The sequence below is a fragment of the Calypte anna genome, chromosome 7 (assembly GCF_003957555.1).
Source record: "Calypte anna isolate BGI_N300 chromosome 7, bCalAnn1_v1.p, whole genome shotgun sequence".
Taxonomy (NCBI): domain Eukaryota; kingdom Metazoa; phylum Chordata; class Aves; order Apodiformes; family Trochilidae; genus Calypte; species Calypte anna.
Genome location: NC_044253.1, coordinates 18,508,641 through 18,569,588, shown reverse-complemented (window position 1 = coordinate 18,569,588; position 60,948 = coordinate 18,508,641). Strand labels below are relative to the sequence as shown.

General features: G+C 37.2%; 1 protein-coding gene across 1 annotated transcript; it reads left to right on the top strand.

Moving 5' to 3' along the window:
• The first annotated feature begins 1,191 nt into the window (after positions 1 to 1,191).
• GRB14 (growth factor receptor bound protein 14) lies at positions 1,192 to 58,150 on the top strand. Its single transcript, XM_030454287.1, is given in 16 exon segments — positions 1,192 to 1,334; positions 2,987 to 3,119; positions 30,099 to 30,255; positions 34,819 to 34,896; positions 34,899 to 34,938; positions 35,779 to 35,781; positions 36,840 to 36,912; positions 43,391 to 43,528; positions 44,541 to 44,651; positions 44,838 to 44,933; positions 45,514 to 45,594; positions 47,771 to 47,887; positions 47,980 to 48,037; positions 48,123 to 48,210; positions 52,356 to 52,449; positions 57,505 to 58,150. Coding segments are annotated over 16 exon segments (1,557 nt in total). The 3' UTR covers positions 57,652 to 58,150.
• The last annotated feature ends 2,798 nt before the right edge of the window (positions 58,151 to 60,948 follow it).

Here is a 60,948-nt window from a genome sequence, read left to right as displayed (position 1 = left end):
GTTTTCACCAGTCTGACATCTCAGGAATGAGATGACATTTCATGCCCATGAGCATGCCAGGTACAGTCAGGTTTCTACATACAGCTGTTTTCACCAGGGGCTGGGATTTAACTGTTTTGACTTTCTGTCAAACTGACTGACTCACAGGATTTTACTCACTCTGGTTGGTGCCATGAAACTGTTCTTCATACAGCGAGGACGTACTTTTATTTTGCAACTGGATGAATGCTGATAAGGATGGCCATGGAACTGTCACATGGGATTTTGTGTACATAAAGCACGGCTGGAGCAGCGCAGGCTGCTGGGGGGTAGCCCAAAGCACAGGACCCCCTTTCTGCTCTGGGAGGATCTGTGGCTGGAAGCGAGAGCCAGGCCCAGCTGGGAACCCAGCCTCCCTCTGACCTGCGTGTCACGCACGAGTCTGTTCCTCGGCCTTCTTCATTCCTTATTTCACCAAGGCATAATCATACATTCCCAACCTCACAGACGGATGGGGCAACACAGTAAATGATTTCTCAGGCGCTTAGGCAAGTGCCAGGCCCATCAGGCGGTGGGCGGCTAGGCCTCCATCTCACTATGCGAGGACCCGGCGCTGGCCGGGCCCTGAGGTTACGGGCAGGCCCGCGGCAGGACGGCGCTACCCCTCTACTCGGCCGCGTGGCCGAGGCACGGAGCGGGAATTCCCCGGGGCCCGCTCGGCGGGGCGCTCCCACGCCGCCTTCTGAGGAGACAAACGGCGGCGACCTCTCCTATCAGCCGCCCACCCCCCACACGTTCAAGCCCTGCCAGACGCCCCAAGCGAGCCGAGTGACACCGTGGCTTCAGGGCCGCGCACCTGCCGGGGCCCTCCTCGTCCCACCGCCAGGGAGCGGAGGGTTTCCCCCGCCCCGGCGTGGCGGAGGCATTCGAGAGGGCACGGCTCAGCCCCCGCCCGCCCCGCGCTGCCTCCCCATGGCAGCTCGGAGCCGGCGGCCGCCCGCCCCCGCCACCACCAGCGCACGTGTGCCGGGGAAGGCGTTCGGTGCCGCTTGCCGCCCGGGCGGCGCTTCGCTCCCGCTCCCTGCCGCCTCCCCCCTCCTCCGCAGCGGGAGCGGAGAGCAGCCTCCGCCCGACACGCCCGGCAGCGCCGGGGCCGCTCGCCGACGTGCCTCCCCCGCGGGCGGCCGCCCAGTCAGGACGTCGCCGCCGCCGATGGCCGCGTCGCTGCCCGGTGTGCCGCACGGCGCAGGGCGGGCGGCGGAGCCCGGGGGCGGCAGACCCCGCGATGCGGCGAGCTCCCCCTGCCCGCCTCCGAGGCCCCCCAGCGGGGACCCGCCGCCCTCGCCCCCCGACAGGTAAGGCCGGAGCCCGGACGAGCACCGCCAGCCCTGCCCGCTCCCACGAGGGCCGGCCTGATGCCGTCTAGGGGCTGGCAGGCGTCCTGCGGCGGGAGAAGGGCCGGCGGAGCCAGAGGCAGCGAGTGCCCTGCGGCGGTTTGGGGAGGGGGCGAAGCGGCAGAAGGGGGGCGGCCGAGCCCGGGACCGGCCCGCTCCTCCTTGGAGCTGAAAAGTTGTTTCCCGGCCCTGCAGACACTTCCCTCCGCTGCGGATGTCTGCCTCCCCCCTTCGCCCATGCTTCCCCCCCACACCCCCTCCCTTTTTTTTTTTTTTTTCTTTTTTCTTTTTTGTAGAGGTTTCCCAATTTCAGGTGACGAGACGACGGTGTCGATCCTGCAAACGCAGCCGAGCCATTACTTTCTCATTGCAGTGTCTTTCTCATAACGTTTGTCAGATAAAACTGCCTCGCCGCCGGCGATGCCGCTGTAATTGCTGTCACTGCTGTACACCCTGCGTTTGGTACCTCTCAGGCTGTTCTTAAAGGCATTGGTCTCTATTCTTAGTAAAGGAAACTGTGAGCTAGGTTTTTCATGAAGCCTATGGTCAATTTTGGTACACTGAAGTTTAGAAAATCTTAAAAATCCTGCATTCAGGATTTCCAATGTTTCCTAGTACTAAATATCACTTCAAATGAATGTTCAGTGAGGATTTTCAGAAAGTTAACCATCTTCATTTGGTATCGTTACGTTACTGTGATGGTTTCCTCCACTTTATACAAACTAGTATGTGAAATCTGGAACGATAATAGTGAAAATAATATATATTAAGCTTGGAGCCGTCAAGTCACACATGTAGAAAAATCTGATTATGTGGTGGCAGACACATAGTTGGGGTGCTTTGGGCACTGTTCTCCAAATGAAATCAAGCAGAAAAGTGCAGTTCAGTATTTTACATGAGAAAACTGCACTGTAATGTACACAGCAGCCTAACATTATTAATTTGATTATTTGAACCAGTGCATAATCAAGCAAGTACCACAGCGATTATCTCCACTGCTTTGCAAATGCTGCTTGGTGGTATTTGTGAAACAATCAGCTTTAGGTATCCAGAAACTACTGAGACATTTATTTTATGATGGAGCTACAGCAATTCAAATACAAAATTAACTGAGAACAGAAATGAGTGTATTACTTTTCTCTGTTTTGTCCTGTTTGTCACTTCGACTCCTGGTTCTAGGGGGAAAAAGTTTCCAGTTGTTTAAAATACAGGTGTGATGTACATGGGAAGTGTTACCATGAAGTTACATGCATTCACTGTTGTAATATGTGTGCATAGGGAATGGCATGAACACAGGGACAACAAAATATTTAGTGCTGTCCTTAACAGCCAATATAAATATATCTGTGCTTTTACTCTGCAAAGACTTACACATATTCAAACAACTTTATATTCAGTGCTGAATACTTGGATTGCTTTCAAGTGGTGTTAAGCACTGTATGGTAATTGATTCAGCCTACTGATGAAAAAAAGCTGCACAAAAAAGCTAATTGCTGCAACCAGAAAGTATCGTGGTGAGTTATTAGTGCTTTAGTATTCTATGCATTGGATATTGCAGTTTTAACAGCAGCTATTACAATTGTTGCTTTTTATTATGTATTTTGTTGAAATAGGAGTAAAAAGAAAGATGACAATATTTTGGAGATCCCATCAATTCCAAATCCTTTTCCTGAGCTATGTTGCTCTCCGTTTGCATCAGTTTTCTCAGCCAGTCTGTTGCCCAAGGCAACTTCAAGAAAAAAGCAGGTAAGATTTATAAATTATTATTTGGCAGATTCTCAGTTGGTTTCATGAAAGCTTGAGGAAAAGCCCAGTTACCTGTTCAATTATTTTTCTAATAAAGATGTGGCATATTTCCGTAATTTGGTGAAATTTTCTCTGTAGGTCATCGATGACTGTAGGAAATGAGGTTACTGAAGCTATGATATAAGACATGACTGTTCTTTCAGAGTCTACAAGTGACTGTGCAAATTTTTGGGGAAAAGCAGAAGAGGAAGGCAGGCAGTGCTTTATGTCCTTAAATGAGAAATAAATTTCTTCCCTTCTTCTCCACCTCCTCTTACTGTCATCAGTGCTACAGTGTGGAAGATTCTAACAGCCACTGATGTGTTTCTTTTGTCTGAAGGTCTGGTTTTCCTAGGATAATTGAATAAATCCAAAATGGATGGGAGGGAGCATATGCTATGTACATGGCTGTATTTTATATGCATATTTGTTTATCTCTGATAAACAAAATGTGCTGATGTGACTTTATTTATTTCCAGTGAAGTTCTGAGTTTGCAGACAGACCCAGGCAGTACTTTGTCCTCATTGTTCACTCACAGCGTATTTGATAGCCTGAGCAGGGATAGAGGTTAAAGAGAAAAGTTTCCAATTAATGGAGATTAGTGGTGTTGAAGATCTGTTTCACTCTTGAAAAGATTACCTCTCTCATTTCTCTTTTTGTTTCTTGAATATGAAAAGAATTATGATGAGAAACACTGTGAGATTAATGCTGCTACCTCCTTTGTTTTCTCTTTTTTGGTGGTCTGCAAGATGCCAGACTGAACAGATGTATGGGTGATATTGGACGTGTAAGAACTTACACAACTGCTGCTTATTCAGTTTTTAGATTTGCATTAAGAAATTGTCTGGAAGTTGAAGTATTTTGTAGTTGTATTAACTTTTCTAAAGCTCACTGGGCATGACTTTCTGTGGACCTTCCTGAGAACTTTTACTAGCCAAGTCTTGGCCAGCACCTTCTTCCCTGTTCTCCAGGAACAACCAGGAAGAACCTTCTTCCCTGTTCTCCAGTGAAAAACATGTATGTGTCAAGGAAACTGCACTGATTCAATCGTGCCATATTTGGCCTGTTCTCTAAAAATAGCTATGGTGCCTTGCTGGTCTACTTTTATCGCTTAGTTCTTTCCTACAACAGAAGTACTAACCTGGAGCATTTCTGGTCATTGTCTATCTAAATGTTGCTAATGCCGTGGGCTAAAATTCTACAAGTTTAATGCCTCAGTTAAAGCATTGTCTGCAGAGATATAGGAAATTGGTAACATCTAGGACTAGAATTCACGTTAAAAAAATAGTTTAAATTACTCATGTTGCTGGCTTAAATGGTGCTCATTGTGGTAGTTGTGCTTGCATCTGGCAAATAGATTTCCAAGCATGATTTAACACCCAAGGGGCAACTATTTGCTTTTTTTGCCTGTCATGTTTAAAATTAGTGATTTAAAATTAGTTAGTGATCAGCTAACTCAGAAGCTGAAGTTCATAGCTTCACTGATTTCACTTCTGTTTCTTCATTAAAGCTTATCATACCTTTTACAACAACTTCTGCTCACAGTCCTTCAGTTTCTTGTGGTTTTCTCTTTAAGAGTGCAGTGCTCTCTGTGGTAAAAGCAGGATCTAGAACAACTGATTTACTGACAGAAAATAGAGCCTATGGAGGGCCTAAGCCGTTTTCCAATTACCAAGGAAATCTTCCTGGTACTTTCTGGAGTCATTTTAACAAGATTATTGTTTGTCAAAAATCCTTTCACCTGGTTATCCATTTATGGCCACTGCAGAAGACGTGGTACTGGGCTAAGTATACCTTTTGTCAGACTCAGCATGTTCTTCATCTAAAATTATTAAAGCTTGAGGACAAATGGCAACTGTTGAGTTAAAGTTCAACTTTGAAATTCAGGCTGATATCTAATAGGTTTATAAAATGACTTGATTTAGAAAGGAGAGAGAAGGAATGTTAAGCAAGCATGCAAAGAGGAGAATTAAACTAGCTGTGACTTTGACTTCCCACAGATGTCCATGGAGTCTGTCCTTGGAAATGTTGTGTTTCCACCCTATGTTCTTGTTTTGCCTTTTTGTAACACCTAGTACATATTCACAGATTTAATTGAATATAGCCCCAAGTTCATGGATATTACTGTTACAGTTTGATAGTTTCCTAACTTTTAAGAGCAACCAGCTATATTTAAGCACTTTTTATCTTTTTGGTGTTGACAGCTGCCAAAATTTTTTGTTGCCTCTGTGATAATCTACATATGTTTTCAGTGATTCTTGTTTTAGGTTGCTTTCTTTCTGATTCCATTTCTTTTTCTACAGTGTTTCTAATTTTAGGCACAGTAAAGAAAAATTACGGGAAACATTTCTACTTATGTCTAGCAGGTAACTGTTATCAAAATGTGTGTTTCTAAATGGGAAAAAAAAGTTATGCCTCTTCTGACTTACTTTCCTCTCCAGGAAATATTTTCTACTTCCAGAGACAAAATAAGTTGTCGCAAATACCCACTCTCTTATTCACAGCACCTGTGACATCTGAAATCTTTTGTCTTCAGAATAGATTATTAATGTTATTATGAATTCTTGTTTTTCAAAGCTGAAGTTCTTACTGTCTTCTGATAATCTTTTAACATAAGCCTCTCAAAACGTTGAACAGCATGTCTGTTTGTATGGTTGATGAAATGAAAATAAATTTTTAATAGCAAATTGGTAAAAGGCACCAGGGAGATGCCTTTGTGCTTCAGAAATAGTGCTGTCGTGTGTGCAGTGTCTCTCAACATTATTTGGTCTGCCTCATCAACACAGCTGTCCATCTCCTTTCTTTCTTTCTTAAAAACTGGGAAGAGTTTTTATGTTATATCCTCAGAGATATAAACTTGACATGTTATCAGTAACTACAACAAATTTTCTTTAAGAAGCAGCATTGACAATTTTTTTCCTTTTCATGTAAAAAATGAAGGGAGGGGAATTATTAGGATCAAAATAAGTATTGTGTCATTGCAGGGACAAATTTTATTATCCTAGATGTAGGACTGGGAGGTGGGAGAATGGGAAGAATAGGTCTGCAATGAGCTGCTTGTGCCTCAGATGACCCATTCTCAGTGGAGCATTTAATGGAGGTATCCTGGAGGTGTCCTGTGGAGCTGATGTTATAATATCACATCCACATTTAGAAAGTTAGAACTTTGAGATCTATTGCAAGTGAGAGAGGGATTATGTATTTAATGTCCTCATCATGAAGAGAGTAACACGGAGATGAAATTAACAGCTGAATATACAGAGGCAAGACCACTGTGTGGCCTGCATAATCGATTCTGTAAGAAATCATCAAGTTCAGTATCCTTGGAAGAAATGTTAGAGCGAGTTGGGTGCTTTTGGCATAGGTAATGTTCAAGTAATTTCAAGTTCATTTGTTCAAGTACACTGAATTTTATGCTGCATGCTGGAAGAATTTTATCTGAAAAAACCCAAAACCCCCAGCCTTCCCCTCCTGTCCAAAACAGCACAGTCAGCGAGGTGCATGGTGGGAAGTGTTGTCTTCCTTTGAGAAATCAATCATTAGCTGTTATTAGGTGTAGTATATGAACTTTGCTGGAAAATCTAATTGTATTTCAGAGTCTGTATTCTCTAAAGTGGCAAAGAACTGAAAATATAAAACACTTTTTGTCTCAATGACAAATATAAAGGAAGATTTAGCTGTCAGTATAAATGTTCTGTTCTGCATTATGCTTTTGATTTTCTGTGGTCAAATGAACTAAAAAGAAGTTACTGTAGTTTTATTAAAGGTCAGATTTTAAGCCGTTCTGAAAACAAAACCTGAATCATTTGCACATGAGTGCCAGTTCTTGCCCTGCTCAAGGATAAGCCAAAAAGTGTTTCATCACGAAAGTAGTTCAAGGTAATTAGTGCCTTGTTTCTTTAAATTAAATTAGAAGTGCAAAAATAAAACTCAAGTAAATTTCAAGGTGAAGAACATTCAAATCTCTGGTATTTTATCTTGTCTCTTTTGTCTTTCTTGATGTTCTAAAGAAGTAGATATTTTTATCATTTAGAATCCAAATACACTCCCACAATGTTCTTTTCAGGAAATCAATTGTATAAAGAGACCTCAAATACACATTTAATTGTAGTGGAACGTCACTTCTCTTTTTGCATCAACAAAGATTATAATGTAAGGCTCTTTGGCGAAGAAAAACTGAGAGGAGCTTTATGACAAAGAGTGGATGTTTCTTACAAGTGCTATTCTAAGATTATGAATAATATCGAGAATTAGGAGTTGCAAATGGAGCACCTTTTTTTTGTTTGTTTTACAGCTGTAGTTCAAGGTCTTCTAGTGTACCCACTTGAAACCTTGTTCTTCAAAATTTTCCATACAATTTGACATAAATGGAAAAGTATCTGATACTTGAACTTTTTCATGACAGATCTTTTGGCTTAAATACCTCTTTTCTCTTGACTTTTAAATGAGGCAAAAATGAAAGGTGTTTTTTTTTTTGAAACATAATAATTTATGAAGGTACAAACATTTTCCAAGGGCTGAAGTATCTTTTCCAACCAGAAGATGCATTAGTTAAATGTACAATGTAATTCCAGTCTGTCTCTTTCCATACTTCTTTCCTGGTTGGGTAGTATTGAACATATCCTCACTTACCAGTTGTCAATCTTTTTTTTTTTTTTTTTTTTTTTTTTTTGCCTTCCAGCTCCTAAACATATGCCTCTTTATATCATGCTTTCCCCTTAAATCAAATAAATAAATAAATAAATAAATAATTTGAAAGGAACTGGGAAGGGGAAAAGTCTTTCCAACCAATTTAACAGATTAACAGAAAAGCACCCTCTATAGAACCAGCTCGAGGTTTTTACGTCAAGTCTCTAAAACACTTGAATCAGCTGGACTCCTTTTTGTCTCATCTGCTGGTTTTCTGACCCAGTTTCTGTGTTCTGTTCTTCATTTAAATGAAGAACATCCCACCACATAAAGATTCATTACTTTTACAATGGACTAAAATTATTTATAGTTCTATTAAAGCATACTGTTTTAATGCATGTACCTTTCTGCTTTGACCAGTCACCATATCACTGTGGCAGGAAGTCACCTGTAAGTGTAGGTAAGTATAGGTAAGCCAGGAGGCAGAGTTGAACATTTTCTCATTTTAGTATTAAGGAATATCTCCCTGTTTACACTGAGGTGATCTATCAAAACCTATCTAATACATCAGCCTGGGGAAACTTCAGAATACTCATGTTGGTGTCTTTCCTTTTTGTATTTTACTTTGTCTTCTGTACATTGGTTCTTTAATAAGTGTATCTTTCTTGTAGAGAGAAGATAATGCTTTCTGTCAAATTTCATGTCAACCCTCCATGTTATTACAGGTTAACCCTGTACTTTTTTACTGTCCAGAATCAACCCGAGCACAGCCTCTAAATACTCTTAAATTCACAAAAATAGTTTGTGGGTTTTTTTGTTTTGTTTTGGTTTGGTTTTTTTTCCAATAAGCAAGAAAACAAGGTCACTCAAACTTTTCTGGACTGAGATTTTGCCTCTGCAAGCTTGTGTTGCAGCACTTACATCAGGAAAGTGTTAGTCTTAAATATTTACTTTTTGTAGCTATATGAGATAAAATAATCATCAGTATTGTCAGTGTACAGGTAGGCATTTTACAAGTGTTTATCAAAGTGGAATTATTTTAACCTTCATTTTCATTAGGAATGTTCTGGGCTTCATCTGCCTCAAACTCAAAATGGAAATTTCTTTTATGTTAGTAACTCTTTCCTCTGTACAAGAAACTGCCTTTTCTGTGCCATTTGAGAAGTATTTGAAACCAGAAACATCTGTTATACTGTAGTAGGTTTAATTCTCTGTGTCAATAACCTTCTCTATAGATTTAGAAACCTTGTCGCTCCAAAAATCAATTCTTTAATTTTTTTTTTGGCCCATGGAGGTTATGGATGCCCACTCCCTCAAGCCCAGGTTGGATGGGGTTTTGGGCAACCTGATCTAGTTGAAGGTGTCCCTGCCCATGCAGGGGATTTGGAACTAGATGATCTTTCAGGTCCCTGCCAACCCAAACCATTCTATGATTCTGTGAATCCTCATCCTTCAAATTTTGAGTTATGTGCCTGGTACTTTGGCCCTGTGACATCTCTGTAGGAAAATCATAAGGTAGCTAGAGGAGACAGTGATAAAAATCTCAATTCAATTTCTTTAAATACACAAGAGACTTGGCAGTGAAATCCAGCTGAAACCGAAAGGAACTTCTGCTCTACTGTTGCTGAGTCATTTCTTAAAACTTAATTTTATTGAATTTGGCTTTAAAATATTAAACTCTGATGAATGGTTCTTGAATCATCAAAATTTTCATAAGGAAATGAGATATGGGAGATACTAACACAGTTCTTACTCATAATTGTTCCCAAGGATGAGTACATTTGTTTAGGGTTAGGCTGGAATACTTAGAAGTTCAGGTAATGTAGCAGCTCCATACAGATCCATGATTAAGTAGATATTTTATTGATACATATTTTTTCAGGTGGCTTCTCATTGGTCGCGTTGTCAGTAAATGATACTGTAATAAGTGGGGAATGCAGGACATTGGTACTTTAATAACAAAATGGTTTTGACATCTTCCCTTGATGGACCATTGTCTGAAATGTCTTTTGCTCAGAACAGATAAACATTCCCATCTGATTTCCTGGGACACACAGTATAGGTTAATCAGGATAGTGCTTAATGGTGTTTGTCATTTGTATCATTTATTCTCAATTGTCATAATTCATATCAAACAAATTATGTGGATTGCTATTAACAGCCATTATTAAAATAGAAGACCTAAATTCTGTTGCTTTTTGAAGCAATACTTCTCCTAAAGTATTGACAGCTTTTCTATTCCCCAAAGTTTTATTTTTACAGTCTTAAAAGACTTAAATAAGTGTTTTTAAGCATGTACATTTAGAATTAAAGTTATCTCTTCATGTATGTGAGCTCCACAGATAATTTTTTTTGTTGCCACAGCCGCTTTAAATTTCAGCCAGATAAAAATGAGACTGAGCCTTATGTATTTGTGTATTTCTTGATGTATTTCTCCATTTTGTTTTTTCTTCTGTCTTTTCTAGTCTTAAAAACCTGTGTGTGATCCTGTTCTGCTGTACTTTTGTCATCTTATTGACCAGTATTATAAACACCTACTTTGTTTCGTGTTCTGCTATTTTTATAATGTAAGCAGTTTAATAGTTGCTTAGTATGGAGTCAGATGAGAATAGTCAATGATCAGTAGTTAAATTATCTGAAATGCTACAGGTTTGGTAAAGCTGGTAATTTGAATGTTTTTTTTTGCTTGAGAGCTGTAGGAACAAGCAGAGGAGTATCCCCATCCTACATAAATGTTGCCGCAATAAGAATAATTTATATTTTTATGTAAACAAAATTTAACTTCATATAAACAGCAGCATTAAACCTGGATAGTTTTCATCAAGTGAAATTAACTTGATCTTGCATTTAGAATGGTTTTAACTGATTGTGATCAGTGAAACAATATTACATTCATTATAATGAATTCATTATAATAGGCAGCTGAGGACTTTTTCTTTCACATGATGATTACAGAGCCCCTAGTACAGTATTGGGTTTTTTGTAGGTTTTTTTTCAGGTTTTGCTTCATGGTATTTTTAAGTCTTTGCATTGGTAATCTTTATGCTGTGGAAGCGTATTTAAGAGATTTAGTTAGAATTGCAATGGAAATTAGAAAAAATTGGTATGGACTATCATGATAGAAAAAGAATTTCTCATTTTTTTTTAACCTGCCTCCTTACAGTTCTTCCATGCTTTATTTGCCTTTGATTTCAGGACTAAATTTCCCTCATGTAAGTACAGAAACTGACAATAAACTTGAGATCTCTCCGTTCGCATCATGCTATTTCCTACAGTAGCAAACAACTGATATCCATGTGTTGACATCTGCAGATTACTTAGGTGAGTATCTTTAGGATAAGGGTTATTCAGTTTAGGATAAGGATTATTCAGTTTGGTACTTTAATAGCAGGAATTGTGATGGCCAGGCAGCAGAAGGGCATCAGGATGTTGTTACTGACAATTGATGCTGATCTTGTGGGTGTGAGTGTGCAAACTTCCAGTTGAAGATTTCAGGGCTCAGGAATTCCATAATTTTCTAGCAGCTGATATTTTCTGTTAATAAGATGGAATAGATCTCTAGGAAATAGTGAAATCCTGCAATGTTAGGTGGGAGAAGAGTTGACTGCTGGTCATATTCTTCCTGTTTGTCTTCAGCATGCTTAAACCTGTTACTTTTGAGGGGATTCATGTGCTTATGACTTCCTTTAATTTGGGAATGAAGATTGAAGGAAAACTTTCAAGACAGTGTACTTAAGTGTGTCTCTCATGTCAGAGTCCTGGTGGGAGTCACATGAAATGGGAAGATTTAAAAAAAATGTTAATCAGGCCAAAGAAATTTTTTCATGAAGGGCAGATGTGGGACAAGAAATTAAAATGGAGAAAAATTAGACCTCTCTGCTCTAGTAACAGCGTGAACTTTCATTTCTCCTGTTTCAGTCACAGAGCATTCGTTTGCAGATAATCAGCTCATATTTTAGCCCAATTGTGTACATTATATTTAATACTTAAATCTCTAGAGGGAAATGTATATCGGTTATCTTAGAGGTGTGCTTGTGCTTCTAATTAGGATACTGATGGATTGTTCCTGCCTATTTCTAGGATGTATGCATATGATGCATACCAGTAAGTTTGGTTCTTAACTTGATATTATATCCACAGGAAAACAAGAGAGAATAGTTTGCCTTGTGATCAGAATTAGATTATTCAATGAGTGCTTTTTAGGCTATACATAAATAGCCTTTTTATATTTGTATTATGATAACTCCTGTTACTGATTAGGTTAAGACCTTGAGTTTATGAGCAGCTGCAGGCACTTGATAACGGCACAGAAATGGTATCAACTGTCTAGAAATAGGCTGGAAGCTTGCAAAAAATTTTTTTCATAACCACTGGAATTTATTGCTATGTAGTGAAAGGGAAGCCCATGTAATATGAAGGTTTTCTTATAATTTAATTGACATAACTTTGTTATCATCATGATTTTCAATCAGGTTTGAACGTATTGTGAAAATAATTAGCTGAAAAGATTTGCAAGGAGTGTACCTAACAAGGTTTTAACATCCCAGAAGTTTGCTGGGAGTATTGGGGAGGATGGAAAACTGCATTTTCTCTTTGATACTGCAAAATTTGGTGCTGTTTTCAGCCTTTTGCCATTGTTCTTGCAGTATGAACCATTCCATAATCATTCAAGGGTAAGATGGTGAGATTTTTTCCAGGCTAGTGTGATTTTCATCAATAGATACTTCTTTAACATCAGTCCCTCCCATATTAGGGTATTGTAGCATTAGGATGCAGGAATGGTCTCTTCTGTTCTTGCAGGCTGGGAGGATTTGCTGATTTTGTCTAGTACAATAATTACTCATTAGGTCTGAAGAAAGTGTCCATATTCTGATTTTCATACGTCAGCTTGCTTTCCATACATGTAATTTTGACTGCTTGCACTTATTTAGATCTGATCATTTTCATTAAGTTATATTTTAAAGTTACTAGCTTTGAAATTTTCTCAAAGTATGTTGTGTTTGTTCGTGTGCCTGTGACTTGTTCAGAAGGTAACAGCTATCTAGTTTTGGATTGTAGTGGAAAGCCATTTTACTTCTGCCATAATTTTAAGATTTGTGTTAATATTTCAGCTTTCTAGGTGAAATACGAATTTCTCAGTTAGGATAGACCTAGGAGAGAACAAGGTCATTTCGACTTCTCAAACTGGGAAAAATAAGTGATTTAGAGTTGTAGATTAAAAGCTGATGAAAATTTCCTCAGTTTTAAGTGCTCTGGCTAGCAAATCTAGCAGTCTAAGTTGAGCAAAGCTGGCTCTTCCTAGTGTTTTTATAACCAATATATATATTTTTTTAAAGATATATTTTAAAGCTAAAAGTTTTAATTGGCAATATTCTGATAGGCTAGCCCATGATTAGTCACTTTTGTAATACTAAAATACCATAAGTTTATTTTATTCAGGTCACTTAAGAATACGAAGCTTTCAAGGGAAGTTTTCATGATTTTTCCTCTTTGCAGCTAACTGGGTGGTGAGTTCCATTTTATCCAAGTGTTCACATAACTGCCTATTATTACAATCTCAGGGTTATATCCTTCTCAGTCATGACCAGGCTATGCTGTGGTGGTTTTGTTTATTTGTGTGTTTGGCATTTTCTTAATATAAGATCAGAAGTGAGTTGAAAGGAGGTTTCCTCATAAGTTACTTCTTAGAAAGTTATGTAATTTGTACTTCTGCCCATGAGACAATAACCTTATTAAATAAAATTGAAGATTAAGTATTAATGCATATTTGAAGTAAGATAATGAAGTTGGAGTTTTGTAACTTTGGTCTTTTTTATCAGGTGTTGAGCAAATAGATACAAAACTAATGGGTATGAAGGATAATGTCCCTGTTGTATGTTCCTGTTAATACTTTGGCAGAAGCTGGCAAAAGTTTACCTAAGGAACAGACTTTATGAAAAGTTGGAATGTGTGAACTGCTGTGTCAACAAAGCCATATAGAAGACATAAAATATTCTAAAGTAAGAGGTCTCTGAAACAGCTGAATTAAGAATTTAGCATAGTTGAGTGTTGATTTTCTTCTGGTGTGGAGACTTACCAAATCCTGAAAGAGTTTATAAAACAGAAACCATTCAGTTTTTCTGGAGGGAACTGTAGGATAACTGCAAATAAACTGTATATATGTCGGGGAGAGGAAAGCAATGAGTAGGTCTAGGCTTTTTCTATAGAGGTATTGTGGAGTTTTCTCCCAGTATTTGGGACCTATACATGGATACAGATCTTACATGAGTCTTTTTTAATCTCTTCCTAAACTTCTTCAGCAGCATTACAGTTTTGAGATAGGGATTGTACTGACACAAGTACAAAAATCATGAAACAGGAATTTATTTGTGTAGAGTACTCTTAAGATTTAAGAGAATGCATACTGTTGTCACTGCAATAAAATGCTTTATGGATTCAGTCTGAGCAGTCTCAGTATACAGTGAGGACAATACCTGGTTTGTGGAGCTCTCCTACTTGATTGACTGCCTGCTCTTGTTGGATTATGTCTGTGTAACAGAAAACTAACGTGAGTGAAGCTTCTCTTTCTTAAATGAAAATATCTTCTTTAGAAGATGCTTCCTGATGTCAATTTTAGTACTTCTGGGTGCAACTGATTTTGCTGTCATTAGTGTATGTAAATTACTCTAGTATTTGGCAAAATCAAATAATATGTGACTGTTGGATTTTTACTACAAAGTCAAACACAACACTTAAGTGTTTGCTTACTTTCTAAACAGGTGTGGTCTGTGTAACTAGATAAGATAAAATACAGATAATTTCATTGAGGAAAATAATCCTTTGCTTCACCTTGCAGACAAATAGGTCAATATTCATAGAAGAAAAAGTTGCTCGGGCTGTTCATGAGCCAAAGACCCTTAGTACTCAAGGGTAAGAAAAAATAGTGATCTTTATTTTTGTTTCTTTCCAAAAAAAGCAACTAATTCAGTGCACTGAAATTTAAAGTTATTGTTGCCCAAACATTTTTCTATAGCATTCAAATAAGAAAGATTGCAGAGGGAGTTGTTTGGCTTTTTTTTCCTGGTGCTGTAAATGTATGAGCATCTGCTTTTCCTTAGAGTAAAGTACCTTTAGGAGGAGGCTCTGATATCACAGTAAAGTGGTAGCACAGTTTTAACAATTTGATTTTTGTCCTTGTTTCTGCAGTGAAAACGAGTCTGAGTGATAGAAGTGCATGTTGTTTTGCTTATTATCGTAGCCAGTGATATCAGTGGGAGCCTTTCCACAGACAGTGAGTTTGCAAGCTCTTTGGTTGGTTGATTTCTACTTAGTCCTACCCCAGTGTCTTCTATGACACTTTGGGTAGGACTGGATTCACATAAACAAAGTGACATTTACTACATCCTGTCTTTTGTTTGCACTGACTCTCCACTACTTGAATTGTGAGAAGTTAAGACTTCAAGGAATATCATTAGCTACTTTGTTCTGCTTCATATTATCACTGGGGTGAAGGTTGGCAAGTTCTGTGGAAAGTGGACATGAGTTTGTGTTCAAGAAGAGCAACGTTGCCTGCAGTTATCCCAAGAACTCTGCAGAAATGGGTGTGGCGTTCAAATCCATCTTGTAATTAAAAATTTAATGTGGGTAAGTAATACATTTACTTATTGTAAATAAAAAATGTTTAAAATAAGCAGGACTATATTTAGTTTTTCACTTAATTTTTAGTTCTCTAAAGCAACATGAATTTTTCTTTTTTGATACATGTAGACTTTTTATTTCATAGTGTGAAATATATTTACATAATGTGCATAAAGATATAGAGGTACCTGAGTATTTGTTACTATGCATTTTTCTTTCTTCCTATAGTATTATACCTTGTGCAAGAAGTTGAGTTTGCTTACAGATTAATGTAGTTTTTAAATATAAATTGTCATAATTGCATTTCAGGATATTAAAATGTGCTTCTGTAGAAGGCTATGTTCCTGTTCCTAGTGGGGGAATAGTAGAATTATTGGACTCCCTTAAATAGTGTATGTTTTCCTTGCCTTCTCTGGCTAACATCTGAGTAATGTATGGTCCATCATGTAATTTGGATATCTGAGTAGCACTGTACACTGAGTAACACTGTAGCTTTGCATTTTTTGTATCTCGGCAAGAAGTGGCAGAGTTGTTATTTACCTGTGCACAAGGATTGCCTAGTGTAACTGTGCATTGGGGTGTCTAGAAAGTTAAGAATACACACAGAAGTGAAGTATGGAAATATAACTGTCTGCTAAGCCTGATGTAATAACTTCTAAGAAGTTATTTTAAACAAACTGCAAGTAATTCATTAGTTTGATTTTTTTTGAAATGTGAAGATATTTCTCAGAAATTCATTGCTGCATAATGTGCCTGAATCAGTGTTAATAGACTTTTCTGTTACTTGGAGACTTAATATACCAGCAGTGTGAATAATGAAATTTCACTGAAATATTGCTACTGTATTAAATGATTCTCGTAATCAATTTAAACAAGACACAGCATATACTTCTTATAGCATAAGTCCAGTCCAGTATAAATTAGTATATGAACACATAGCTCTCATTGGTTTGGATTTATGTTATTCTTTCAGATTACTTTATTGAGTTGGAAGCCTATGAGCATAAAATTTTAGTGTGATTGGTAGAGATAAGATTATTTTATTATATATAATATATATATATATATATATTATATTATGTTTTAATAACCTGATCATATATTACTTTTCCGGTGTAGTAACTTCTCTTTCAGATTTAGATGTATGCAATATGTGCTCTTAAAAATTTTATCATAACAACTCAGTTTATCTCTTTTACAATCCTCAAAATATTCCTTTAAAAATTGTGTTTTAAGTTTTAACTTCTTCCTCTCGGTCCAGTGGTGCCCAACCCCTTACTTCTTCCCTTCTACCAACACCCGTCCCCATCTCATATTTTTAGTTGACAGAGTTATTTTAGTTTTGGCTGATCTTTCTTATTTGTATATTAGGAGATGAAGGTCTTTGTTCTTGCAGTGTGTGGTTTTATTTGATTCTTCTGGTACGCACACAACAGTTCTTTGCTGGGTGGGTGGGGAGAGATGTGGAACTTTGCTTAACAGAGCATTCAGAAGTCTAAGAAACTCCATTTAGCTGTACTCTGTATTTTAATGGATTGCTTTATTTGCAGGCAAGAAAGAGCTTTGCTTGTAAGGGATAACATTCATGCATGTGTAATTTTGTTAGTTTCTTTCTTTCTCATTGGCATTAGAACCATAGTGACTTAAAGTAGTGACTTCTATTTTTTTTTTCTGTAGAACAGGAAGGACCTTGAAGTGTAAAAATGTAAAAATACTGTGTTAGCTCATGATTCAAGCGAAACATGAGTTCATGAAGTATTATTTTAGGTATTGATCATCCCCAATCATTTTATTTTAAATTAATGGCTATGATGTTGGAAGCCTAGTTTAATTAGAGTGCTGAAATATAGAGTTGTTTTTTTTTTTCATTTAATTCAAATATATAATGTGCTTTGTCCAAAGTTATTTTATACTTCTTTTTTAAAATGTGATATGACATAATTATCCCAGTTGACATGTTTTATTCTTATGTAATATATTTTTAACTAAAGCCACAGGGCCTCTTTTAGATTCCAAGAGGTCTTTTAGCACAGGCAGAAAAATGACTTGCATAATGAACATGGGGAATTATGCATATTGAATACTATTAAAACCAAACTTATAGTGTGTATGTAGACTAGACATACAATTAAACCTTCATAAACTTCTTTATCTTTTGTATTAATAACTTTATATTCCTCTAAAAATATTTTTAAGAAATAAGAATTAAAATGTCAGAATGCATTCAGAACATTTTTTTACATCAAAGACCAATCATTTATTCAAGATAAAGACCTGTAAGTCTACTAGACTTGTTATGTGATAAGTAGAAGAGTACTTATGCACCTGATGTTGGGTTCAAGATGTGTAAACAGTAATTTTTTCCACAGCAGCTGGGAACTTCATAGCAAGACTTAAAAAGTCTTGTGTACATAGGCAGTAAGTAGTGTAGATGAATAATTTTCCCTGATTCTTGAAGAGATTACAAAGTGTCTTTTTAAATGGAAGAAATATTGATTAGAAAATGAGGATGTGGTATAGATGGCTCAAATCTAGGACTGGCATATGCATGAAACTGTCAAGGTTCTCTTGGACCTTTATTCCATCTATTTTTGTGGCCTGAACTCATGCACTGCTTTAATCAACACTCACCCCTCTCCGAAGGAAAAACGGTCACATAAACCTCATTGCACTGAGAATTGGCAGTGTCTGTCTGCAAGGCTAAGAGCATGAAAGTAATTTTTCAGTTCTGCATTTGTGTTCCCTGAGATGAAAGGCCAATGTACTAATCCAGGAATTTTGCATAAGGTACTTTAAGTGACATGATCATGGTGTCATTTGATGTCATTAAATGGATACCTTTTATAAAATAACTGGAGGCAGACAAAGCATTCATATATGACATATCTCTTCATAAGGACAGTTTGAAAAATAGTTATTTAAAGATGCATAAACAACACCCATGCTCTTTTTTATCTTTTGTGTAGTAATAAAAATAAAAGAAATACAATAATAAACAATATAATATAATACAGTAAAAAAAGTAAAAGAAGGGGTAACATCCAGCAAAGATTTGAAGGCTGGTGAGAGCTTTAAGTGGGAGGAAACTTTCAGGTGCTCTAAAGGCTTTAGGAGCAGTAGTCAGAAAACTTGTGGTGGTTGAAGTATTCCAAACACTGTAAGGTCTTATTCATAATGGAATGTTTTGTATCATGACTTACTGAGGAGTCTGAGAAAAGATGGTAGGGGGAACCTCAGGTAAACAGTAAGATGAGCCAGACTGGAAATTCAATATAGAATTAGAACTTGGTGATGAATTGCTAGGACCAAGCATGAGAGTATGCTGCCACTGGATCTGCAGAATTTGGTGCAAGTAATAAAGGTTTAGAGCCAGAACAAGAGTTGATGAGGAAGGTTGAGGAGGAATAATATGGGAATGGGCAGAAACCCAGACTGAATTCAGGAGACTAGTAGTGTGTTTTCTGAAAGAAGATTTTGTTTAAAATTGCCAGAAGGCCAAGGTAGTAGGTAGGCTCTAGGAAATGTCTTGCCACCTTTGTGTATTTAACATGGACTAAGATAGCTGTATTTTGTTTGAGGAGATCTGGGATATTTACCTCCTCTTGATAGTACGTAAAATCTTTGTGAAACTAGTTTTACAAGTATTTCCCTCAGATGCTTGTTAGAGGGAGCATACAACTTTCATGTTAGCTGTAAAACGATTCATGAGCTGCCTAGAATTCACTCATCTGTGGTACTGTACTTGCAGATACTAAGCCCACCCATGATAGAAGCTGACACGATGCAAGAGTTTCAGTAAGTGGTAACAGGGAAGAAGGCTGGTGGCAGACTAACATTTTCTGTCATTTTGGAAGGGATCTGGTTAGGTCTGTTTAGGAGAGTTCTCTACTTCCAGGGCTTCCTCGTCTTGCAGGACTTTTCTCTTCACTGATAATATTGGTGAAATAAATCTAGGTCTATACTTGAGGAGGAATCTGGGACCAATTTTTTGCCTCTGTGGACAAGCAGGAACCTAAAAATATGCTCATGTATAGCAGTCATGTACCAGATTGAGCAGTCTTATTTCCTGCCTTGAAAAACATGAAATCAATAAAGCTTCCTAACATTTTTATTGTGCATAAAAGTGGTCCCACATGTATAAATGAAATAAAAATGGGACTAACTTTAGTTAGTGGTTCAGCTACTGGAGTGGAGGGGGAGTTTTTTCCCGTCCTGTGACATTCCAGTCTGTACTCAAATCAAACTTTACAGACTGTTTTGTGCAAAAAATTGTCAGTGATCTTGGCATTTAAAATGTATAGCACTGTGGTAAACATACAAGGGGGTGTGTATGTATGTGTTTTTGTGTGAGAGAGGGCGAGTGAGTAATAAGTACACAGAACTTTTTTTAAAGTCTTTTTAAAATCTCAATGGTTTAATACGCTTGGTCATTACTCCTCTCTTTCATAGTTTGACAAGGTTTAGCGGCGCAAGTGATATTGCACTCTGTTTCCTCTCTGTCTTAAGTTCTTGAACCAATCTTTGATGTGTTTTTCAGTTTCTTCTTGCCTTCTATGAACATCCAGCATTCTTCATACAGTAACCAAGGAAATTGGCAGTGTTTAGTGCCATACTCTGCTCATAATCCTTTTCTGTTGGCAGAAATCCTTTGGAAAAAAACAGCTTTTTTCATCAATTGAAGAAAACCTTTGGCTGTTTTTTAGCTCTGGTACTTTAGTCTGCTCTTGAATAAATTAGGCTCCAAGAAGTCAGATCTTGACCTTCAGACTGTGTTACCTAGCCTTGAAGTATATCAAGGGCTATTGCTAAATACGTATTTCTGCTGGTAGTGAATCCCATACTGATTTTGCAGCATTGCTGAATATGGAGGGAGAGACTGAACAAACTGCATACAAGGTGTTGGCGTCAGTCCTATCTGAAAATTTCCTTATTTAGATGTCTTCTGTGTGTTATTTTCAACATACTACGCTAAGTAAGTACCTGATAAGTTAGAAGATGCTATTTACTTTTGGTAAATTTAAGATGCATTAATGTATAAAAAGAAAATTCATCACCTCACACTAAGGAATTATTCATATTTAAGTTTGCTTTCTTCCTCATTTTCATGCTGTTGCTATGGGTACTGGCCATGCCCCATGCTTCCCCTCTACTTGCTTCCCCTTCCTGCCTCTACTGAGGCAGGTCCAATCCAATAAAACACCAGCTGCTTTAAGCACCTAAAAAAAAGTTATGATTGTATGATCAAAACTTCTGAACCAATATTATTTGATTTCAACACTGGAAATTTTACCCTGGTTCTCATCCATCTTAGTCTCTTATACTTGGTTGTGACTTACTTAAGTTTCTTTTTTGAAGTTATTTGTACTCAGTTGTTTTTATCCTTTATTTATAATAAGGCAACCTGTTTTTCATAGTTTAAAGTAGTTCTATGAGAACAGATTTATTCTGGGTGCTAATAATGGGTGCCTAGGGAACAGTGCAAAAGCAAGGTGAGTCAAACTTCCAAGTCACACTTTCCAAGAATATCCAGCTTCTTGAGCTAGTGTTGATAGGCTCTCATAATATTTCTGTGTCATCATATTTGCAATAACTGCTTTTCTGATACAGTTCCCTTTGTCAGTAGGTCTGTGAAGAAATGCTGTCTAGACTAAATAGCAGTTGAAGTGGTCTACTTGTCTGGTATTAGCTTGATAGCTGGACTTCACTAGCTCATCCAGTTATCCATCAGCTCTTTATGCAGGCCCTCAGTGTTGTCATTTTTCCATTGGTCCTGTTGATTGTAATTTGTTGGCTTGGTGTCTGTCACTGTCATTTTGTGTATCCAGTTTGATAAGACCCTTAGGATGTTCGTAACACAAATAAAATTTGGTTTTGGTGACACAGGATTCTTTGTGGGGAAAAGAAGCAGCAGCCATGTAGTGAAATGAGGCAACCAGGTGCCACTAATTACCAGGCAGTGGGCATGAGCTTGTGTTAAGCCCACCTGTGCCTGATTAAGGCAGGCCCTAACTGCGCATGAGCAGGATTAGGGGGCCAATAAGAGGTGAGGCCTGAGACACAGGCTCAGCTCACTCCTGAGCAAGCCAGTAGAGAGGTTGGTTGAATCCAGAGCAGTAGCACCGAGCTAGGCTAACCAATCCTAAGGGCAACAGACTCAGAGCACTATTTGTGCACTTCTGCTGGAACACCTGTTGGACCTCAGAGTGCTTTGCCCTAAGAGAGGTTTGTTTTTGCAACACAGCCAGACAGCCCAGAAGACCTCTGAATGCAGGGTATCACAGGACGTGCAGGGATGAGAAATGTGCTACTGACTTATCAGTTTTCTTGTATGACTGAAGACTGTTCAATCTGGATACCTCATTTTTGTTTTAGAACAAATGATTAGAGGTAAATATTGTCAAAATACTCTGAATTGCTGAATGGTTAGTCTCATTACTACATCATAACCTTAACATAATATTCTTGTTCCACTTTATTCGCTTGTTTTAGTGAGTATCTCCTGCATTACATGACTATTCCAGTTTTCCCAACAATTGCAGGACCTGATCTCCATGTCTGGGTGCTCCTTGTCTTTTTTTTTGTTGATCTGGATTTGTCAGCAAAATTTTCTGACAGGTCTGTTATAATACAACACATGGTTTGAGTAGACTTCCTAGCTTTATTACAGGATTTACTCTTTATTTGGATTTTATGCTTTGACTGGAGGGAGAAATGCTATGTGAATAAAATGAAAGACAAGTTGAAAACTGCTGAGGGATAAAATGTTCTTTGAGAATATCTATTCTACAGTAGCAAAACTTTGCAATTCTATATCACTGGTGACTAGAAACAGATACACAGAGATGGTACAGGGCTGGAACGATGTTGTTGTCTGACCCCCAAAGCAAGATGTTGGTCTCTCTTTGGCAAAGAGCTCTAGCATTCTAAACCAACTATTTATTATTGTGAGTTTACCTACATAGTCTTTGTCATATTTATTCTGGACATTCCTTGTACCACTTGAGAAATTCTTAGAAATATTTCCAAGCTCTACCTTATTCACGTAAAACCCAAAACTTTCTTTTAGTCTCACAGAGTCTACATTGTTTTCTTCTGTGGTGACCTCCTCAGGAATACATTGGTGATCAAGGTGAATGACAAAGGCATTCTTCACTTTGAAGCCAGAATTCCTCTAAAAATTTGCTAAAGTGAAAGAATATTTTAAGAATTTTTTTATTTTTTCAATTAAAAATATGTATTTTAGGACATCTGCAAAGGAAACAGGAAAGTAATTAGTCTTCTAATGGAGTTATTCACAGATCTCATCTTTCTCAGCTTCGGCAAGAGATCTGCTCTGCTGTGAAACCAGCAACATAGTGTGAAAAACCTGGGAGAAGCAATAGGTACTTCTTTTTATAGCTGGTATCTCTTCAGAAACAGAGTGTAGCCAGAATGTGGCAGTAACAAACAGATTTGCTTTCTCTTGTGCTGGAACACAGCATTCTATTTATCTCTGACAAGCAAAGGATATGTTGGACAAACTGCACTATTAAATACAGGAAGCCTCGTTTAAATAATGTCAGGACTTTGACACAAATAGGGACAAGCTATTCAAATATGAGACTGATAACATTCTGCCCTTAGCTTCATTGTACACAGAAAACAGAAGTGTCTTTTAGTGGCTTTATACTGAAATTTCTTTCTCTCCCAATCTCTGTACATTAATTCTTTGGGAGGTAAAGCAGTAAGGGAATAATTTCTACCATATTTCTAGTTTGGGGGATAAAGAACACGGGTGCACTGGGAACTCTTAAAATTTTCTGGTCATTTTCTATTTCACAAACATTTTAAAAAAAACAACCCTAACTGCATGTATTTCCATCAGTATGTGGTAAGCACATTCTAAATGCTACTATTGTGTATAAAATTGAAATTGTGTAATACTATAAATGCATGAAAGGTTTGTAAAGTTCAGACTTAGCAGGTACTTAGCATTGCTCTATAATGTAATGAAAATAACTAAGAGTTTTCTTTATCATGGCTTGTAAGACATGGGTTCTCCACTATGATTTAAAGGTTAATATGAGTAAGACTGAAATTACTTGACTATAACCAGTGTTTTAAAAATTAACTATTCATTCCAAGTTTAACTTTATTTTGCAGTCTCTTGAGTTGATGACTTTTTGATTTTTGTATTAGCTCTTCTTCTGAAGGGCTGAGAAATTACTGATACCTATCAATGTGGACTGCATTATCCCACTGAGATTTTTCAGAACTGTGTTTACTACTTTGGACCATTCTGGTAACTCCCATGAACAAGATGGAGAAAAGTATTCATAAATTTAAGAGTGTATTTTCTTCTAGGAGGACAAAAATCCAGGTAATGTTGTTAGATTGTTACTTATCTGTTTGGCAAAAGTGGCTCACAATTTCACAATTCAGCATGCCAAAATTAATTTGCCACAATAGCCCTTGGACTTTTTTCTCAAGACCAAACTGAAGTTTATACCCTAAACACATCAGGTGAAGTTATAGTTGGATTTTAAACCTCCATTTCTATTGATGTTAGGAAAGACTGAGGTTTGCCATGTAAGTTTAAGTTTTAGACAATATAGCCTTCTGTTAACAGTTTGAGTTTTGCCTTTTCATTTCCAGTGCTGCTCCTCCCACCCCTTTTTAAACCAGCAATTTTATTTCATGTGTAAAGGTATTCTTCCATATCTGTTTTGAATAACTAATGCAAATAAATAATTTAGCTGCTCTGCAGTGTGTTTATCTTGTATAAGTGATCCTTTGACTGCTTAATCATCTAACAGACCTGCTCATTTTCTTTTGTTTCTGCTATTCCATGGGATACTATTATTTGAAATATTTGCTGATGATGTTTGAATTTTCTCCAGCTTTCTAGTTATTTGTACATGTCTTATCAGCTTAAATTGAAATTCTTCTTTAGCTGCTTTTGTTTGGAATCTTCTGAGTCTGAAAAAAATCTCTGGCAAGGCAGAAAAATTTGAGACTCTCTAAATTGATTAATATTTAATAAATAAATCTAGTAGATTTATTTATTAAATAAATGTATTGTCCCATCCACCCCTGTCTTTCCATGTAAATAATATACGTTCTTTTTAAGGATGTCATTATGTTTGTTTCTTCTAACTCTGGATTTCCTAATCCCAGTTTGGTCCTTTGTTGTGGTGATGGCTGTTGATGGTGAAAAATCTTTCACTTTCTAGCTTTAACTTACATTTTATTTATTACTGCGGTTCTTTCTTACAGAATATTGAACTTCACAATGTGGCTGTTTTTACTTAATTGTCCGATTATAGTAACTTTTTGAGCAAAGTGTTGTAGAATCATGGTTACAGTTAACAATAATCTCACTTTTTTATCTAAAGTACTATGACTTAATTGTCCAAAGTGTGGAAGTTGCTTTCTCTAGACCTTGCCTTTTGCTCAGTTTATACAGAAAACAAACTTTTGTAACTATTTTATTACTATTTTTATATATTTTGCTTCTGTTCATCAATATTAAAAAGGGAATTTGAAGATTAAGTAATTATATTTATATTTTAACTTTCTTTCTGTCTCTCAAACTTTGTTTCTCTCCAGTTTTACAGATGCTGTCTTTGAGAATTGAATGTCAGCATTGTGCACATTCTGCCATTTTTTTTTTAAGATCATGTGATTGTCATCACCTTCATTTGAAAGAACCTTGCTGGTATATTTTTGCACAGAGCTTATTCTAATTTGGAGATCTGTATAATTTAACCTTGCTTTTTATAATACAACATATTTACACATCTGAAGCAATAGTGAGGAAGTCTAAGTGCCTTACAAATCTTAGCGAGTTCAATTTGTTACCCTGCTGTACAGAAACAGATTTCTTTTCCCCTGCCCCGTTTTACAAAAAGGAAACCAAGGGACTAATACTGACTTTCCCAGAGTCAGATAGCAAATACGTATTTTAAAATGAAGAATTGTATAGTTTTTCCCTAGAGGTATCCTCAAATATTTTTTGTTAGTTTGTCACATGGCTGTTTATTACTTTGTGTGTGTGTGATTTTTCCACTTGTGGGATTCTTAGTCTCATGCTTGATTATGTATGGCCATTGAAAAAATCTGAGGGAGGGGAGTGACTATATCATATAGACACGTGCTCTAGTGCCGTAGTAAACTATAAGATTAGTTTGAGATGTGAAATATTTTTTGAATGCCTGCTAATAGAATGTTCAGGTCTAAAAAATTTCATTTTGAGGCAACAGATTCAAAATCACAGAATGGTCACAGTTAATCACTGAGTCCAAACAAACTACCACCCCCCCCAAAAAAAATCAAAATATTAAATCTCTGTGCCCACTAGAGTATGTCCTGAAGTGCCTCATCTATATGTGTTTTAAATGCATCCAGTCATGGTGACTGCACCTCCTTGGGAAGCCCATTCTAGCACCTGACTACTCTTTCAGTAAAGAAATTCTTCCTAATATCTAATCTAAACCTCCTCTGGCACAACTTCAGGTCATCTGGCCCCACAGACTTGTGAGTGTCCAGGTGCTATAGCAGGTCTGTACTGCTTCCTCCTGGATTATGGGGGGGTTCTAGTCTATGTCCTCATCTTCCATCTCAGGGGAAGTAGCTGGTCTGACTATTAAAGATGGAGGCAAAGAAGGCAGTAAGTATCTCAACTTTTTTGTGCACATGGACAGCCTGCTCCTGCTCTTTTAAATTTTCTGTCTTGAAGAGCTTCCAGTCTTCCCTTTGTCCTTCAGGACTGTCTCCCAAGGCGCTCTCTCAGCCAGTGTCCCAAACAGGCTGAAGTTTGCCCACTGAAAGCCCATAATGGAGGTTTTGCTGAACTCCCTCCTTACTTCACTTCATGGCTGCTAAGCCCAAGATGGCCTCTGACCATCACAAATTCATGAACTGCTAGAGAAATCCAGCTTGTCAGTGATCTTATATTTGAATAAAGGCTGGAATTTGACATTATTTTTGCTCATTATTTTTTGTAGTTTTCTGCAAACTGTGAGAATCCTTTTGGCCTGGAAATTTTCCCTTTGGAAGAAATATGTGAAATAACTCTATATAGGAATATTTAAAAGGAAAATCTTGCATTCAAATCTGACAATGAAGACTATAAACCACCAACATGCATTTCTTTTTTAACTAGTTGTGAGTTAACTTGCCCTTAAATATTTTTATGAAAGCAGGATTTTGCCGATTCTCTCTAAAACCAAGACAGACAATTGCTAAAAGTCATAAAATAGTTCAGAATGCTAAAAAATTCTGAATAATTCCATTGTACAAATAAACTTAAAATTCCCGTGCCCTCTGCCAGAATCTATAGGCAAAAAGCTTTGTCTAGCAGGGAGCAAAAAATGCTTCAGGCAAATAGCCTGTTAACACTAAAGACAGCGGTTAGCACATTAGCAGGCAGGGTCTCAAGGGAAGTATGGCCCCCTGGAGTGTAAGAGTTTTTAAGGCCTGGTTTTGCGTACAGAAACTGTATTTAACATAAATGTGACTGAAATTGAAATATAAATACAAAATGCACAATATTTGATTCATAGGGGAAAAATAATTGTAGAAATGATAAGCTAAAGCTAGATACTTATATCTTTTTAAATACAAGTAGCCTGATTTTTCTAAAAGGTGCTGACCATCTGCTGTCTTTATGGCTATATAAAACAATTGAATCATGTAGACTGTCAGGTCATCTTGATGTATACACCTAAATATGGGCTTCATTTGCTGAGCAGTTCTTTTTCTGCTGGATCTACCTGGCTTTTTTCACATGTCAGGACTCTAGTTTGAAGTCTGAAACTCCTCAGTTCTGGGTATGCTCTTTCCATATGCTTGTGTTGTTTCTGCAGATTGGAACTTCCAAAACAGATGGCTTGAAGATTCTGAAGAATCAGACTTGGACAAACTCTCTTAAAAGTCTCTGAAACACATAATTTAATTATTGTAGTGGAGATGATGGTTGGTTGTGGAAAATAACTCAAGGGAGTAAGGTCCAACCTTCTTGATCCTCCCTTCTCCTACACTGATTACCTTATCTGCTCTCTTATTGACTCTTTTTCAAAAATTTCTAATGTTTGGTATAGAAGCCAGTCTCCTTTTTCCTTTTTTTGTGTTAAATACTAGTTTATATATGTCAACATTAATTCTGAATTAAGATGATTAACGAGATACAAACAATAACATTTTATTTTGCAGCGGCATTTCTTAGCAAAGAAATTTTTGTATGGATAAAGATCAATTACACATTCTTCTGGGATCTTAGCTGGTTTTGCAATATTGAAGAATGGAAATAGGAAATGTAGGAAAGCTTTATCTCCTTGCTTGCTCCCATAAGCAATGAAAATGATTAATGCTTGTCAGGCTCAGCTTGCTGCTTTCCTCTAATAAGAAGATCTTGGAGCTGCTAACTAGACAGGAAAGAAGATTTGAGCACTACTGAGGCTACTACTTTCCTAACTAGCTACTAATGAGTATAGTCAAGGGAAGTTGAACAGCACACCTACAAAGCTTGAGAGTGTATGCTAATAAAAACTGTAATGACAGCTTGATCTCAATTAGCAGCTCTTTTGTGCTGCTTCTCAAATTTTCATCAGAAAAAAAGTGTAAGAGTGGGGTGACTGGCTAGCCTAATGTATGATGGTAACTGGTGATAAAAATAGAGAAGTGGTCATTTAGTCTTCCTCCTCTATAGGAAGTCAGCTGCATCTTTAATGTAATCCTCCCACCCTTTAATTCTTGGCGCATCCTCTACATTTGGGAAGAGTAATATCTCTTGCCAAATACTTTCTAGGAAAAATGGGATTTTGAATGTATTTGTTTTCATGTAATCGCCTCCCCTTAGAACAAATAAATTTCCAGCAAATCCTACAAGACACTTTGCTTCAAACACTGAAAAAAGCAGACTGGGCAAGTTTCTCTAATTAAAGACCCCACGAAGGTCACTCTCACTGATGAGATCTAAACTACCACATTCAATTCATTAAACTAAAAGTGTAACAGAAACTGAGAGGGGTCTGTTAGGTGGCTACCTGTCTGTTGTCTCCTGCTTTATTTGAATTGTTTGCAAGAAAGACAAAAAGGGCACAGCATTTGTGTTTTACAAGGTAGCACATGTCAAAGCTGTTGGTTGAGGTGATCCGTTGTCCTAGACTTGAGCAGGATTTATATGCCTATACTGAGAAAGCTGAGTGAGAATACTCACAGTGAATATAAACTTTGGGGGTTTTTCATTGTTTTTGTTGTTGTGTTTTGTATTTTTTTCTTTTAGCTGTGCTCCTGTAGTCCAAGGCCACTTGCAAGGCTTCCTACTCCCTGAGCTAAATGACCGCAGGCAGCTCATTATCATGACTTGTGTTGCTGTCTTCAGCATTTTAAAAAGTCTTTTTCTATTTCTTCAGCAATAACAGTGTAGTCATCTGCACTGCAACTCTTAACCCTTTTAAAAAGAATTTCTGTGAAAATCATCCATCAAGGGTTTCAGTGTGGGCTGTACGTGCTCTTGCTGTAAAATAAGCGCACCACCTACCTTGATGAGTACCTGGGGAAAACTACAGCTGCTGGTATGTGCTGGCAGGGTCCCTAGCCAGGGCATTTGTAGGGATTCTCATCCTGGCTTTATTGCAAGAATATTGAGAAATAAAGTAATTTCTGTTGGAAGGGACCTACAGTAATCATCTATTCCAGTACTAGGGAAGTTGCTTTAATTCTCTCCCTTCCTCTCGCCTTCTGTACTGTCTGTCTCCTTTCTGGCCCTTCAGACTCTAAAAAATCTTTTAGATTCAGACTGACACAGGCTTACAGGAGAGGCTAATGAAGCTGTCCCTGACCTTCAGTGCATCCTAGAGTAGGACATGTTTTAAAGTGATGGGATGCTGTTTGGTCTACTCACCTGTACTGCACTCTATCCCATTCACAGCACACCCTGCCAGAAACCTCTTCCTTTCATCTTTGGATCTGTGTAAATACTGCAGGAATTTAAATAATTCATGATGGTTTATGCTTAACTGCAGAACATATTTTCTGAGTGGTTGGTATAGGGGTGCGAGTAAATTGTATGCATGGAACAAGACCCTGCCACAAGCAGGCTGCTTTGCTACAGGTCTCACTTGCTTAGCAGCAGGAATGCTGCTGAAGCACCCGCATCTTATCAAACCAACTGTGGCCATCAGCCATGGCTGCTTTGGCAGTATTGATCACTGAATTCAATATTGATGTGGTTGTTTTCTTTTCTGTATGAAATATAGGTACTAGGCTGTAGGCTAGGCCCATAGGAACTTTGGATTAGCGTTCTCCAAGGTCTGCCAGTTTTCTCTGTAAGACTCTGCTTTGAAGTAGTTGATTCATGAGTGGAGGGAGGTAGTCAGCACTTCAGAACTGTGATTTTAGTGTTTGCCGTATCGTAGAGATCCATGTCATGGCAAGGGTGGCTGAGCCTTATGTGAAACTCTTGAGCTATCATAATTTATTAGCTGTAATAATGTAGAAAATTATCATGGACTTCGTGCTGATTTAATTTGCAAAGCTAGAGTTTGCAACAGAACTGCTGTACATGTAGTTCCATGGAAAAAAAACAGATTTTTTTAAGAGTAGTAAGGCCATTGTGTGTTTGAATATCTATGTGGTTTTCAAACTCTGTCCTTTTTTTTAACTTGTTGTTTGGAATGCATGGGTGACCTGATTTTTTTAATGTATTGCAGGTAATTAAAGTGTACAGTGAAGATGATACTAGCAGAGCTTTGGAAGTACCAAGTGACATAACAGCCAGGGATGTATGTCAGCTGTTGATACTGAAGAACCACTATGTTGATGACCACAGCTGGACTCTGTTTGAACAACTTCCACACACAGGGTTAGGTAAGACTAGTGCTATCCAGTGGCATAGAAGTAAATAAAGTGTTTGGTTTTCATTTTCACATAGAAGTACAGTTGTAATAGGAATGGAAGAAACAGAATTTTGAAAGTAGAGTGATGGGAGAGATCACGTGATTTTGTTCTTTTGGGAGTTTGGGGTTTTTTGGGGGGTTTTTTTTGTTTTGTTTTTAAAGCATAGCTACGAATTACATTCTGTCACAGTATATTGCTTCACATTGCTCAATCTGCATCTGTTAGCATCACTGACCATTAAAGTCCTCACTGCAAATTCTTCCTTCCTTTTCCTTTCTTTTCCCTGGCAGTCTTCCTTTTTTAATGGTGTTTCCTATATATCTCCAGCAAAACTGAGGTTATTTTAAGGGCAAAGAAAATCTTTGTTTGTTCTCAACCACACCTGACTGAAATCTGAGATGTCAAGGATGGAAGGTGGTTACCCAGTGCTGTTCTATTTGAACAATAGGACTGATGCAGTCTTCAGAACCAACAGAGTAGGCTGTCAGTATTTTTCCCTCAAATAGAATTGGCTTGGCTTATTAATTGTCTTGCAAGCCATAACAAAATCATTCTTCTAAACTCCCAGTGATGGACCAATGAACTGTGTTGAAGTGACTTTGTGCTTAGTGTTTTAAATTGCTGGAAATTGAATGATCTGAATGACTTTGACATTGTTGGTGTTCATCTACTGTAGTAAAACCCTCTCTTCTATTATAACATTTAAGAGGTATAATCTGTTGTTTCAGATTACAACTGTAATTTTAACTTGCAGTCTCTTTTCCTTTTTGTTAGTCTATAGATGTAATATGTTGATATAAAACACAGTAAGACAAATCTAAGGAGAAAGTGGATGTTTGCAGATACGTAACAATGCAGACCCCAGGAAAGTCTACTCAGCAAAAGATGAGCAGAGAAGCCCACTGCTAGAATTTAGAACTGAGCTGGTGCTCTAGTCAGACAGGCTCACTTCCTCTTACAGCACTTCCTCTTACAGTGTAGTGTTTTCTTAGATGCTTGGTTTTGATAGGGAATTATATTAGAAAAATCTACTAGAAGACGAGTGCCTTAACAAATCGGGTTTTCATTTTGTGTCTCTCGAAGTTTCCATGTCATTCTTGAACTTTGGCACTGTACTAGAGTTACTGAGTGTAGTACTTCTTTTGCAACCTTAAAGACAGTTCCAGCTGCTAGTGCAAAATTAAGCTTGAAAATGAAGCCATTTGGGGGGCCTTCCTGCATTCTAAAATATGTGGAAAGCTCCTTGGAGTCCTTAAATCTCAGAAGAGACTGCACTGGTGCCTGGTAACTTGAATACTGTCAATTTTGAAAAAGCATACATCACCATTGCAAAACCAACCTCACTCCCTAACAGTGACCATGGATATATTCATATGGCTAAAAGTGGTTCTTGGAATCCCCTTTCTGTGTATGTATCTAGAGAACCTGGACTCATGCATTCGTGTAAAAGAAACTTGACTGTGCATCTCTGACTGTATTAGGTTTCAAATGTATTTTTAACCTTTTGCACTAAATGTAGCAGTTTTAAGATGCTTCCAGCTCGGAATAAGGTCAGAGTTAAATTGGGGTTGAGACTATAACTGAGAGACTGCTAAAGAAAAGGAGGTAAAAAACGGCTTTAGACCACAGTACTGTATAAATGGTAGAAGTAGGTTTTTTATTTTATAGTGTGGCTGGTGTTTAAGCAGTGTTGTTGAAGTTCTGAAGAAGACACTTTGACAAACTGTGCCAGAACAATAGTGACATTGTTTCTCCAGGCTTGTTTATTTGAATGATACACTTTTTGTCAAATAGTGTGTTTGCTTCAATCTCAAGGAATTTCTTGGAAAATTTCAGTATCACTTATTACTGAAATTGCTTTTCTGAAATTCTCAAAATTTCAAGTCTGCAGTTCTAAAAACCTGAATTCATCATACAGTCTTCTGATTCTTTGGGCAATCACCAGATAAAAAGGTGAAGTATTTATTTTAAAAATAAAATAATTTCCTAGATGATAAAGATGACAATTCAATATTAATAGAGAAAAAACTTGAGCAATCTCTTTTTTTCATCCTTTACAATACTGAATAATGATAGATTTATTTTTATTATCTTTTTAGATCTGGTTTTGTTTGAAAGGTTTCATGTGCTGATCTTCACTTAAATGTATTAAGCACTGGTTGAGTAGCACGAAGGTCTCTTTTTCAAATTATGATTTAGGTTTGGAATGTTTGCTATTTAGTGTACTTTTTATCCATGGAAATTTGTGCAGTTGTTTTCTGCTCCCAAGTTAATGAATGGATATAGAAAAGAGAGGTATGTGAGTGTGTCTGTGTAAATTCCAGTGTGATGGGGATCAATGATTCACTCACTAGTTAGTGAACATTTTCTTTAATATCTTAACAGCTGTCTGAATACTCCTGAATTAGCTATGCTTGCATGAGTCTTAGTGAGCTGGGCACGGTGTTCTGCTTATAATCAAGGTAGACATTAATTATATCACCGGAGTGTGCCTTAATTTCTGTGTGAAAGTATCTGCATGTGATGGTTAAAAAAGAAAAGAAAAGAAAAAATCTCACCTGAAAGAAAACATAAAACCAGTCTGTATATTCCTGCTCTCACAGACATACATGCCTTTTAGTGTGGAATTACATCACTGAACACAGAGTGCAGCTGTGTCCCCAGACATGTGGCGTCAGCAGGGCAAGTGCTGGCCTGGTGGTGCTGGCTTGGGGTGAGTGGGTAGGCAGCACCCCCTGCTCTGTTTCCCTGGGGTGCTGGCTGATGCACCCCATCTGCCTGCCACAGGGCACCCATGCTGTGCCCAGCCTCCTGCCACACCACCTGGCATGCTCACCTTTCCTACCCACCTACCAAGGTTTGCAGTGGCCCAGGCTCTATTTCAGGTATCTGAAGTATGACGACTATTACAGCATTAGAAATCGCTGTATGCTTCTGAGCTGTCTCCTATTTGTTTCAAGCTATTGCATTCAAATAAATTCTTGGATGTTCTTCACCTTATCTAAGATTATTGAAGGCAGCTAAGGTGTGCGTAGATTTGAATGATGTCATGTCATTCCTACTACCTGGTATCTTGGTGTTGGAGTCCCATGCTTCCACTGGAATTCCCCTGTACAGGAAAGGCTGTGAAAATAGATCAGTTTTCCATAGAAGTACTCCTTTTTCAGGAAAATGCTGTCTTCATCCTGAAATTTTTCCTTTTTTAGTGAGAAATTTTTTGTGTTGACTGTTGAAGTTTTCCATTTGCTTCTGCAGGCTCAATAGACTTGTGTTCTAGGTTTCTCTTTGAGTAGGCAATAGTACCTTGGCCAGCCACATCATTGTTATGTTTCAGTATTTCATTTTGATTTAATTATCTGCCTTCTTTTGGGTAGTGTGTGGAAAGGCTCACAAAGCACTATCTGTGCAATAGTACTGGGCAATGGATTTTGTTTTTTATTTGGTTTAATTTCCTCCTCCTCCCATTGGGTTTCTAAAGAGGATGCTATTTAAAATGTGATATATCATGCAATTCAAAATTAAATCTTCTTTCATGTGCGTTATTTACTTTCCATAGTTAAAGAGTTTATTTCTTTTCATAGTGCTCCTCATGTTAGAAATGGTAGGAATAAAGACATGGTCAGGAGGAAGGTGGAAACTCTTAAGCTGAAAGACAAAAAATTAGCTAATCCAAAGTGCTGCTTTTTCATGGCAGTATTGAGGGAATTGATTACAGGGTTGTGTTTTGGAGGGCAGCAAAACAATGTTTCAGTTCCTTCAAGAAGGTAAGTTGAATCAATTGTAAAATATTCAATGATGTAATATCTTAAAAATAAAGAAATATTAGCATCTTTAACAGCCCATTGGAGTGATACAGAATGTCGTATTTTTGTTCCAAGAAGTAACTCTTGAGGAAATGGTATTTTACTAAATGTCACAATGCCAAACATGTAAGAGTTTTAAATGTCATCCCAGAGGAGCACTTTCTCTATATAAAACTGAAAGGAAAAAAAAGAGCTTCAGTTTGTCATTGTCTCTTTACCCCGGAATCTTTCACAGGCCACTCTCTTCCAAAACGCTGCCTTCTCTCTGAAGATGTTAAAATGCTCACTTGCTTTCAGTATTTTTGAGACTTTTTGTTTTCTGAATGGCTTTATATTTTTATTTGCTTAATTTGATCCAGTCACAAAAAGTGAGTTTCATGTAGCATCTTTAATCTCTGTCTTTATGAACTCAAGAATGAGTTAAATTCAATGAAGAATGCGTTAAATTCAGTGGCCTGTACTTGGTCTGTAGATCATGACAGTGAAAGAAAACCAAAAAACCTCACATGTGACTACCTCAGAGGTTAGGCCCTACTGAGATGGAGTAGTAACTTGGTGTAACATTTGATCTGGTTAATAGACTGTGTTCAGATTGCTTTTTTCATGTTTTTGTGTTAGTTTAGTTTAATAATATTTTATTATGTTTTCAGGTTCTAACTAGGCTCTTAGGTGCAGGTTTATGTGGGGAGGTTTTAATTGTTTGTTTGGTGTTTTTCTTTTCTTTTTACAGGAAGAGCCATAGAGGACCATGAATTAGTGATGGAGGTCCAGTCAAATTGGGTAATAGGAGAAGAAAACAAATTGTATTTTAGAAAAATTATGCCAAGTATGAATTTTTTAAAAATCCACTGTAAGTCCTAGCTTATAGCTGTGAAGTGGTGCCAATTGATGTTGCTGCAGGATAGTCTTTCTGTTACCACAGGGAGGCAGAGTGTAAAGCTGATAGTAAGATATGATAGAAAAGGAATAACTGGGAGAGAATAATGGCATATAGGCATATATTGTAGTGCTTGTACCCATTGGCTGCTCCCTTTTCTAAAGATGTAAAACATCCATGTTCTTCCTTTGTTTTTTTTTTTTATGGGTGGATGGTTGAGGGCTGCAGACATGCGTTTACCTTTATTGAAGTTTGCACATGGACCTACAACAAAATAAATATTTGAAATTCAGTCAAGTTCCTCTCAAGTGACAACAAAATATAAAATTCAGCAGTGTGAGAAGGGGCATCTGTAGCAAAGATGATTATATTGTTAAAGTGAAAATCAAATGTTACGGCCCATCACTGCCCAATGGCAGCTTCTCACAGCTGCAACTAAATGACAACTGATGCAAAGGCCATGAGCAGCCATAACCTATTAGCAGTTAGTGAAGTGAAGCCGAAGTTAGTGTATATTAAGGAATGGAAAGAGAGCAGAGGACCATTCATAACTCAGGATGTTGCCAAAGGTTAATACGCAGATTCTGACCTTGGGCTGATTGGCAAAAGGCCATGGAAGCAATCCTGGCTCAGCGGGAGGAAAACTCGCATCTGTTTGCTAAGATGAATGGTGTATTGGATCACTCCTTATGCTGTCTCTTATAAAGCCAGCTTCTTTCAAGAACTAGTAGAGATGCATGAGAGCTTGAAAGATGAAAAGTGAAAGGGAACTCAAATCTACCTATTTAAAAAATAAATATTTAGAGACAGAAGAGGGTTTTTTGGTTTTTTTTTTTCTTCACATCTGTTTTCTCTGGGCAAATGATGTACTCCCCTAATGTGGAGATATCACTCCACTAGTGAAAAATTCTAAGCTTGAGATGGCCTACACTTAGTAGAGAGGTTTCAAGAATAAATATGTTTGTGTGTTGTATAACCAGTGTATGGAACTGGCTTTGAACTTTGCCAAACGTGAGTCCTTACTGTTCCTGTTGAGTCATTCTTCTTGATACTCTGGTTCCCGGTGTACCACCAGAAACAAGTTCATGTGAATTAACCCTCCCAGTAGTTCAGGTTTATTAAAAATGGAAGTCAGTGGACATTAGGTGGTGAAGGGATTATTAGTTTCAAACTTATTCAACCCTTGAGAAAACTTTGTTAGTAATGGCCAAACTCTTGGCTGATTCATATGTAGATGACTATATTGAACTCCTCAGCTCCAGTCTTATCCGTAAATTACCTGTCAAGCTTTCCTTGATAATGAAACCAGCATTCTAAATGTGGACTTAACCATACAATATGGATGTAGTCAGATTTTATATTAGTTCATATTAGTATCATACAAAATGGACAACTAAGAAAAATCTGAGAGGACTTATTCTCTATTAATGGAAGTTATTCCAAAGCATTTTACTGGGTTTCTATTGTAATGAAAACAATAGAAGACAATATATATTTTCAGCATATTGGTTTATATCCTCCCTACTTTCTACTGTATTGAAACCCCAGGTATGTCTTCTGTGTCAACAGCAAGAGAAATTACTCTTAAAAAATACAACACTAAGGGCCAAGTTCTGAAATTTAACTTGCACGGGTGTATGAAGCCCTCTTCTTCTGGACATCATTGATGTTTTTTTCAAAATTTTGAAGTTTTTCAGCAAGTGATATTTAGGTTGTCACAAATTTAAGAATCATGTTAGGTTGAAATTTTTGGATGAAAGAATCTGCACTGCCTTGCACTACCACTGAGAACTTTTGGTTTTATGTCCAGAAGAAATAGGAAGTGGCATATTCATTTTTATGGCACTTTGATACAAATTATTTTTGTTACAGAGCTTTTTTCCAGATCATATGATATCTTTTCCAAGTGAAAGCAACGCAGCTGTAAGCCACTCTGGGATATTACAGGTATGTAATCTTTGAATGAAAATGAGCAAGCATAGCTTCAGAATTTGCCATGGTCTGTGTAGTGTGAACATAGATCTTAGTCACTGTTGGACCTTTGCTAGTTATTTAATAACTCAAACATAGCTAATAGCTTTTTTTCCTTAAGAGATAACCAAGTGATGTTTTTCTTCCTGAAAATTATTATGTGACTGCTCTTGAAAACATGCATATTCCTTCTGAATCAAGGAGTGCCACAACAGACAAAATTCAGTAACAATGGTTAAATACCTTTATTGGCTATTTCAGGTGAAAGACCCTGTTTCCTCAAAAAGGTCAGAATGCTGCAGTAGTCAGCATACACTTAATAGCAGGCCTTGGTAGAATACTGAGGAACTGGTAGTGTGATACAAATTGGTATGAAAAAAGAGGTAAATGGTTAAACTCAGTGATAGAAAATTTAGACTGAGTAGTATGATTTGCTAGTTTGAAGGCAGCTGGTAGCCTTCGGAAAATAAATATGGTAGGTCACTCAGTGTTAGTCATCTTTTACACAGACACAAGATTGTAATTTACAATGGGAATAATTTCATGGAATGACTGTATCAGGGATCATCATCTTACTTCTCAAAGAGGGGAAAAATGAGTAATAAAGGTGGAAACATACACATCATTCTTGTTTGCTTGTCACTAGAAAGATTAATTAATAGAAGAACTTTCACTGGTCCCTAAGACAATGACCCTATGTGTGAGTTTTGGGATAAAAAAATTATTAGAAAGGCCTTGTAGTAACACAAGATAGTTTAAGGCAGAACTAAAATTAATGTAGCAAATACAAAGAGTTTTTGCATAATTAACTCTACCCTTGGCATCCACCAGTAAATGAAAAAACATTAAAGAACTAATTCTGAAAGTGCTCTCTGTATTGATTATGTACATATAGAAGTGAATTTAATTTCAGGAGGTTAAGATTACCCCAAATGCAGTAAAAATGTTTTCAAATTTAAATTTAATTGACGTATGCTAGATTCTGTAATTAATTTTTACGGAAGGCAAATAAAAAATATTATTTAAAAAGATGCTGTGTATTTAATAAAATTTGTTCACTTTTGCTACCTAAATAGCAAATAGATTTTGCAGTCAACTGTAAACATTTAATTTAGAAACTCTTGTCTTTGTGTTAATAGAACTTAATATTTTTTTGTTTGCAGATATAATTTGATAGTTTGAAAAAAATAATACAGACTTTGAGAATGGAACAGTTTGCCTTTACTGTCACAAAACTTTCATAAGCCCATATTGTTCTATCTAGAATGTGCAGAGACTGTAGGAAGATTAAGAATCATTCTAATAATATAGAGTTGCAATTTTGGTAGCTTGAAAAATCTGTTAGAAACTCTGCTGTGTTGCTATTTTATGTTGTATTGTTTAATTTACTTTGTAGAATAGAACTTAACAGTCACAAAGGAGAGAGTACTTCTGTGCTTTGTGCAGCCGTTGTGCACGTTTGAGTAGAAGCTGTCGGATAAATTGTCTACAGTGTGTCACTATTTCTCTAGAAACTTTCATTAAGACAAGTTAATGGGCTTGCATTATTATTTGTGATGTGCTTGGTCAAGTATCAAGAGAGACATTAGTTTCAGCATGTCAGTGCTTACAAGTGATAAAAAAATCACTTCTGATACTTTTATAGCTTTTTGTGGGTTGAACTGTAAGCAAGTAAAATGTTTTTCAAGTATGCTTTTCTTGACTTTTGTTGAAAGTGAAAGAGTGAGTATTTTGGCTGATGACTTTAAATCAGAGCATTTAAATAGCCTCAAACACAGCAACAACAAAAGTTAACCAGTCTCCTACCCATTTAGGATGTTCTGAGTAAAATGGATAGGTTTGACATGTGATACATGTATGCCAATGGAAAGCTTTAATCTCTACCCTGAAGATCTGTAGCCGAGAAGAAGTGTGTCACTTCAGGGACTAGAGAATGGCTGCTCTGAGAACACAACACTGTATGCACGTGGGTAGTGGTAGGCAGTATGGATCATTTGGAACTTGCTTTTAGTTGCATGCTTTAAAACATGTCAAAAATGAATTTAATATGAAGATTTTAATCTGAGGCTTCTCCACATAGTAATGAAAAATTATGGGTTTTTTTCAGATTTTGGTTGTGATGTTTGTCTTTTGAGGACTAGCAACTTCCAAATGTGGGAAGCAATTTAACTCGATCTAATTAACAGTTGTTAATTTTAAATGGGGTTTATGGCTTCTTTAAAACATAGTCTGCTTGTTGGAGCAATACTTACATTAAATGAATTCATGTATATACTAGATCCTTTTGTATTCTTATTCATGATAGCATTTCCAGTTAATGGCACAGCATGGAGAGCGTTGAGATTATTGAATCTTTCTGAGTTAGTTGGTGAAACCTTAGCTGCAATGAAATAAATAATTATTTTAAAAATTACTTTGAAGGATCAAAATTTTATCCTAGGTTTCTATCATTTTCTTTTAAGCTGTGAATGACATTTCTCTGATTTTGTAATTAATTTTATAATTGTTGTAATTTTAATTGTGTTTAATCATGTTTGTAGCAGAATTTTTTTTCACTGTGCAGTATGTCAGTCAGTGTTTTAAAATTTAACATTAGCATTTTCAAAATAGAAGGCTGAAATTACTTGGGTAATTATGCTTTTTTTCTGGTCTTGATTTAAGAATAAGCCTATTCCTTCTTCTTCTTCATTGTTTAATACATACAGTTAATATTTAGGTTCTGTAGGTAGGCTTGAAGTTCAGAGTACAAAGTCTTGAACAATTTGGCTGCTTCTTTCTCGTATTTTTCACATAATGTGAATACATTTAAAAAGCTATTGTAGATAGCACATGTCCAAGACATCTTCCAGAGCAATTAAAAAACTTGTACCTGATGTGGAGCATATTAAAAAAAGGGGAGCATATTCCTTTCCTAAATAAACATAAAAACCGGAATGCTATATATGCAAAATTTAAGTTAGAATACTGCCAAGACAAACACTCATAATTGTGCCTAAGTTAGAATTGCTCATAGAGACTTTTCCTTTTTCCCTTCCCCCGTTACCATCTCTTGTCCCTGTCTTCTTATTTGTTCCTACACAGATCTAACATTCAGCCTTTCATTTCTCTAATCTCTCTGCCACATCAAATTTGTCTTTCCATGGCCAGTTCCTCATTTGACTCTCTTCCAGTCTTTATGCTGAAATCTGCAAGCACTGAACTTCAGTCTCTTTGTCAATCCATTAGATGTGTTCTAGTCTGTCTGTTGCTTTTTCCCATTGTCTGCTCTAGGTTTTGCTAGACTTTCTCCTAGTTGAAATCCCTTAGATTGACTGAAATCTACAGGAGGCAGGACTAAGAATCAGTTTTGGTGCTTCACTGGAATTACTTGGTGCCCCCAAGATTTCTCAGAAGATTCAGGTGAAAATTCTGTTCATTCCCAGTAGCAATGGTGAGCTGTCATTACAGCACAGAAGATACAAGTCATCAAGTTCAAATTTGATTCACAGTGTCTTAGGAAAATTATGGCTTTTTTAGATCTCAGAAATAATGTGGAAGTGCTTAAGAAGCTTCCACCTCAGCAAATGTAGTTGTCTCTGCTCCTGCACTCATTCTTTCATTGAAGAAGGTGAAGGTGCAGACAGGTAAGTAGTATAGTTAGGAGTGCAGCTCTCAATCTTTATTGTACTCAGTGACATTTAGTATTTTGGGTTTTTTTATTATTACAGTAATCCAAGACAGTACAATGGGTTTTTTCTGTTATTTTTTTCACTTGATGATTGATTTGGTTTTGGAGTTTGATTTTTTTTTTTTAAATAAAAGACATTTATTTGCTTTGGTTTTGTTAAACTGCTTGGGTTTACATCTATAAAAATCAGAATTGAGTCCTTACTGCTGACAGATACTAGTATCTGAAGGACATTGTAACATTTGACACCACCCTACATGCCACATTAGATATTTCTCAATGTGGGGGAGAGGGTGCAATCTTATTTCTGCATCAGGACCAGCAATCCTTGTCTTCAGCATATCATGATGTGATTCTCCCCACTTCTTCTTTGCATATTAAGACTTTACTGATTTTTCTTATTTTTGCCCTATTTTGATTACCTCTTATCTGCAGCAACAGAGATCTATCCCTCCTTTAAATAAACTTGCATGTACTTCCATTAAAAAGGCACTAAAGCAAAACAACAAAGAAAACTCAACCAAAACCAAACCTCAACAAAAAACTCCGAGGAAGTTAACTTTTCTACTATGTTTCATTTTAGGTTTTTGTTACAGTCAGTTCTCACTCTGAAATATTTTTACTGCTCTTTCCTTGTGACAGTTAGTGGTTTTGACTACAGCTTGTTCATGTTACATTTTCTAACACAGTCCTCAGCTGTCTTAGAAAAAGATCCAGGATTGCCTTTTTTCTCAGCATTATGGCTACTTTATTTTAATTGATAGCATGGGTACAACAGTGGCTGTTGAAGCTGAGCTTTGAATTGCTCCTCCACTTTGCCTGCTGAGTAAGAAAAGCATTTTTCATGACAGGTTTGAAGCTCTTGTGGCAGAAATCCCAGGGAAGATACTTATGCAGGCTGGGAGCCATCCCTTCCTTTCATCTTCAGTAAAGAAACTAAAGCCTAAAAATACGCTCGTTTGGCTTTACATACGTTGACTCTTTAGATTATCCTAAAGCTTTCTATTTGATTTGTTTATGGAGTAAAAATACTTTTTCAATGCATCCTTTATCTTCACCTTCAGTGAACCTGTTAATAGGTGGCAAATAGGAAGATTAACAGGCTGGAACACCTACCAGAACCTACTTGTCTGCTTAAGTGTCACTGAAATAGCTTAAACTGCATTTATAGGAGCTGTGTGACAGCAGCACATGTGGATAGGTGTACATAGTCTTACTGTAATTTAGCTGTTCAGATTAGCAGTGCAGCTATTCATAATGCATTCCCAGTTGTGTGCCAGGGCACCCTCCTGTCAAATGGTGCCTGCCCGTGCTACTGCATTCACACCAGCTGAATTTTATTAGCTCAAGACAGTCTGCAGATGGTACAGTCATGTATCTGACTACAAGGTAGGAAAACAATGCAAGTGAAACCAACGTTGTGTAGCTTTGTTGGACTGCTTTATTTAGTGGCCAAAGAACTTGGTGTACTTCCATAATCATGTTTACTTAATTATTTTGCTGCAGTTTGATACTGACTAGTCTGTCTGCTTCATGTTCTCAAATCAGATTTTCTGGAAGTGGCAGTGGACAGGAAGAAAATGCAGCACTGGAAGCTGCAGATACCAACCAGGAAAATCTCTTTTTCCCTATGATATGGGCCTAGATAGTATTAATGATTCTGCAGGTCAGTCTTGGCCAAGTTTCCCTGAAGAGCTTAGTAACACCACAGGTCCCTTTGCATATCTAGAAGCTGAAGAATTTGAGCTTAGTCTGTTTAGATGTGAGTGACAGTTTTCAGTAGTTTTACTGGAAGACAAGTCGTAAAAACAAATGCATTACATGGAATTAGAATAAAGTTAGCACAGGTACCAGCTTTTAGTGGGTACTTTTGCAGACTAAGTGAAACCATACTTGGTCTTTGGAAGATAACAGCTGTGTGCACTCTTACAGTGTCTGGTTGAAATGGCTAAAGAGAAGTCACTGAATACCCTGAGCAGAGGCAGTGCATCAGTTAGCCATACTCAGTGCATTAGTTAATTCCTCTGTCTACATCATCATCTTTTTCCTATGGCTTGGTAGGATGTGAACCTGTTTCCTGCAGTGCTGGAGGCAAAATGGCTGATCTCTTGGAGTTTTAAGTCTTCTTCCTCCTAATGCAGCTTTTTTTTAGTACTATCTGCCACGTAACGTTGAGCACATCAGGAAATGTCTAGGTGGCTGGCCCAGCCTCTCCTGGTTTTAGTTCAACTCCTGGAGGTCATATTTTTAAAGCACCATTCCAGGTCCTGAGACCTATGTTCCCTCCCGTTGAAAATGTACTGTCTGCCTGACCTGGATGGTTTTTTTGATTCAGATTTTCATATTTGTTTGCTGAATTTAACTCAGGTCAGTTCCCTTACCTGGTTTGTAACACACGAAGAGGGTGGTGGGAGGGATGGCTTTTTTTTTTTTTCCTTCTTTTGGTAGCATTGATTTACAGTTCTCAGGCTACTGAGGCATGGGATCAGAACTTCCTGCACCTTTTTTATACTCAAGACAACGTATTGCGTAACTAATGCCCTCATGTCAAACCTTATGTTCCATAGAAATACGTAATGCATAGCATACCTTGGAGGTGTGTGACATAGTATATGCCTTAAATCAGAGATCCTCTGAATGAAACTAGATGCAATCATAACTGAACTACTGTGGTGTGATAGTGGATTTGCCAAGGGTTTATTCCCCTCAGTCCTGTCTGAGTATAGTATTGAAACAGAAAGCTAGTTTCAGATGAAAAGAAAAATGCAATCTTGTATTTTTTTTCAGATGTTCCTAAGCTCCAGCACGTATCCTGAGATTCATGGTTATTTGCATGCAAAGGAGCAGGGAAAGAAATCATGGAAAAAATTGTACTTTTTGTTGAGAAGATCAGGCCTTTATTTTTCCACTAAAGGTACCTCTAAGGTAAGAGAAGATTAAAAAAGAAGAGAACTGTGAAGCTAGAGCAAAGGTGCATGTATTTATCATTTGTTGTTATATTCACAAAATTTGAATTCCAATGCACAGAGACAAAAAGAATAGAAGATCTATTTATTATAAATAAAATATGAAAAAATATTGAAATACAAAATTGGGAAAATACTGTCTTAGGAACAGTAGTAGTTTCTTGCCTAACGACTTTGCTTCGTTCTGTTTAATATTTTTCCAGTCAGTTAACAGTGTCCTTTTAAAATGAATTTTCAAACTGTAGTTAATATTCTTAAGTAGATGCACTGAAAGGTGGAGATAGTTCATTTTATAAAATAAACAAAAACCTGCGTGTAAAGTACTTAAAAGGAAAGCTTTTGAGAGTTCTCATATTTTTTTCACTGGTCACTTTAAACCTGATTTTGTTAAACAGAATACAGTGGAGTTGAGACACCATTTTATGTGAAGCACTTCAAACAATGTTTTTTCTTGTTCTAGATTTTCTGTGTCAACGGCCAGATTATTTGTTGAGCTGGTTTTGTATCCTTCAGCAACTTTCTTTTGTTTGCTTCTTTGACTTAATCAGCCTCAGAGGATAGAGATAGTGGTTAGAAATAGTAAGGGACAGTAAGAATTACAATGTGGGTTTTTTTTTCACATTATGAAAGTATATTTTATTTTGATGTTTGAAAGGCATACCGCTCTCAAAATTTAACTCCTATTCTAATATTGTGGCATGATTTTAGTGGATGATTTCCCAAAACTGGTATCACTGGTACTGTTATTTTTCCTTCTCTCTAGAAGAATAAACTATTTTACTAGTTTAAGGTGTCTCTGCATCATAAAATGAATGTTGAGTTGTCTCTTTATAGATTTCATGATGTCACAGTTAAAACTGTAGTATGTAAGACTGTTTTGGAACAGAGTAACAACTATACTCTTCTGCATTTCTTACTGGGAGAGGCTGGCTAAAAGTTGTCTAACTGTATTACATTGCTCTTCTTTTTAGGAGCCCAGGCATCTTCAGTTTTTCTGTGAATTCAGCAATAGTGATATGTACATGTCTTTGACAGGCAAAAAGATTTCTGGAGCACCAACAAACTATGGATTCTGCTTTAAGGTACAAGCTTAATATTCTGATACATATTAAAGCAAGCCACAGTTTTTAGGTAAGCTTAAGTTTCTTTAAGGTTTTTGAAAACAAAATTCAGCTATTATAAAATAGGAGAATTAGTGGCTTTTATTTCAACAGGTATTATCTTCAAGATATGCATTAATGCTAAAAAAATGTGCTGTGGCCTTCTAGCCTAACAAATCAGGAGGAGCCAGAGACCTGAAACAGCTCTGTGCAGATGATGAACAAAGTAGGACCTGTTGGATTACAGCAATTAGGTTGCTTAAGGTAATTTTTCTGGGTGGAGTTAGCTTCTTGCTTACCGTTTACTATTTGAAACTTTGATACTGTGCAGTAGAAAAGTAGCATAATTCTAGGTTCCCATGCAATAGGGAATTTGTAGGATTTTGTATTCTGAAAGCTTCTTTTCTTTATCCCAACAAACAGATCAAATTATTGTGGAATCATTGTAGGGGATGGGATGATTCATTGAAGCATCAGTCCTGCAAATACTGAACTTAACATTAGGCATATGCTTATATCTAACAATCATAAGTTCATCAAGATCATTGAGTAATGTGGACCAATGCTACAAGAATGCACAGAAGGATAACTTTAATATATTTTTTAAATGTACCTGTTTGTGACAACATATTGTGTGTATTAAGTGGCTAGTAGTTAATGCAGAGAGCACGTTTATAAAGGCAGCAACGATGACAATTGTTTTGCATTACCTTGTCCTAACCGTGTTTGTCCCTGCTTTTTAGTGGTAAGGGAAGGCATGGGTTATCTATTACATCTGGAGCACAAATTTACTTAGTTAAGTTTTATAACTGAAAATGCTAACCATGTTATTTTCTGGTTTTAGTATGGGATGCAGCTGTATCAGAATTACATGCAACCATATCAAGGTAGAAGTGGCTGCAGCCCTTTGAATGTAACACCTATGGTATGTCCCACTGTAGCTCTATGAATAAGTACACTGTTTCTGCCATCATGCTATTTTTCAGTAACTTGTGTCAGTTATAGGACTGACCTGATGCTGCAACTATTTGATTGTATGAATGCTTGCTGAAAAATTCAGGGCCGTCAGGATTGACTAGAGTTCAGACCAGTTAGCAGGCTTTTTCCTTTAGTCAGATCTCCAATATTTTGGGAGATCATTGTCTTATTATCTCTATCAAAAAGAATAGAAAGAGGATTTTGAAGACAGAGCAGCAGACCTATAAATGCATTTAAAAAGAAGCAAAGTGTTTAAGGTTACACATGCTGCAAATTATTAATAAACTATAACATCCTTTTCAGTAGAGAGCAATATTTCCTTTTTAAAAATATAAAATATTAAGTAATTTAGTTTAATTTCAGCTGGTGTAATACTGGCTGGACTTCAGAGGAACACCAAAATTTGATAGAACTGGGTTTTGGAGGAACAACAGACTATACTAGATGCTGTGTCCATCTCCTCAGTCAGGTAGTTTGGATTTGAATTCGTTAGTATTTTTTTGTTATCCCAGTTCTTTATGATTCATTTGATGTCAGACTTTTTTGTGGATGATTAATATCACTGTTGTGTGTTTTGTTGATTAAATGGGGTAAAAATTACTTGTCAGAACTTGTGAGAGTGATTTTATGGTGGATTTTTTTGAGCTCTTGCTATAGGTGTTGCTGTTAAAATGTGTAAAGCATACATTTGCTATTATAGGTATTCACAAAAATAGTTTTCAGTGATATTGCTAAAAAGCATGGCTTCAAAGCTCTGTTTAATACTGGCTGTGTTTTCACTTTCTGTTAAGTGAAGCTGTTAAAATAGGCAGCTGCTGCTTTTATAACAGATCTGGGAGCCATTACTGATTCTCTCATACACTGTTGTGGGCATTTTAGCTCACGTAGCTTCTAACACAGGCAGAGTTTACAACCAGCAATAAGCACAGCACTGTTTTGCTACTTGTGTATAATTCATCAATTAAACAAATTGGATAAACTTGGGAATTAAGTGCACAGGCTATGGAACCTGCTTCACAGGGGAACCACTTCTGTGCTTCACATTCCTCAAAAACACACAACCGTGTGAGCTAAAAAGAGTACCCAACATTTTGTCTTATTTTGCTCTTGTTTATTTTACTTTTGCAAAGTTCTTCACAGCTTACAGTTACCCAGGCAGACCTGGATTACAGTGTCAAGAACTATAGTGAATTACAGAATTCCTGTCATCCATTTATAGTTCCAAATAGGAACTCTGGAACAGGGTTGCTTTGGTTTTGGACTGGGAAGGTTTGACAACCCTACAGGAATCTGGGCCTCTTGTGTTTCCAGATAGTACTTTAACTTACTCAGTGATAGAATGTTCTTTTAATTATTTGATATTCTGGTGCCTGGCAACATTTGAACCATCACAATCTGTATTAAACTTGATTTTGTAAACCTTGATTTCTGAGACATATTTTGGTGAGTTTTAAGACTTTGTCAAATGCTTTTTGTACTACTGTTATGAACTTGAACTTCACTGGGAGGGAAAAAGCAAGCATTTTTGTAATAACAGATCTGGCAGCTGTTGAATCTGTGATAGAAGTTAGAAGCAATGTATTAAAATAGAAGTTAAACTCTATCTTCTCTATCTTCTGACTGTTTTCAGTTCTTAAAATGGTACACTTAGACGGAAAGTGGATATAGAAAACTTACATAAAGTTTTCTTAGATATACATTTATGACATCTTCATAGCAAAATATTTCAAGTGTTTGTTAATCTGATGGCTATATATCAGAGTTTTATATTTTATTTTTTTTTGTTACTTAGACAACTTAATAGCAATTTGCAGTCTTGTTTTCACGTGCAAGGGGCCAGTTATAGTTAAAAACATAAAAAGAATTTATGGTAAAGCAATGTATTTATCATCCATTGCAGTAATGCAGAAAGGTGATCTGTTGTGCCAGACTCTAAAATTGAGCTTTGCAGCATCATACTGCAAGTACAGATGCTCTCTAGGGTAAAATTAGTTTGGCTCTGATGAGAAATGCTGCACATACTTGAAACATCACTTACAAAGCACTGTTTTCTCAGAAGCTCACTTTTAAATGATCAATCTTTAAAAAAATAACAAACTAAGTTGTTTTTTTTTTTCTTGCAGAGAAGCATTTCAGAAAATTCTTTAGTAGCAATGGATTTCTCAGGACACAGAAGCAGAATTATAGAAAATCCAACAGAAGCCCTCTCAGTTGCAGTTGAAGAAGGATTAGCATGGCGGGTATAAACACCTTTGCTTTATCAGAATAGTATTTTCTGATACTTTTTTAAACAAAAAGGCTTTGAAATCATGTTTCTACTTCTCTCATACAGAGGAGAGGGTGTCTACGACTGAACTCACATGGTAGTCCTATTGCCATGTCTAACATGGGTATGTGTGAGTTAATTGCCACAAATGCTATAGCTGATTCTTTCAATAAAGGAGAAATGTTTTTTAAAAGTCTTTATTTCTACAGCTATACACAGATCTCAGTCATGGTTTCATCATAAAATCTCTAGAGAAGAGGCTCAGAGACTTATTTTGCAGCATGGACTTGTAGATGGGTAAGTTAATTCTTTACATAACTCTTCTGAGACATATTTCTAGTTGTCAGCTGCTATTTTCATGCACTTCTTGCTGGGGGGGGGGAAGGGAGGAAGATTTTGCACTTACCTAACAAATGAAAAATCTTTTTTATATAGGGCTATCTGGGGATCGTTTGGTTTCTATTTTATATCTTTTGGAAGCAGTAAAATGGTGATCTAACACTTCGATTCTGTCACTGACAGATTACTTATGTCTGCTCAGAGCCAGGCACTTGCGCTCTGTGTTTGCACAGTATTCTCTGGGTGCTGTCAACTTTGGCACCAGTGTCTTTTGTATCTCTTATTAGTGATGAAAGAATGAAAGCCTGAAAACATTGACTAACCTTATTCAAAGATGAACTGTGCAAAGACAGCCATTGAAAAAAAAGTATGCTTTTCTGTATGCAATGACTGAAAATTGTATTATCCCAAAATGGTAACCAGTAGCTATTAGCATAAAATTATTCACTCTTTTCTCTCATTTAAATTTTATTTTTTAAAAAATGACACAACAAGTAGGTATTTTATGTTTGAATCCTGCTGGTTTTCATCTCCATATTTTTATCTTTGCTCCTATATTGAATGTAAACTTCGGCCTCCTTCATTTAACAATTAATTCCATAGAATTCTTTAAGTTTTTCTGAGTCTGTTTCCAGTTAGGTATTGGTAATGTTAGATTACAGATTAAATTCCTTCAGTTTCAGATTAAGTATATTGTAATACTCTTTTTTTCTATCCACAGTAAGGGCTCTAGGAAAGAAAAAGAAATAGAAAGGTGAGAAAAAATAGTCATAGTCAGTAAGGATCATCCCCTTTTGTACTTTTTTCTTCTATTTTTTAATTTCAAGGGTCCTGTTTTTAAGTGTGATTAGTCATCCTAAAACTGCTTCCGTACTCTGCATTTATGCTTGCATTTGTTACATGAGAGGGTCAGGACATAGGGGGTGAATCCAATATGTATTTCTAAGCCCATGTCATTCTAGGGCTGATGAATCTTCCCATGTATTTCAGTGGGTGTACTGGAAATGCTGTTACATGAAATCCAGTAGATTTGATGAGTAAATAGGAATGGGTTTTGAGATGAGAAAAGGGAACATCTTGCTAACGTTATTTTAGTACAGTGTTGATGATGTCACATTTTTTGATCTATTCATAGACATGCCATTGTGGTTTTGTTGAGGATGATACTCTTGTGTGGACTGTTTAAAGTTGATTAGCTCATGGCAGTATGAGTGCTCATAAGCTGTAAGATACATACTCAGGAGTTACAATGAAGTCATGCAGTAATGTTACTGCATGTGACAAATGCTGTGCTTTTTGATGGGCTGGGAGAATGAATTATCTCCAGAAATATAGGAGTTTGTCATGGAAATAGTAAGATTTTATTTTCTGGGAATGGGGACAGGGACTACAGAGAAAATAATCCATGTTAAGACAAGTCATGAGATCTTTATATATGACAGAAGGGAGGTCAGATCTCTGTAATACTGTATGCACCAACAAATAATGTTCTTCAAAAATGCAACTGGTTAATTCAAAGAACTCCTTATAAATTTATGAAGGAGCAGTTGCTGGGAGTTACCCAGCATGTGTAAAAAGCTCCTTTTCAATGGGCTTTACTAAGACTCTGTGAACTACAAACCTTTGTTCATAATGAAGTGATACCAAGCTGTGTGGTGCGGTGGACACCATAGAGGGAAGGCAGTCCATCCAGAGGGACCTTGGCGGGCTGGAGAGATGGGCCCATGCCAGTCTAGTGAAATTCAGTGTGGCCAAGTGCAAGATCCCACACCAGGGTCAGGACAACCCCAGGCACAAATACAGGCTGGGGAGAGAATGTTTAGAGAGCAGCCCTGAGGAAAAGGACTTGGGCTTGTAGTAGTTGAGAAGCTTGACGTGAGCCACCAGCATGTGCTTGTAGCCCAGAAGGGCAGCCACATCCTGGGCTGCGGCAAAAGAAGTATGGCCAGCAGGGCAAGGGAGGTGATTCTGCCCATCTACTCTGACCCTGTGAGACCACTCCTGGACTACTGCATACAGTTTTGGAGCCCCCAGCACAGGAAGGATACAGACCTGTTGGAGAGGATCCAGAGAAGGGCCACAAAGATGATCAAAGGGTTTGAGCACCTCTGCTACAAAGATAGGGTGAGAGAGTTGGGGTTATTTAGCCTGGAGAAGAGAAGGCTCTGGGGAGACCTTGTATCAGCCTTCCAGTACATGAAGGAGGCCTACAGGAAAGCTGGGGAGGGGCTTTTCACCAGATAGGGTAGTGATAGGACATGGGGTAATGGTTTTATACTGAAAGAAGGTAGATTTAGGTTAGATATAAGCTAGTAAGATACTGAAATAGGTTGAATATAGAGGTTGCTGTTACCCCCTCCCTTGAGATTTTTAAGGCCAGGGTAGATGAGGTCTTGTGCAACCTTGTCTAGTGGAAGGTGTCCCCTGCCCATGCAGGGGGGGTTGGATCTTGATGATTTTCAAGATCCTTTCTAGCCTTAACCATTTTATGATTCTATGAATGAAAGTAGGTCTATTGTGCTAAGGTTCGAAAAGAATAAAGATATTTTTATGTGAAGTAGAACAAATTTTGCTTATCTTTCTGTTAAAGCAAGGAAAAAAGTAAGAATGTACTTTAAAAGAAGTGATGAATAGGGACATAAATCATCCTAATCGACTTGTATGCAATTGCTTTTTATATTGTTTAATCTGGATCACTCTATTTGGCTTTAGAGAACCCATTCTGGATAGATGCAGTGTGCCACATTCTTGTGAGTGTAGTTTTTCTGAATAAAGTAGAATGTCAGTCCTCAATGACTAAAACATCTAAAAGATTTGCTTTTATGCGAAGGATCTATCTGTGCTCTGAAAAATTTCATTGATGTCCGGGAGAGGGTGGAAGGCCACTAGGTGGTGAGAGAGAGCTTGCTAGGAGAGCCCGAGTCTATTGAGAACTCCTGCTCTTATTCTTTGCTGTGTGCTCTTGCGAGCAGGATGCTGGGTTGACAATTATCCTTCTTTAATAACTGAATTAGTATTAAAGATCCGAATTAAATGTAAGGGTATTTTTTTAGAAATCTAAATTACTATGGACTCCAGGTTTCATAATTCCCAGGTATTTTCTTTTTAAAAATAGAATTCTTAAGAACTTTGATAATAAAATCAGTAGTTTGCATCCACTACCCTTAGTCAGTGAAAATCCACTGTAATTCTTTGTCTTTTTTATTCTCCTAAAATCCTTTCTTTTCACGTAATAGTTGTACCTGGTACATGGTTGGGCAAAAGTAGAAGGCCACTAATGGTCACTTACTTGATACCTTCAAGTCCATTTTGACAATTTCTTTTGTGTCCTGAATGAGGAGCATGGTTGCCATTGGCTGTCCCTCCATTTCCTTTCTTTGGTAAATAGCTTTATCTGTTCCAGACCTGACAGTACAAATGATTCAGACTCTCTTGACTGCAAAGCTGTGAATCAGGTACTTCCTTCTGTCCTCCAAACTCTTCTCTACCAGTATCCCAAACCCAATTATTTAATGGAAGTTGTTTCTTACTAGTAATCAGCAACTGTTGACCATTGAGAGTGTTGTGATTTGAATAATGATGCCATAAATTGAGCTAAGTGTAGCTCTGTCTCAGCTGGAATTTTGTTGATGTGCAGAGGTGCGTGTGAAAACCATTCTGATATGTCTTGCATTACTTTTTCTGCAAATTTCCCTTTGAACTCCCTTTTGAATTTTCTCTGTAAAGCTCATTTGGGTAAATGTCAGAGTAAAAAGAAAAATACAGTTCAGAGTACAAACTTGGAGGGTGCTTTTCTGTCCAAAGAGATGCATTATAATTCTATGCAGAGTTAAAACTAACACATATAGTGCCATTTGTTTTTAGAGTGTGCATTTTTTTACATAATAGACAAGGTGAAGAATTTAAGCAAAAGGATTTTCAGTGACATATTTGCTAAAAAATACTGATTAAAAGCATAATTTACATAATTAATATTATTTTTTCTTCTTGTGAATACTTCTGTAATAAATTTACAACAGTTGGTAGATGGATAGTTGGTAGGTAGATGTTTTACTAAAGGTTTTCAGAGTGATCTCATTGTGAAAATTTTCAATCTCTTTTAGGGTATTCCTGGTACGTGATAGCCAAAGTAACCCCAAAACATTTGTATTATCATTGAGTCATGGATTAAAAATAAAGCATTTTCAAATTGTACCAGTAAGTAGTTTTTCTAGTTTATACATACATTTTTAAAACAAACAATTGAATAATTGTGATAGAATATCTCTGGATTATTTTTCTTTTGTTGTTGTATGGCACATGTAAATGTAATAACTATATCCCTAAAAATAATTAATATTCTTGAGTAGATTTGAACGTTTTTGAGCCTTGCTGTTTCATTTGTTACAAAGCTTGACTAGTATTACGAAATCCTAAAAAGTCTTGGAAAAACAGACAAAACTATTTGAACTGGAATAGAAGCAACCTTAATGGCATGAAATCATGTATTGATAAAGGTCATACTGCCTGGTCATGTTTCAAGATGTGCTCATTTTCTTTTTAGTCATCTGTTTAGGTGGACTGCCTACAACATGTGTATGTGTGTATATTTTAGCAACTCGTCTGCTCAAGATAGTTTCCCCTCAATATTTTGAGTTAAACATTTTCTGCTGACCTCTCTTCTAGATTCATGTTGTTGTGCTATATTCATTCCAGGTCTTCTTGAGGGGAACAATTCTAGCAAAAAAATTGGTATCCTTATTTAGTCCAGCTACTTGTGGGTAAGCTGATATTTCAATCAGTTTCCATTGAAGACAATATCCAATTCTGCCAGCATGGCCAGCTTTCCTGCAGCCCTTCCTCTCCCTCCAGAGGTGGTTTATATTGTTTTCTTTACAATCTGCTTCTCTTGAGATGAGAAAAAAATTAGCATTACATGTTTTAGTCACAGATGCTTTACATAACTGAGCAGACTTACAGCTTGTTCTGTCTTCACAAGAGCCTTTCTTACAGACCACATAGTACTCTAGCCTCTATTTTTCTTCCTGCTGAAGTTTCTGAGAGATTCTGCTGTTTCTCAGTAGAGATTAGTGGTTATTTCATTTGTTTCTGATCTGGTATGGTCATTACAAAATTTCTGTATGCCTTACCTAAACCATCAGCTGCAAGTCTTCTGGATGGCTTGTAGCTTATATCCTCCCCTAAAAAGGTTCCTGTAGAGTAAAACTGACACATTATATGGGAGGAGAAAAGGAGTGAATCTGTGTTTGTTAAAAGAATTGCTCAGGATTTTCTTTGTGTTAGGTAAAATAATAGAGGAGTCCTTCACCCAAAAGGGATAGCTGTTCCAAATGAATATCAGCCTATGTTCTGTGGTCAGAATCCCAGATGTAAGGAATCCCTGTGCTTCTGTTGACTGTGGTAGCTTCAAGTATTTACTTTGAGATAACTATTGTGTGGTTTAGAAAACCTTCTGAACTCTGTATAAATACCATATAGTACTACTTCATTGGAATGTAATTTAAATCTTATATTTTAGAGACCACATTTTTTTTTACCTGTCAGGACACAGACCCTCTCTTCTGTAAGAGCAGATGCAGCAGGAAGGAGCAGTTATCCTCTGAGCTGGATGACTCTCCCCTTCAAAAAAATTATCCAGTCAGTTCTAATGTTCTCCTGCAGCTATAAGCAGAGCATTAATCACAGGAACACATACTAAAACCTTGCTCTCCTGTTGCAGGATCTTTGGAGGAACCAGGAATTCTTTATTTTGACATAGATTGTTTACAAACTTGGGTCAGTTTTTCCATGCTTATGGCGTAGAATACTCATACTACTTCAATAAAAAACATGCCTGTCTTATCCATTTTATTTTTTTTTTTTTAAATAAAGCAATTCATACTGTGCTAGTTACCAGGAAAAAAATAGTTTGGTAGGGAGAGCAAATTAATCCAAGAGAGAATATGGAATTTCCTTTCTGTCATTTAAGTTCCAGTTGCATTTAGTACCCGTCATGATATTCTCAATATCCTGACTTACTGTTTGCTCCATTTTGCTAGAACAGCCCTCCTGAAGGAGTTCACAAAACTGTTTTTAGGAGGGGAAAGGTTTTACTTCCAGTTGATACTGATCTTCTAAATGAAGTTATTGTTTTCTGAAAAACAAAGCAATTTATGTTTTTACAGTAAGTTGGTAACTTATTAGTAGGAGATCATGGTTAACTTTTTAAACTTCAAATCCTACTGTTCTTCTGAAGTGCCTTTTTTGCAGTCATGGGAAAGTGAAGATAAACTTTCCTACTAGATGCAAATAAAGAAATAGCACTTAGGTCTTTTTTACAAAGTAAAGTTCCTTCAGTCTCTAAATGAATTATTTTGCGCTTACATGTGAGTTTACTTCAGGTTATTTACTTCAGGTTATTGCAATTAAAAATGTCTCCTTTCAGACAGGGCATGCAGCCTGCCAATTAAAGCTTCCCCCACATTAACAGGTGCATCATGTTAACACTGGTAACATGTGCAACAGCTAGTGCAGGTGGGAGGCAGGGAATTTGTTGTAAGAAGTTGAAAAGAAAAATGTTGGGGTACATTTATATATACTGTTTATGCTGGAGGGTGTGAAAGTTTAAATGTTTTTTTCAGCTTTACTATGTTGAGCTGATATAAGTTATCTTGAGTGTACTCTATCCTGAAATTAGCTTTTCTGTAGTCCATGTGAAGGAAGAAGAATCAATATGTGGTTTTTGAGACTTTTTTCAACACCTGGTCTCTCATAAAAGCCTTCTTAGCTTGCAGAAGATGTTAGGTTCCTGGGCAGTGTAACTTTGATACAAGTTTTTACTTCACAAAAATAAAGTAAAGCTGTCTCCCATGATATCCTCACAAATATCCATTGGACGATGGCAGGATTAGGAACAGAGCCCAGAGAGTTGTGGTCAGTGGGGCTGAGTCCATCTGGAGTCCTGTGAGTAGTGGTGTCCCTCAGGGGTCAGTACTGGGCCCAGTCTTGTTCAATATATTAATCAGGACCTGCAGGAAGGGTTAGACTGTATCCTTAGCTAATTTGCTGATGCTGCAAGGTGGGAGAGGTGGCTGATATTCCAGAAGGCTGTGCTGCCTTCCAGTGGGACCTGGACAGGATGGAGAGCTGGATGGGGAGAAACCTTATGAAGTTCAATGTGGAAAGGGGCAGAAACAGCCCCATGCATGAATGCAGGTTTTAGGGACTGACCTTCTTACTGGAAAACAGCTCTGGGGAGAAAGACCTGGGAGTCATGGTGGACAGTCACGTGCTCTCATGGCCTCAATGCCATCCTGGGGTGCATTAAGATGACTGGCCAGCAGGTTGAGGCAAGTTATCCTCCCCCTCTAGTCTGCCCTGGTGAGGCCCTTCCTGGAGTATTTATTTTGTGCAGTTTTGGGCTCCCTAGTTCAAGAGGGACAAGAAGCTACTGGAGAGAGTCCTGAACAGGGCCACTAAGATGATTTAGGGACTGGATCATCTCCCCTGCGAGGAAAGGCTGAGAGACCTCGGGCTGTTTTAGCTTAGAGAAAAGGAGGCTGAGGGGGGATCTCATTGATGTTTATAAATTTTTAAAGGCCACGTGTCAGGAGGATGGGGCCAGACTCTTCTGTGTGGTGTTCAGTGACAGAACATGGAGTAATGATGTCAAACTGACACACAGGAGATTTAACTGGAATATGTGAAAATTCTTCTTTACTTTGAGGGTAACAGAGCATTGGAACAAAATGCCCAGAGTTTGTGGAGTCTTCACCCCTGGAGCCATTCAAAACCTGCCTGATGTGTTCCTGTGTAATCTGCTCTCAGGGATCCTTCTCTGGCAAGGGGGTTGGACTAGATGATTTCCAGAGATCCCTTCCATTTTGTGATTCTGTGAAAATATTTGTTGCTTTATAATTGGCCATCTTCCTTGGTATTCACTTCAAGGTTTGGAATTAACTTGGAGAGGGAAAAATAAGCTGAAAATAAATTCTGATCAACTGGCATCTGAATTGTCAACTTTTCTTGTTTTGTGTGGTGGCTGGAAAATTGCATGCCTAAGGGAAGTCCAATGGATGATAATCCATTTTCAGCTTCTTGGCTGCAGCACAAGAATTTGCACATGCACACATTAGCAATTCTGTTTCGAATTGACAGTATTTGACTTAAGTTGACCAAAGTCTGAGAATAGAGAAATTGCAGCTATTTCCAGACATGGTAGAAAGGGGTAGAATAACCAAGAGTCATAAGCAGTTCAACAGCTGCATCAGATAAGAAATCCTAGTAACAGGTACAAGAGCCTATTATCTCCATTTTCTGCAGTCAAGTAGGGTAGTTACATTTTCTCCTGGCACAGCATTTCCTGCTCTATCCTATCCTAAGGAGAAGATCTCCTTCAGGATCTTCTGTTCACTACTCTTAAGCTTGTAAAGTATCATTTTGCCCCCTTCTTTTTAAAAATAGTTTAAGTAGTTTTTTTGCCCTCTACCTACATTAATACTAATCAGTCACAATTGCTCTGAAGCTTCTTGATACTGGACATATCACCAGTAGAGGAAATAAATTGAGAAAGCAGTGAAAGTTACCAGTGTGATAAAAATTGGGCAAGAGCTGATGTTCACTAGCCTGGGATAGGGAAATACTGATTCTGAATTTTTAAGCAAGTCAAGATTAATCTTTAAAGGTACATTTGGCATTTTCTTCTTTCTTTCCCATATCTATGTTAATACATGCATTTGGAGCTGCAGCAGTTCTTTCTCCTACAACAAAGAATGTTTCACTACATCAAGCATGTTACCTTTGTGGTGGGCAGTTTTTTGTTTAGCAAGTACCATCCAGGGTACTCATGTACGGCCTTGCTGCACCTTATAAAATACATGATGCAAAATACAGCAGTTAAAAAGAACATGAATGGAGCAGAGGTTGAAATCCCTCATTAAGTTGAAACTTGGCAGTTTCTTGTATTTTTAAGAAGTCCCTGTTGGTATTAACTACAACTATGATTCCAATCCAAAGGCATAATAGTACAGAAAGAATATTCCTGTTCTGTTCTCCTAGGCATGCATCTAACTTAAAGGGGAAGTTAAATAATACAATATTTTACTGTTTATTTTTATCTTGATGTGTATGGTCACTCTATTTTTCCTTCTCTCAGCGGTCATAAGATTATGAATCTCTTGATCTGCAAGAAGACTTCTCAAACAAGTATTTCAACAAGGAAGAAATACCATCGCAACAAAGATTTTATTCTATCATGTTTTTCCATTTTTACAGTTGGAAGATGATGGGAAGCAATTCTATACCCTTGATGATGGCCATACTAGATTTACTGATCTCATCCAGCTAGTGGAATTCTACCAGCTTAACAAAGGAGTACTGCCTTGCAAGTTAAAACACTACTGTGCACGAATTGCTCTTTAACCAAAGCATCTGTTGTTTCATCAGAGGGAAATGAAGATAGCAGAATACTTTTCCCTAGAGGCAATTTATATGAAAAAAACATAGCATTGTAAAGATTCTGTGGTTTAGCTGCAAAAAAATTTATATTCTCTATCGATAAGAACTTTGCATTGTGATTGTCACAGAAAAATTAATGTTACTTTTTTTAAAAAAACACTCTTTCCTTTGTAATTCTTTAGTGTTGTCTTGGACTGTTTTTTTTTCAACTGAGAACATTTTTTTAAAAACTAATATTGTGTAACTTCTACAAAATACGACTGAAAGAAAGTTCTTAGTTCTTAAGTTTAAAATGAACTTTCTGTTACTGAATGTTTCTCATAACTTCTGTTCATCACATATAATAATATTTACTGTGGTGAGGATAAGTTGAACTGCACATTTTATTTGTAAATAAAATGAATAAATATTTTGCACTATATTTTTGAATGCCACTTTGAGGACTATCATATGCAAGAAGTGAAAAATCATTAAAACTACTTATAACTGATGAGTTGCATTGACTTGTACTATTACTGTTTTAATATTTTTAAAGATTTTTTTCTTCTAATGACTAAATCTGCATCTTTATGCAGAGCTGGAGTGTCACTTGAATGTGAGGTGTATAAACATACGTGAAATGTCAGTTAGTGCCTAACATTGTTTGGTGTATATCTCCAGTCTCTAACACAGAGAGAGACGGATACCTATTAAGTACTGTGGATTGTTGCAGAGCTGGGGAGGAAGTCAATTTTAATTGCCCCTAAAAAATAAAGGTAATGTTATAATCTGAACAAATTCACAATATTAAAAAACATTTACAATACTTACAAATAAAGGTAAATCCAACGAACTGTTGGCTGAAAACCTCATGGGAGTGTATTTGCAGTCAGTTCCTAGTGTATTTTATTATTTACCACAGAATGAAAATTTCAGTACAGCTACCAGTCAGCCAGTCTTTGTGCATTACCACGGACCTTAACATTCCAACTGAAAAGAACAGTTACAATAGCCTGAGTTTAAATTTGGGACGATAGTTTTAGAAATACTTTTGGTATCTGTGTTTTTTAAAGAGAGATGATATTGCTGCATCCTTGAACAAAGACACAAGTGGAGTGGGGGTTGGATTTAAAGACACAACCCTGTCCTGAGTCTTTGTCCAATAGGTTTGATCTTGTATGAGGGTTTAGGATGTGGCCTTAGGTATCTTTATACAGAGTAAAGGCTGGAGTACAAGGCAGTGCTTGGGCCATCACACTGAATTTGCCTCTCATTTCTCTGTGATTTGATTCTCTGACTGGAAGACATCACAGCTGTTCTCCTCTCGGAGCTGGTGGGGAGAGAAGGTAAAGGATGCCTGGGCAAGGGATGGCAAGGGACCTGGGGCACAGCAGCACCAGTGTGCATCAGCCAAACAGTTCGTATAAATGGAGAACAGCCTATAGTTTTGTTATTTTGTGTCTGTGAAAGGCAATCATAATAACATAATACTGTGATACTTAATTTACTGACTTGATCCACACATCACTGACCTTTTCCTCTGGTATGCAAATACAGTTTTTAAAGCTCATTAAAAAAGCAACTCTTCACAACATGTACCAAAGATGCAACATATGTGGTGTCTAAGCTCATTACATTAGGAATGCCTTGTAAAACTCTTCACAGTCTAATAAATTTAACTCTTAAACCTCAAACATAATTTCAGATCATAATTACAAAAATACTGTTTTAATTAAAACCTCTTCAGATACAGTTTCATAATGTGATTACTTCTCAGGCCTAGTATTATTTCAGAGGTTGGTGTAGAAAAAGGGAAAACATTCTCCTCTGCATCTTCTCCTCTACTGTATTCCATTTCTGGTTGGACCAGTAAAAGCTTTGCTGTAATTTGTTATTTATATATTTGTTAGCATGCTTGGTAGAGAAGCTAACAGTTTGGTGAGTGAGGACCTTTGGGTCTGTCAGGAAAAAAAAAAAGGAGAATGTGGGATTTTATGTCATGTGGTGGAGAGATATCATCCACTAAGAATCTTTGCTTGCTTTTTCATTTTTAAAATGAAAATTGGCCAAAACCTCAACATCAAAAAGTGAAATATTGCTTAATGAACATGTACTTCGGACATTGAAAGTTTCAATCTGGCAAATATTCAAAGGATTCTTACTCTGCAAAGTGTTATCTCCTGCATTTTGGCAGGTCTCAGTTAAAATCTGAATTCTTGCTGAGAATACAAAAGTCTTTTTTTTTTTTTTTTTTTTTTTCATTACAAATGTGCATAACTTTCCTGAGCTGCATGGTTGGTTTTGACTGCCATGAAATCCAAATCAGTAGTAAAATCTAATTTAGTGTTTAAGTAACTTAACAGGCTACCTCATTGTTTAAATATTAATGAAGGAAGACATATGAAGGAGGTAGCCCTAGTGTGTAAAAACAAAAATCAGACAAAAAAAAAATACCCAAAACAACAAAGCAAACGTGTTTGATATCTCAGACTACTTTTAAAGATGCTAAGTGGTTCAGGTGGTTGATACATGACTTGCAGGAACCTGGCGAGGAACCAGCATTTGCTTGTCAAAAAAATGGCAGGGTTTTTTTATGGTACCACCCAGGATATCTGACCATGAAAATCTTTGCAGTTGTAGGCAATGCTGTTTAAAGAGAATTTCAGTATGTTAAGTGGCTTCTAATTAGGAATACTACACTTCTTGGTGCCCACGTTTACAAAGACAATTGGCTTATCAGGAGCTGTTTACAGCTTGGGCAGAAATCAGTGCTGTTTTGGATATGCCAGTCTGTCTGTCTCCGAAGGTTTGCTTCTCTACAAATTTTTGCATCAACCTCATAATGGATTTAAGAACTGATCCTTACCAAAATTATAATTGAAACTGGTATTGCTTGCAGGGGGCTTTTTTAAATTACATACAGAAGTGATGTTTTTACCTTTGCTTTGTGGAGGTCAGAATCTACAGTCTTCTTGATGGAAAATCAGTGCCAATGCACCCAGGTTTAAAGTATGTTATACTTTCTTCAGATATAAGATACTGATCTTCTGTCAGCGTGGGGAAGAGAGAGCTAGGCTTGCCATGCACAGGTGCTAGAAGCCAAATGGCTGTTACTAGCCCATCTTTCTGTCTGGGGTAATTAGTCCTGTGGGGGTATGATCTGCAAGCTCGAGCTAGTTCAGAGATTGCACTAAAGCTCAGCATTGTATTTGTTGGCATGTCCTATGTGCCTTAGTTTCCAATCTTAAAATCTGTTTGGCTCAAAGGAGATTAAAAGTTAAT